The sequence below is a fragment of the Lepisosteus platostomus genome, chromosome 1 (assembly GCF_059453375.1).
Source record: "Lepisosteus platostomus isolate fLepPlt1 chromosome 1, fLepPlt1.hap1, whole genome shotgun sequence".
NCBI lineage: Eukaryota > Metazoa > Chordata > Actinopteri > Semionotiformes > Lepisosteidae > Lepisosteus > Lepisosteus platostomus.
In genome coordinates, this window is record NC_142611.1 from 79137654 (window position 1) to 79209742 (window position 72089).

Consider the following 72089-nt stretch of genomic DNA (forward strand, 5'->3'; position numbering starts at 1 on the left):
TTTAAGACCTGAGTTAAGATGTGCATTAAATACGGATTTTTTTACAAAGAGCAACATTTCTATCACACTAAAAGAGATGTGTTCACAAGCTTGTTTGTTTACAATGTAATAGGGCCACTTCATGTCACTGGACGTTTTGTTACCTCATTCTGAATCGCAGAAAATGATAGTAGTATGGCGTTACACCTACCTGGATATTTTGGCTCTTTTGTGGAGCAAACTGGAGGTTTTACACATTACTATGTGATTCAGGAGAATACCTGGACACAAGGATCTGTGTGATTGGTCGATTACTGGACTGTAATAAAATGGGAACTTATGAAGGATGAGTATTTTGTCTTGTCTGTGGGTGCACTGGTGACTCTGGGAGAGAAGAACCTGTGGCAGGGGAAAAAGCAGACTAGCATCCTTATAATTGCTAGGTGGTGTAGTCAGCAACAAAGCAAAAGAAGTTAATGCATTTAGGGGTCTCAATCCAAAAGAGTATAATTTTATTAGGATACTTTAAGAAAAAAATTGAAGATCCAACAGAAACAACTATCAAGATTGTGTGGATTTAATTTATATAGAGTTATGATCTCATTGGTGTTCAGCATCCCCACACCACTGTCTTCTTCTTCTTTTTCACAGCCTTAGTCCCAGACTGTCCTGGGGTCAGCTGCTTTGGTTGCTCTTCTCCATTTGTCTCTGTCGAGCACATCTTCCTCACTCACTTCACATACCTCCATATCTTTTCTCACACAATCTATCCATCTCTTTCTAGGCCTGCCTCTTCCTCTGTTACCTTCCACCTCAAATTCCATTACCCTCTTTGTTACTTCCTCAACGTCCCTCCTCATGATATGTCCATACCACCGTAACCTCGCCTCTCGCATCTTCTCAACCACATCCACCACCCTACATCGTCTACGGATTTCTTCATTTCTGATCTTATCCTTCATTGAAATCTGCAGAATCCATCTCAACATCCTCATTTCAGTTCTTCTCATCAAGTTCTCTTCCCTCTTTCCAACTGCCAAGCATTCAGCTCCATATAGTAGTACAGGTCTAATCACAGTCTTGTACATTTTGCACTTAAACTTTCTGGGAATTTTCCTGTCACAGATTATTCCAGTTATTTCTCTCCACTTGTTCCATCCAGCTTTCACTCTTTGTTTTACTGCCTCCAGTGTTTCTCCTCCCTTTACCAGTTTTGATCCAAGGTATTTAAAGTCATCAACTTGTTTCAGTTTTCCTCCATTTGTCTCCTCAACATTGGTCATAGTATCTCCTCTTCTCTCCATTACCATTATTTCAGATTTTTCTGCATTCATTTTCAGTCCACCCTTTTCCAGACTCCTCTGCCATTTGAACACTTTCTCCTGTAGTTCTACTTCTGAGTCTGCCATCAGTGCCACATCATCAGCAAAGATGAGTTCCCAAGGCACTTCTGTTCTTACCTCCTCTGTCAGTGTGTCAATAATGTTTATGAAAAGGAAAGGACTTAGTGCTGATCCTTGGTGTACTCCAACTGTGATTTCAAACTCTTTTGTCTCTCCCTGTTGTGTTATCATCTTCGTTGTTGCATCTCTATAGGTTGCTTGAACTAACTTCACCATGCTTTCTGGTACTCCTTTCTTCCTCAAGCACCAATACACCACCTCTCTGGGCACACAGTCATATGCCTTCTCCAAGTCCAGAAAGGCCACATACAGCTTTTTCCCTTTCTCTAGTGTCTTCTCCTGTAACTGTCTCATCACAAAAATGGCATCTGTTGTGCTTTTCCCCGCAAAGAATCCAAATTGTGAGTTGTTGTTCCTGATTATCTTCCTGAGTCTCTTGTCCAGAATTTTTTCCAGGATTTTCAATCCATGTTCCAGAAGTTTTATTCCTCTATAGTTTTTACACTCCACTGGGTCTCCTTTCTCCTTGTAGATGGTAACCATACTGCTTTTTGTCCATTCTTCTGGAATTCTCTCTTCCTTTGCAATATTGTTTAGCAATCTCGTCAGCCACTGAATCCCCTCTTCATCGAGGTTCTTAAAGTGTTCTGCTGCTATTCCTGATGGTCCAGTTGCTTTGCCCACTTTCATCTCTTTGATAGCTTCTGTCACTTCCTTTACTGAAATTTCTTGGATTGGTCCACACACTACTGTATTGGACAAAAAGATTAGAAAATGGATGGACTTTTGACACTGAACAGCTCTATAAGAAAATTAAGAATGTATATATCAAGACAGAATGCAATCCAAAATGCAAGGAATTTGAATACTATATCAGTACAAAAAAGGTAATGGAAAGAAGTGTGTGTTGTTTTGCAAAGGAACAAGTAATAGATTTATTCCATGCTGAAATGAGAAGAGACAAAATGCAACGTTTCGGCTGTGAAGCCTTCTTCAGGTGTGAGAAGGACAGGGCGGACAGCAAAGATTAAATAGCCCAGAAGAACAAAAGCTGGGAGAGGGGAGGAGGCAGAGAGGCCACTCAGGAGGTGCGAAGTGGAGAGGGGTGAAGGGAGGCGTGAAGTCAGAACCGGCATGAAAAGATTACACAGAAATAAGTCCTTCATTGAGAGAAGGGGGAAGGTGTGAATCTAGTTTCAGGATGATGTTCGTTTCTGTAGTCTTTCTGCTGTGGGAGTTGAGAAACCCTCTTTGAGAACAGAGACAGAGGGATCAGTGTGATCATGGCCGTCTGAGGTGAAATGAGAAACTATGGGCTTGGAGAAATCTTTCATCTTCACAGCCCTAACATGTTCTCTGAAGCGGTCCTCCTCCTAATCTCCTTCCAGTTTCCCCAACATAGATAGCTGGGAATGTTTTGCAGGAGATACAGTAAATGAGGTTGCTGGAGGTAGGGGGTGTCGTCTGGGTGATCCGGAATTGACCTGAGGGGCCCTGAATGAGCGTGTTGTTAGATATGTATTTGCAGGTGATGCAGTGAGTTCTGTTGCTGGGGGAGGTGCCTGGTGGGGATGATTGCCGAGTGCGGTCAATGGGAGCTGTGAACCAGAAGCTTATGTAGATTGGGTGGCCGATGGCATGAGATGATTGAGTGGTTAGAAAAAAGGGAATCGTCCTGTAAAATGGAGTAATTGTTAGTAATGGTCCTGGGGTAGAAAGTGTGTTAGAGTGGTAGGGAAGCACCAAAGGAATGCAGTTGTGAGATTGGGAGTTCCTGGTCGAGTTGATGATCAGAGGGCTGTTTTTGGCCCAGGTGAGGGCCCTATCAATAACATGGGTGGGGTATCCTCTGTTGATAAAAAAAAAGAATGCATTTTGAGTGCTTGGTTCTGGAAATCCATGTCGTCACTACAGAGTTGACGTAGTTTTTTGTTATGTATGTATGGAACGTGTGTTTTGTTTTGTATGAGACAAAAGGAAATTATGGAAATATGGATATTACATATTTGGAAATAAGTTGCTACTGGTTTGTTAAGGTGCTTAATCACACATGTTCATAGTTAATATTACTGCCAGAAATTCCAGTTTGTCACAGCTGCAAGTAGAATATTTTATATTGAATTATATCATAATATTCCCCAACCCAAAAAAAAGTACAGCTGTGTAGAACTGTATCCAAACACAATTGAAATGCAACACTCTTGTACTTTTAGAGTGAATTTGACAATTAAATCTCTTCCAAGAGAAAAGAAGGCCAAATGTTATTGCCAATTCTGCAGTTATCCTTTTTTTGCGTTGGAGTAATGTAGTAGGACTGTTAGAACCGATAGCTGTCCTGCCTGCTCACAGATACATCTATATCTCAGTTTTTACCTTTCACACTGAACTTCATATTACATCAAAACTGGATTTTCTGAGGTATCCACAAGGTTTTGCATCTCTTTGCCTAGAAACACACTGGTATGCTGTGTGCTTAGTGACAGTGATTGTGTGGAGACTTGTGCAATCTCAGAAAAACAGCATTTGCAATGACACACGATATATCAGCAAAAAAATGCAGGCAGTCAGTTGAAATGAAAACTCTCACATAATAATTTGTCATTTATGAAATAATAACCATGATCCCTGAAACCTGGCAAGAAGATACTGTATCTTTCATACGCATACATATGCTGTATTTTTAATGTGCTAGTTAGTATTTGCAAAACTAGCAGATACTGCCATAGAATGCCTTTGCCTACAACTGTTTTATTTGGAAATTTATTCATAGCGTTATGTGTTTGTTAATAAAATTAACACTTTAACACGACAGGAGCATTTTGCTATTATGTGTTGCTATTGTGCTTCAAGGTTATAATAATTATTCCTTATACTTATATAGCACTTTCCTGGACACTCCACTCAAAGTGCTTCACAGGTAATGGTTACTCCCCTCCACCACCACCGGTGTGCAGCCCCACCTGGATGATGCGACGGCAGCCATAGATCAGCTCTCAGTGGGGAGGAGAACAGAGAGATGAAGCCAATACATAGATGGAGATTATTAGGAGGCCATGATTGGTAAAGGCCAATGGAGAAAATGGCAGAGAACAAATCTAAACAAAACACATAAGCAGGGCCTTAGTTCACCAGCCTTCAATGTAATTGACACCTGAAGACGGCCCCACAGCCGAAACGTTGTCTCTTTTCTTTTCAGCATGGAATAAAAACTTTACCTGTTCCTTTGCAGCCTCCCTACCTGAACTTCATCAATGTAAAATTACTGATGCCTTTAGTCGGCTCTTGAAAGGCCTTCAAGGTTGTGGCCTGTTCACCTGGTGTGAGGATTGAACACCCAGCAATGCTTGATTGCTATGTGCATTGAGAATGACTGAGAGTGCACAAGAAGAGAATAGGCTATGGCTGGAATAACACGGCACCTCCAGCGCATGACTCACACCATGTGGGAGGGTGATAACCCCAGCTACTGTATTCCATCATCAAGGGGAGAATTTTCTTCCAGATTTGTTGGCACCACCTAAACCGACAGAGACAAGAACTGGGTCAGACTAAGCCTTGGCCAGTGGGAGAAATGCAGTGCCTTGCAAAGGTCTCTCCCTTTGGTGTCCTACTGTAATGTGTGAACTTACAAAACTCATACACATTTTTTTAAACCCAGTGTTTCATTCTAACCTGAATGCTTAAACTAAGGACTTCAAAGGGTACGATACATTATGGCCTCACCAAAAATTGGAGTGCAAAACTGAAAAATGTTGATTTCATAGTATTCAGACCCATGAACTCAGCTTTGACAGAAATTAAAACGGCAACTATTTTTGGCTCAGTCTACACTCACTCAGTACACTGATCTGGTGTCTTCTTGTCAGATCCCCATTCTTCTTGTCAGATTTCCTCAAGCTCTCTCAAGTCGGTTGGTGCTGGCTCATGGAGAGTGGTTCTCAGGCACAGCAGGTCATGTGTATAATATGGTACTTGGGAAAAGCAGAGACCTCAGTAGATGTTAATTGCAGACTGATGTCTAGGAGCAAGGGTGAGGAGAAGTACTGTCTTTGTGACGCCGACATTAAGAGTAAAGCTAGCTGAGTGCAGAGAGCAAATCTGGAACTTTCGAAAAATTTTCATAAAGAAAACAAGGTTTTCGGAGATACAATCTGAATTTCCCAAGGGAAACTAAGAAGAAAAACTGACTTATAAAGCAAAGATGATGAAACACTTCAGACTGCTGAGTTCATGAGAGCTGTACATATTGTGATGGTCTACTTCGTCTCAGCAAGCAACCAGAAGAGAACCTTGTCACAACAGGCAGGGTGAAAATACCACTGGCTTTTTACAGTCTGTCTTTATTCATGGATGATAGTCAGCCCTCCTACCCTTACTCCTGATGCAGAACGTTTGCCAATTGAAGAATCCATTCTAGAAAGTCAGAGTTCCACAGAGGAATTACATTGAAACAAAGCCAAACAATGGGCCTATAAAGATGAGAGTATTTGAAAATGGATTTAAGCTTTTTGATTCTAAGAGTTTTCTAAGAGGTTCTAAGAGGTCCCAAACTTCAGGACTTGAATAAGTGTTAGAGTGATCAATGGGGGGTAGGCACCCCTAGTGAGTAAAGGCCAATGAAGGAACTGACTGTTTGCAGTTGACCAGATGTCACAGTGCATTGTCACTTGCTCCTTTGTCCCTTGTGCTTCCTCTCTGTCTCCCTGTTTTCAGTCTTGTCCAACCTGTTCAGCACCCCCACGCAATATTATACATCACCACTGACTGTTGTCAGATTACCACTGACTGATAAGACAGCTTGGTTGTTGTTGCTGCTGTTGTTGTTCTGTGTTTAAATTGGTTTGTTTTCTTAATGTCTTTGTATTGGAGCAATCATGCAAATAAGCATTGCATTGCACTTGTGCATATGACAAACACACTGAACTCTGCTGATTGTGTGGAATTGCCTGTCACACCCTCTACACTCTACTTCTGTCCTGTTCCTAGTTCCCTGTGATTATTCATGTCTTTCCTGTGTGTCCTGTTGTGTAGCCTATTTACTTCCTGTGTCTGCTCTGCTCCTGGCTCAGCATTGAGGGTATGGATGTCGTGAGACCCGCTTAGTACTGTACCAGGTTGTCCCACGTCCGTGGCCTGAGGGCACAGGTTTCTATACAGACATCATCCGGCCCCTGAGCCTGGGCAAACCTCTGTGTTGTCCCTTTTGCCGCTACGCATAGTCTCTTCTGCTCTCCTTATCAATTCACAGCATGCCCTTCCAACTTCCGTGAAGGGGCGGTGTGGTGGCTCTGTGGCTCAGGATCTGTGCCTGTGACTGGAAGGTTGCCAGTTCAAATCCCACGGCCAGCAGAGGAATCCTACTCCGTTGGGCCCCTGAGCAAGGCCCTTAACACCAACTGCTCCAGGGGTGCTGTACAATGGCTGACCCTGCGCTCTGACCCCCAGCTTCTCTCTCCCTGTCTGTGCGTCTCATGGAGAGCAAGCTGGGGTATGTGAAAAGACAAGTTCCTAATACAAGTAATTGTACAGTATGTGGCTAATAAAGAGATCTTATCGTATCGTATAGTGCCCCTTTGATGTCTTGGGCTGGCAGAGCTACCCGCTTGGGGCAGATTGAGGATCTGTCTGTATGCAGATGGGTAGGAGTAACAATGGATTGTTTATTTTCACCCTCTTCTGGAGACCCCCCTCTAGGTCTTGGGCTCAGTTAGATGTGTCTCACAATCTCACATGTCACCTCTGAACTGTGTGGTGATGTGTCTACGCAAGGAGGACCTTTGATCAATGAGAGAAAGCTCACAGAATAGGGAGAGAAATAACCTTGTGGGAGACACTGGCCATTCGATGCAAACCTAAAGTTAAAATACCCCCCACACCCATTGTTTCTCTCTGGGACATTAGCTTTGAGGACTGCAACATGGTGAGTTTCAAAACACGTGATTAAGTCCATCAGTTTGGTTGCATTTGCTCATGTATCTGGGGAGATATTATGGAGAATATTGAAAATAATCAGTCAAGTCCCAGTTTTTTGTGAGGTCCTCTGAAACAATTTGTGTAAACCTTTAAATTGGACAGCTCAAAACCAAGAGTGACAGGTATTAATGCTCAACTCTGACACTTCACTTTACTTTTTGTCTTTTATGCCGTTTTTTTGGTAGTGGAGTCTGAGACTGGGAAGTGTTCAGATATCTGCTCAGTGTAGCTCACTAGTTTATCAGCTTTAGAAAACTCTCATCTCCACAACACACTGATTAAAGAAAATTGTAAAGAAATTGCATGTTATTTAAACAACATTTGGAAAGAGCCCTGGAAGAGCAAATTGAATGTCCGTCATACTGGTTGCATTGTCTGCACAATTTTCCAAGTGGTCTAAATCATTAAAATCGCTGAGTGATGATGTGGTTAACAGCATCTAAGTGAATACAGTCAGTTAGCACTGCTGTAAGGTTTACAGTCTTATATTCAGCACATAGTTTTCCTGCTTGTCAGTGGACTCATCAAGAACAAATGAAAAAGTAGCACATGAATGGATGAAGACTTTACGTTCTCTAATGGTGTCTCAAACATCTTTGTCTTGTCGTAGCTGATTCACACTTGGCAAGCTGTCTGCGTGCTTCATGTTGCATTGACTGCATTCCCTTATCTTGGGGTGACCAAGTTTCTCCAGTGGAACAGCATATCTGCCCTAGCTAAAGCCTCCACAAACTCCGTTGTAGCTTGATGGTGATTTGCTGAACTCTATTGTCTCCTTGAAAAGTGACAAAATCGTGTTCTGTTTTTTGTGCTCTTCATTTCCCTGCAGCCTTGTTGAATTGGCTTCCTGTATTTTTTTTATTTTGCACTGTGTGTAATCTGTGGAAGTCTTATAAATAGTATAAAATAGTTTTTCCATCATATGTATGGAAAGTACGAGTCTCAGACTTTGTAACACAAATTTCTTGTTGTATTTCTGGGGTTTCTAGATTTACTTATTGCTCATTTGCTCAAGGTGGGGCACACCATGGACGGTCCATCGCAGAGCACAAACACACCTGGGCCAGTTTTCCCAGGAGACAAAGACCTCACCAGCATGTCTTTGGACTTTGGAGGGAAACCGGAGCATCTAGAGGAAACCCATCTTGCTAGTTAGAACAATTATGATCATTTAAACCATTTATTGTGGTTTGTGATGGTGATGGACGGTCCATCGCAGAGCACAGACACAAACACACCTGGCCCAGTTTTCCCAGGAGACAAAGACCTCACCAGCATGTCTTTGGACTTTGGAAGGAAACCAGAGCATCTAGAGGAAACCCATCTTGCTAGTTGGAACAATTATGATCATTCAAACCATTTATTGTCTGAAACAGTTCACATCATGTGTACTTGGTCAGTGTCAGTCAGTCACTAATCCAGGGCTTTATTTTCCAGGCTTCTTATTCTCTGTCACATAACCAGCTATAATCTTGGGGTCTAGCTATCATATGCTGTCAGTTGACCAAACGCTATGGTAGAATTCCCTGTATATTTTACAGATGCGCTGGAAACTTCACAGCTGAGAATTAAGTTGGACCATACCTATAGGAACATGACAAAGTATCCTACCGTAATTCTCCTACAAAATAATAACCAACAGCCTTATCCTAGAAAAGAATAATCCAGAGACTGTTCTGACTCCCATTGAGACAACTCAACATACTGTAGATATAGAGTCTCTTATGAAAGAAGAGCACAAAATGTTCATTCACACCATATTTATACTAATTCCTCATACCTCTGTGAGAATGCAACCACTTAGACCTTTTTCAGGTCTCTGTTAGGGTTTCATTTTTCCTTACTAGGACTGAATTAAGCTGCCCCCTCATGGCTCAATATGGTATGAACAGTATTATTGCTTGTCACATTACCAATATGTTAAAAAATAAATTGACATAGATATTACAGAAAAGGTTAAAGACACCATACAAAACATACAATCTTATTTGATTCAGAGAAACTCTGCAAAAAGAATACTTACTAAGACTTTCATTTTAAAAAAAAGAAGTTAAGCAACGTAGACATCAAGGGAAATTTTAATGTCAGTGGTATCATGTTAAAAGTGTTCTAAATCAACTGTCTACATATTGTTGTCCTTTTATTATTCTCCCAACAGCTGTAACCCATATGAATGAGATGCTCACATTTGAACAACACCTGAGATTACTGTCCCATTACATGTGTTTTGTGTGGTTTCTTCTTAATATTTCCACTTGAAATTTCGATTACAAGCATTTTCTCAAATGTGTCAGAAAATGACAGCTACTACCCAGAGCTCTTATAGCTAAATGAAATGGTTTTCAATGTCTAGTAAATCCTAAATTTAGCTCTGGAAATTAGAGTTTCCTCAATAGCATATCCTATGCTCTTCCACTTCCAAACAAAATGTATTTCATTAGAATTTGGCAAACCTAAAATCTCTGGAAACTTACAGATATCCTACTGACAGGAACTGCAGATTCCCCTGTAGTTTCAGACGACCAAATGTACAGTCAGTATGAGGCTTGTGGTACAATAATCCATATTGGCGAGAGACAGTTTCTGTCCAAGCCAAAGGTAAATTATACTTTCTTGTTGCTGTGATGTTAAAATCAAAGCAAGGGATGCAATCATTAGGAGTCCAGAAGTTAATGATGGAATTGGAAACTTTTAGTAAAGTGCTTACACAGCTAAATGCCATGATTCCTCCACCCTGTGTGTGCCTTGTTCTTTAGTTAAAGTGAACTTTTCTTAATGGTGATGGGAAGCAGAATAAAGAGATTAATGAAAACGAGGTTAGTATGGTTATTTCATTATTTCAATAGCACAAAGCCTGGGGCAGGCATTCTGACCTTTCATGCCAGTTTTTCAGAAGTTAGAAAAAGTGGAGGTAGATTACTCTGTGTATGTTCCAACACATATCATTTACAAAGCTTTGGACAAGTCAGCTATTCCTTCAGGATAACATACTGGAAGTGCATGCTCTGTTGACTAAATATCATGGTCAAATACACCATTTGGATATTCAAAAAAATTCAGATCAAGCCATTAATATTTGAGTTTTGTTAACATTTTACTTCTGCATATGCAAAATCAGTAGTCTATTTAAAGGACAAGGCTTAGGTATGGTATGGTAAATTCTTATGGTACTTTATTTCCTCCTAAAAAAACGAATTGCATAAAATAGCGGAACAACTTAAACATAAAAAGAAATTAGAATTAGTACAACTGCTCAGGACGATCTCAGGACCATGCTGCGAGAGGAACTAAGAATCCCATTCATGCCTCACCCAACATCACTATGATCCACAGCATATCTGAGACACGCTGTCATGTGCGTTTTCCTTCGAACAGATAATGAAAAAATAATAAAAAGAGAAATAGCTGGCTGGCCCCAGGGCACTGACATCACACACTGAGTTTCTAGCTCACCTGGACACCTGGGCTGCTGACACAGCAGTGTTTTCAGGTTAAGGCCCTGTGTCTTGCCCAGGCTGGTCTTTGGACCCCATCCCACTGCTCAATGTTGATTTTTTTTTCAAAGGATGTGATTCCTGAGCAAAACGTACATTGTTTTTGGCACACGCAATGGAGTTGTATTTTTTTTTCAATTGTCGTTCAGCACCTCCCTAGAACAAGAAATTAGTCTGGGTAAAATTAAAAGTGCTCCTCAGACCACACCTACACCATCTGCCTCATTGTCATTGTATTTATTTATTGCACATCTGCAGTCATGGTTTACATGTCTGTATTGTTTACATTCGAACTGTTTACTTGAACATTGTCTAAATGCACTGTCTGCACTTTGTGTTTTTTTTTTACAATCGAGAGACTTTCTGTAAGTAAGAATTCTATTGCACCAGTAGATGAACCGGTTACACATGGCAATGAAGTTCAAGTTCATGCTCCCTGCTAGAATATAAAAACATTAGAAAGGTTGCAAGAGGGGGTAACATACTGTATCTCGTCTTGATCATTTGGTTACTAGTAGCTCAATGCCCAAAGAATACTTAGAACTTTCCTTGAAGGATCCACGGAGTGGGATCAACTACATATTGTTTAAACCACATATCCTGGGAACTGGTTCCATACTTGTCTTCCATACTTGTTCCATGTTCTTTTTTTATAAAGACATATATCCTCATTTCAGTCTTAAAGGGCCCTATTTGAATTTCCCTCTGGGTCCCTAGGTCCTTGTGATACTTTTGATCCTGAGGTAGTCCCCCCAGGTGACTTGGGTGATGCCTTTCGTGATTTTGAATACCTGACTCAAGCCCTGATGTAATCCTCTCAGTTCCTTTAGTCTGTTCAAGTATGACATTCCCCTCGGGGCAAGGATACGTCTAGTTGCTCTCAAGAACTGTCAGCATCAAAGAACTATGCTGGCTTTGGTAACAATGACAATTTATAGAAACAGGTGTGGCATACATACAGTAGAAGAACTTATTGGAATAGAGTCAGCAACCTAGACAGTTCTATTCCCAGAGTTCTGAGAAATGTCACTAGTCATCAATTTCCCTACGGGATTAATAAAGTATTATCTTCTTCTTTTTCTTCTAGATATCAGATTTTTAAGCATCTTGGGTACCTTCACTTAATAAAAAAGCAAATGTTAACAAAAAAAAAACAAATTATGAAACTTTATTTCAGCAGAAAGACAGAATTTTATAAAATGCTTTAACCACACCCAGCTCTTTTGAAGTACTGTATGTCTGTACAGTGTGTATAATATTTCATATTTCATATAATATTTCAGTACCAAACACTGAGTTTGAACTACAGTATATGAAAGCAAACACAAAGAGGAATTAAAAAAAATAATCCTTAAACAGACTTAAGAAGAAAAGTAACATTGTAATGTTGGGATGTACAAGCCAAAATTACTCAATGGCTATTGTGAACACCACAGAGGTGTAATCAAGACTTCATCTGGTATTTAAAGGGCATGAACAGTGCTAGGGATGTTGGGTGGTTTTTATGCTATTTGTTTAACACTGCAAAACAATGAGACCTTCAATCTTCCTGGTCTCCATGTCACTGGATCAAGTTCTCATCCTGTCAACCTGGTGTGCCAACGGTGTTTGCAAATGTCATGCACAAACACCTTCCATGCACATCATATTCTTCAAGCCTTTGATGACCCACTAATGACAAAGAACAGCATAGTGCTGCCTGACAGCTCCTAGTCTGTAACGGAGGCGTGCTGTTCCAAAATGTCAGCACTATATTTTCATGCGCTAAGTTTGCGCAAAGGGTTTCTCCTGAAGGAGACAGCTGAGTTTGAAGAGATGTTATTGTCTAGAATGTAACCACTGGCAAAGAAGGAGCTAGGAATGTCAACTCCAACAGCATCCAACTCATTACCAAATGCACAGAGCATGGGCTTGTTATCACCACTACCCTGTTTCACCAGAAAAAGAACAGACACCAACCTTCCTAACAGCACCCACAGTCCTAAACAGGCACCTGATTGACTGTACTATTATCTGTGCCAGATTCACCAAGACATCGGCATCACCAGGACAATGACAGGTGCTCCTGACTGCTGATTAATGCTGTTATCATTTTAATTATGTCTATTGATCTGACTCTCAAACATCACCAATGAAAGAATTATCCATAGAACACCAACACTGAAGCACTGAAGGATCCAATGAAAATACATTTTTTCATAAGAACGCATTTTGGAGCATCAAATCAAGATGAATAGAAAATCCCTTGATCAATTAACTATTTATTAACAATTAAGCTTAATGGGGCAAATGGCCATCTGACCTGCCACAAGGACCACTACATTGCATCTACATTTCTTGTAAATAAGCACACTAGAGAGGAATTAGTTAATTAAATGTTAATTGGTCAATGGTGTAGGAATGTACATTTTCCCATTGGTGTAATTAAGATTTCATTTGGTATTTAAAGAACATGCATGAAGCTAGTGGTGTTGGGTGGTTTTTATGCTAAAGTTTTGTTTGCCATCTTGACCTAAAAGATGAAAAAAAGGCCTTCTGGACTTGCTTCTTGTAGCTATTGTGTTTTTGTGCATGCTAACCCTGCAAACTGCCCTGCTGGGGTAGGGTTTGTCACAGAGGAGAATTTTTTATCATTTACTCATCAACAACTGCAGTCCAGAACTAAAATCACTCACTGTAACCTTCCCAATCCAGTATGCTGACAAAGATTTAGAGGTCAATGTGCCTTAAGAAACATGCATCTCATTGTCAATACATTGACTGTCGCTAGGTGAAATTGTTACTTACGTGTAACATTTTGAAGACAAAAGTCCTGGCATCGAAATACAGCACAATTCTGAAATCTGTAAGATTTCTTTGACTGCCTGAGGAAGTGGGTGATTGAGGATTGTAACATTAGAGCTATCTTACTGTACAGTATTCAGAAATATTAGAAAATGTACAGTATTAGAAAAGGGCTCAGCATTACTGTTTCCAAGTTGAAGAACAGACTGGCTAGTGATTGGTGATGACTCCCAAGGTGATCACTACAAACATTGAAAATGTGATCCTCTGTTATCTTCTCCTTGAGGTTGATCACAGTGCCTGGGTGTGAGCTTTCAGGCTCCCAAAAATATCCACTTATACCAGCTTTGCCAAGGCAATCACACCAAAAGAAGATACAAGAGGCATTCCAGAAACAGGGTAAAAGCAAACTCGAAGAAACGTGTCTAGAGGTTTCCCAGGTCTCTTTAGAACAGTAGGATCTGAGCTGGGAGACGCTGTTAAATTGGTCCAATGAAGACAAAAACAAGATGCCTTCGGTCATTAAGAGCTGAGGTGCAATGAAAACCTGCAGACACACTAACTATCCAGGAAGAACTACATAGCAATGCAGATAAAACTCTTGAAAGGACCTCTTTTTGTGGTTATATTGTAAATCTAGAATATGGAATCAGATTGTCTTTTATGTTTGTATGACACAGATGAAGATTTCTTCACTTGACTATACTGTGACAACTGTCCTGGAACCCAAACGACACAACTTCTTGTCTCTGAATCTCACTTCTTGTCCTCTAAACAATATTGCAGAAATTAAATAAATAAACAGATCAGGAGCATGTTCTTCAAATAATATCTGAGACTAAACACCTTAGGCTGCTATCACACCTAAAGAACCAAAGTTTCTTCTTATTTAAAAAACAGTAGCATATACTGTAGCACATTGCCTTGTTCATAGCGCTAAGAACAGTGAATTTAACTATTTTTTTTATATTTAAATAGTAAACTTTCTTTATCCCTTTTATATCATTAAACGACAGATTGCCAGATCCACATATTGGAAATTATACCATTTTTTGCACACTTTTAGAGAATTTGTTCACCCTAGCTCCAATCAGATTAAACAGAAGATGCAAACGCTGTTAGGGCCTTCCTTACGCATACTTTTAAAAAATGCAAAATAAAATCTGAACTGTATTGTACATTCCACAGGAATTTAAATGTAGGTGTAAGTTTCCACCACAGAAGCAAAAATTAGCTCACAAAACAATGTACCCTAAAATATACTTCATTTTTCTCTCTGATTTCACAAGAATCTTATTTTCATGCTGATTAGTCCGGCATGTGTCTACATTTGTATCAAGCTGTCCTATCTACAAGTCAGTCTATCACCAGAAATTCTGATTCTGTGAAAAGGCTAATCAATATTGGGAGCCCAGCCTGGTTTGCACAGCGCATTCTTTCTGTTAAACTTCCAACATTGAACAAACTGTCCGATTTCATTGCCTTTTTCGCTGCCTTTTTCTAATCTCCACAAGAAGACCCTGCCTGACAACCTCATGCGTGCACACCCCGGCCTGTGAAGAACAAACAGGGAAATCTATATTTCTCCAGGCAGAGCAGATACCCACAAACGGCTAAGTAAACTCAGTCCACAGCCGCGTAATTAATCGCACCGTCCCCTTTCATACAGTAAATACATGTCAAACAGTGGAAATGCATTTGCAAGATTACAAAAGATTTGCAACACCAGAGGATTACCAAAGAATGCTTCTTTGATCTTCAACCACTTTGCCTTTGATTCCCTGCAATTATTTAAGCAGGCACATTTTTGCCAGCATGTTGATAAATGGACCTAATGATTTCTTAATTGCACATGTAAAGAACATCTTATCTGCATTAGGGCACATGATCGTGCCAAAACAGCTGCAGGCATAGCTGTCTGTTTCTGCTGTTTATTTATTCTCCTCTCCTGCTTGCCAACTAGTTATGCTTTCCCTTGTTTTCTACTCTCCTTGCCCCACTGGGGAATAATTCGCTTTCAGCAAACACTCAAACAGACCATCTCTCTCTCTCTCTGCTCTCCCTCCTACCCACAACTTGACTACTGTATTGTTGTTATTCCAGTTCAAATAATTGAGATACATTCTAAAGTTTAAAACATTCGATATATGTTATTAATTACTTATTTCACAATAATGCATCCATCATTCCGGCATGAATGATCTAAATCCATCACCCATGTTCACATTTCTAATAATCCTTACCTAACTCATAAAGTTAGGGAGCTAGGCTTTCACACCCGTGGAAATGTACATGCACCGTCATTTTGAATGGTTTCAGTTCACACTTTTTGGAAATGTATTTCAACTGCATTTTTCGAATTGCAGTGTCAGATGGGGGGCTGTTCTGTGAGGCTGCTCATGCATCCCAGTGGCTAAACAAAAAAAAACATTGTTTTACTAATGTTTTGTGTCTGAAGCATGCTGTTCTGCTCCCAGACAAGTGAACTAGACTATAAAACTCTCAACTAGAACTGGTGTCTTGAAAAGAGTATGGATGTTACCCTGGCATCTTGGCCAAATTTACCATTTGCCTTCACCTCTCATGGCTTCCTAATAATCCCCATCTAAGAACTGTCTTCATTACTGTGCTCTCCTCCCCACTGATAGCTGATGTGTGGTGAGCATTCTGGCGCACTATGGCTGCCGTTGCATCATCCAGGTGGGGCTGCACATTGGTGGTGGTGGAGGGGAGTCCCCATTACCTGTAAAGTGCTTTGAGTGGGGTGTCCAGAAAAGCACTATATAAGTGTAAGGAATTATTATTATTATTAGCACAGCTTTGACACAACAGAGTCACCAAACTAAAGCTTTTCCTTATGTTCTACATTCTCTGATGTAGCTGCACAAAATTAGATACAGCACTGTACAGTCTAAGGCTGCTATAACAAAGACCCTTGAGCTAAGAGTCATGTTTTCCAGGCTCTTGCCTGCAATCTGGATGAGAGAGACTCTGCTCCATCTCAGAACAGTGGCAAGTATTTCAGAATTATGCAACTGTCATTCATGCAGGAATTATCTAAATCCATCACCCATGTACCAGTGGATATGTACATACACCGTCATTTTGAAATGTTTTAGTTTACACTTTTTGGAAATGTATTTCAATTGCATCACAGAAATCCTTTTGCCAGATATTCAGCTTTAGCCTATTTCTAAAAAAAAACAGTTGCCATTTGCTAAAAAAGCACAGAAGCGGTCTGGCTGACAATGATGAACTATTGCATGCTAAACAGAGATACCAAACAAGATGAAAAGAAGCCTGCATGTTGCAGTACAGAGGAGATAAATATACAGTCTTCAAAACAATGCCATTATTGACACAGCACTGCCAATAAGGGTCCTTTTTGACCACTATCAAAGTTCCTGAAATGCACAGAAAAAAACACTGCAAACAGCATCAGTTGCTTAGGCATCAAAGTGAATGGTTATCTCAGCATGGCCGTTACATTTTTGTCAATCTCAAGTCTTGTCCTCCTTGTACTTTGATGTGCAGTTATCAGGATTGTGAGCCACAGTAATTGGGAAGGGAACGTCCTTATGGCATAAGGAAAGACCGCTCTGAATTCAGCCTGCATATCCCTAAAATTTGGCCGACATCCCAGGAACCTTGTGTGGGACTGTTGCAGTTATGCCCATATTCCCCTAAATGCCCATGTAGATTAGATAAATATGGGATAATGAAGATGTACTACATTACTAAAGGTATAAAAAATTACATCCACTGCACTGAATTTACAGAGGCCTAAGAAAAGCGTTTGCTGAAAAAAAGATTGTTACTTTGCAAACCTCTGCTTAGCAACACAAATTCTAGAACCCCAATATGTAGTGTATTGCCAATGTAAAATAACATATAAGGTATGGATGGAAAATGTAGTCAATGTAACAAGTGACTCAAGACAGCCACTTTGTGATGAATTAGAAAGCTGTAATGATCTCCCTGGAGGGTGACTAATTTGTCTGCTTATCTGTCATTGTGCTCATAAAGCCTTGGCTTTTTGAGCTAAGCAGGCTGTGCCTGCCTTAGGCCCAAGACATCTTCAGTTAGATGCCGTATTAGTTACAGCATCAAAGAGTATTAGTGTTATGAATCCTGTTGAGTGTAGGAAGTATCTGAGTTATCATAGAGTAGAAGGCCTGTTACACTCTACTTGCGTAATAATGATTCATCCCCCTCTGAAAAGGATCCTTGAACAAGATTACAGCCATTCTTGCTGCTATTATTAAGAAAGACTACAAATAAAAGTATTCTGTTATATCAGTAATAATTCAAATGCAATGCACCAAACCATTTTCTAACCGCTTCATCCAATCCAGGGCCGCAGGAGCCAGAGCCTATTCCAGCAAGCAGTGAGCACAGGGCAGGGCACACCTTGGATGGGACGCCAGTCCATTGCAGGGCAGACAGACACACTCACACTAGGACTGGTTTTCCCAGAATCCAAATAACCCGCCAGTAGGTCTTTGGAAACACCTGGAGGAAAGCCACCCAAACATGGGGGAGAACATATAAACTCCACACAGACAGCACCCCAGGTCTAGAATTGAGCCCAGGGCCCCAGCACTCTGAGTCAGCAATGCTACATGTGCCTATAATTATTTCATTATTAGAATAATCATAATGAATAGTAATAACAGCAATTAATTGCAATCATGTAGCTTTTCAGCTGAAATGATCCCAAAACTTTACATACAGGAAGTGACCCATTTGATTCACTACTACAGTGCATTGCAGCCCCACTGTAGAGCTGATGAAGAAATGGTGTCACGCCCTCTGGCTGCAGAGGGCGCTCCTACTCTGTCCTGTCCCTAGTTTCCTCGGCCTTGCTGTCCTTCCAGTGTCTCTCTGTCTGGGGCAATATATTTCCGGGTCATTCATTCCTCTTCGCTCAGCATTGAGGTTCGGATGTCCTGAGACCCGCCTAGCACCAGGTCGCCCACGTCCGCTGCCTGAGAGCATAGGTTTCTAAACGACTCCTGAACTGCTGAGCCCGGGTTAAGCCCCGTCCCGCCGCTATGCATAGAGTCTTATTCCGCTCTCCTGCCAGTCCACGGTTCGTCCCTTCCGAGATCCGTGACAAATGGGAAATAGCTTCACCACTTGGATTAAGGTGGAAATGTCAGGGAGATCAGAATATTCAATAGGGTGCGATTTAGCCAGGAAAATGGGGCTAACATTCCTAATCCTGCTTTATTCCTCCTGTTCAAAATATGTTCAATGACTGGCATTGCAAGCTTTTCCCATCAGGGCACGGAATTTTGTGCACTGTATAGTTTTCAAAATTAGATTTAAAAATGGCACAATGGAACAAAATGGTAATTGTGAATTATGAAAGGGACAGTATAATATGTCTCAAGACAATGATTTTATTATATCCTTTAGGTTTAATGTTAGCATGTTTTTCTCTCAGCATGCTCTGCAAAAGGTTTATCTTTTGAAACAGACATTACATGAGCGAGGTATTTTTTTAAATTAGTGATGATACGTCACTTTTAATTTTGCAGTCAACTTAAAAATCATACATTTGTGTCTTGAACAAGCTTAGCTGTCAAACAAATTGTGGCTTGCCATGTGCACGGTGTCAGACTCTTCCTCATGTCTTTCTGCATGCTGGCTGTGTGCCAGCTCATCTTGACAGCTCTTCAGTTCCTTCTTGGAAAAAAACGTCTTACACTGATAGGACCACCTGAGCTGTGTTTTTTCCTTGCAGGCACATCGGTGAGTGAGGTCAGAACCTGTAGTATCTAGAGCATTCATTAACTCAACAGATAACAGCAGCACGTATAATAAGAGTTTGTCACATTTCAGAGAGAAGGTGTTTGTCATCCCAAGGTGCTCTGTAGCATATACAAAGTTCACATTTAGATTTTACATTACAAACTAACAGGATTCATTCAATCCGGGCAATGTGTTGTGACTATACTGTACATGTGCAAGTGGAGTGTTATTTAACTTTGCTGCTGTTGCTCTGTGTTAAATATGTTTTCTTAATGTCTTTGTGAAATAAACTTTGTCAAATAAACTGAACTCTGAAACTCTGAAGGCCAGAAATATTAACTGATTTCCAGATAGAAAAACATGTTTATGATTATTCATAACACTGTCCTTTGGATTATCTAGAATTATTTATAGCCTAACATGTACAGTACATATATATTACTTTAATTATACACTTGCATGTACTGTATAACATGTAATGTAATGTTCAGAGCAGTCCATTGGTTACATGCCAGCAAAGCCTTCAGAAGAGAAATTTCACAGTTCCATTTGAGACTCACAAGAAATGAACCAAACTCGTCACTTGGCTGTGTCACAATGCTGTGCAGTGAGGGAAAAAAACACATTAGCAAAGGTCTTCAGATTTGTGTTTGATGAAACAAAAGGTCTACAAAAGGTTAGCAGTGGATACAAAAGTGTGTTTGCACTCCACCCTATCCAGCCTCTAAGAATAAGATTTTGGAAATGGTTTATTCAATTGACACCATCATCCAGCGCGGCCTGTGGTTTTAGAGCTACTCGCTATATGAGCTACACACTCTAACAAACAGAGCAGAGCAGAGTGTGGTGACAAAATTTAGGGGAATAGAGGTGTTACTTGTTGTCACTTAATCTGAGCACTGGGATTACTAAATGAAAGATGTGTCATATAATACAATTAACCAAATTATTACCAATTAACATTAGTGAAATATTACAATAAGCACAGCTCTTAACAGGGTTAAATTAAAATTAATCTTAACTATAGAAATTACAGGTGTACAATGGCCATAGGATTAGCTCCATTTTGACAATAGCATATTTTTTAAAACCTGTGCCTTTTATAACAGTTTATAAATGATTGCTAGTAATTATCCATTAGAGAAAAGATGAGTCACACTAAATCCTGTGCACTTCTGGCATTTTAATTATTGATGGATATCATTTGCTGGTAATGGACCTAGAATGGCCCAGTAGGGTCACAGGCAATAATGAAAATGTCAGTTAGTGCACAACTCCGTGCTGACGGAGTCTGTGATTTACAATTACAGGATTGTACACAAAGCATTTACAATTCTCTATTCCAAACAGAATAAAAATTGCCTAATAAATCCATGATGTTATTATATGCATTATGTTGGGTGTCCAGTTAAATGTGACGTGTGGTGTTGGTGTCTATGCATGGTTGTGTCTATATTTATGTGCACGGGCAGCAGCTAACATAGTGCTCAAGTGTGCACCATCTGCCTCAGGGCAGAAAAGCAGCCTCAGCATCAACAAATCCACAGGATCCAGGTGAACATACCTCCCCACATGTTTCTCCAGGGCACTGTAGAGATAATGGCTACCCCTGTCACCTCTGCCAAAGTACTGAGTCTTTGTGTGCTAGGCTCCCATTCCCCTGGGGTGTTAGCGAGTAGTTCTGAAGGTACGTATTAATTTAGGGGCCAAGGGATAGTCAAGGATCACTGCCTTTTGTTTTTGTCATTAATCTCCAGCCAAGCGCTGTATTCGGAATACTTCTTCAAAGGCCGCTTGGTTGCTTCAAGGCTGCCATCTGACAGAATTCTGAAACTCATGCCCCATCATGAGTTTGCAACTCGGTGGCTAATTGCTGAAAATGAGTTAACAAAAGCTGTGCCTCCAAACTACATGCTCTGATTGCTTCGTGAGTGGTGATGCAAATGTTGTGTTTTTGTAATTAGGCATTCGTTTCTGTAAAATTACAAATTCCGGCATGGCAAAATATTTAAGGGGTTCTTTGTTGTAGTTTTGCCTAGGGTACATCAGTCACTAAAAGACTGCACATAGTAATTAAGGACATAGTAATTATTAAGCAACTCTGGTGGGTAATTCTATGCTTTTCTGCCATATGCATTTCCTTATAATTGTTTAAAAAAGGAATCTATTTTCTCCAGTTTTAAAAATTGAAATGTGAATAGCCCACAGAAACAGGGTTCAGAGCAATGACAATTAAACCGCAGTGAAGCTCAGAGCAAAAACAAGGTAACAAACACACTGTGTAAAGAGAAAACTGGCATTTTAAAAAAGATCAAAACACTAAAGGGATCTTCTTTCATTGAGGAAAACACTAACAGGAACATGTTTTTTGCTTGCTTTTTTTTGTTTTTAGATCTGGGTTGCTAATACAAAGATTGTCCTTTAAGACACCTTTAAGTTGCATACTACGTGAGAAATCAAATATTTCAGCTTCTATCGAAGAAATCTTTATTATAAAAATGTTTTAAAAAATGAATGTTCTCTAAATTAACACATTTTCTCTGGTGTTGAATGTGCCTTTGTGTCATAGTCTGAGCCAGATTTTTTTAAACAAATTAAGATGGTTTAGTTTAGGTAAAGGTGTTATTGTCTTTGTTCTTTATGAGTTAACAAGAACAAATGAAAGAGTTCACATGTTCTTCAATCCCCCAATTTCCTCTTGGTGAAGTGTTGTGCCATATACAAATCTCACCATCTAATGCCTTGGAGTTATTTAGACAGTTGATATAGTCTGAGCCTTGTCAATCAGATAACTACTGACCCCATGTGTTTCACAGATAAGATATTATACAGAAAGAGGAAACTACTGACAGCATGCACAATGTATACACTGAATCACTATAAAGGAGCAGTGAAGCCTGACTTATCAGTACAGTTTCTCAACTGCTTTTTGCAAGAATAGTCAAAAGGGGTATGCATCATTTCCCTTGTTTCAATTTGTGTATTAGAGTGACTTGATCACATGTACTTCAATTCTGTTTTTTTATAACTAGATTACTTAGATTAGTTTATTGGAGCCCCGTGAGACACATTTTAATTCAGCCAACATCCTCACTAAAAGTTACCAAAACAGAAGCATTAGACTAAAATAACATTACTGAAAAACTCAGCTTCTAAAATTGAGTGGGGTTAGATTAAACCCCAATACCGACAAGGACATCTGTATTAGCAGATGGTTTGCAGTGTTATCAATTCCTTAGTACTAACTGCTCTTCCTTATTGAGCATAGTGTTTTGTATGAAAGTAACATTGGATTAACAACTGTACATCTGATCACATTTACACCCTAGACTCACTTATAAACAAACATGTCGGCTGAAAAAATAAAAGCAAAATATTTGTCTGTTTTATTGATTTTGAAAACATGATTTTTAAAATAATTTTGGCATGAAGGACTACTTTCCAGACTTCTCCAAAGTGGTGCAGGAGGTAAAGTTAAATTCAGTTCAGTCCAATTCCACTGTATTTGTCATTATACTTACACAGGTGCATAGTATAACGAAAAGTGTTTCTCATTAGTCTCTCAGGTGCAGTATACAGTATATATAGAACAGCAGACAAGACAATAGACAGTAATACAATAACAATGTAAATAACGAGTATGGTACCAGTATGACAGTACCTATATCTGTTACAAACTGTGCAAAAGTACACAAGCAGAGCTAACAATGCAAAATAATACAGCGTTATCAAATAGCACAACTCAATCAAGTACAGTTTTATGTTCAAGTCTGGCTTACATTCAGTTGTCGTGTATGTAGTGGTGTTGGGGAACAGTCATTGTGGGTAACAGAAAGAAGTGAGGAGAGATCATAGTTTGGTAGGTGGGAGTGGGGGGGTCCCAAGCTTGACGGCTCTGGGGAAGAAGCAATTTCGGACTCTTGTTGTGTGCGACTGGAGCGTCCGGAACCTTCTACCAGATGTTAGGGGGACGAACAAGTTCTGACTAGGGTGAGTGGGGTCAGTCATATTTTTGTGGCTTTTTTCAGACTTATGGTGTTGTAGATTTCCTGGATGGATGGTAAGGCACTGCCGATGATGTGTTGGGCAGTTTTGACCACCCGCTGTAGTGCCTTACATTCAGATGCGGTGCAGTTGCCGGACCAGACTGTGATGCAGCTGGTCAGTATGCTCTCCACCGTACATCTGTAGAAGTTGGTGAGGATCTGTGGATGCAGGCGTATTTTCGTCAGACTTCTCAGAAAGTACAGCCGCTGTTGTGCCTTCTTGATGAGACTGGAGGTGTTGAGTGCCCATGTGAGGTCCTCAGTGATGTGAACACCTAGGAATTTGAAGTTGTTCACCATCTCCACCACAGTCCCTTCGATGTAGATAGGGGAGTGGACTTTTCCTTGTCTCCTGAAGTCAACGATCAGCTCTTTGGTTTTGCTGCTGTTGAGACATGGGTTGTTGATTCTGCATCAATCTACTAGTTGTTTTTATCTCCTCCCTGTAGGCAGTCGCATCATCGTTGTCAGTGATCAGGCCCACGACTGTGGTATCGTCAGCAAACTTGATGATGGTGTTTGTGCTGAACTTGGCAGTACAGTCATGGGTGAACAGGGAGTAAAGCAGTGGGCCGAGCACACAGCCTTGAGGGGCACTGGTGTTAAGGGTGAGTGTGTTGGCAGTTAGGTTGCCAATCCTGACAGTCTGGGGTCTTCTGGTGAGGAAGTCCAGGATCCAGCTACAGAGGGTGGTATCTAGACCCAGAGCCCTGAGCTTGGTAACAAGTTTTATGGGTATGATGGTTAAACATTCTGTGTGGTCTGCAGGTCAGTTCATCGGGAAGCTTTGACCTAGCAGTGATGGACAAACCAGGGTTTGTCTTTCTTTTTATATCCTAATAAGGAGACACAACAATATCGTCTTCTTCACAAAAATACACCTCAGAATACTTTAAAGTTTAATTCAACCCACTATCCTGTGTGCCAGTGAAGTGTGGGGATCAACTACAGACCAAGATTATACAAAGTCCGACCGACACACCACAAAAGCACTGTACGCTGAGTTCTGCAAACACATTTTTCATTCATGTGTACAGGGCTGAATTCAGCGGCTGTCTATTGCTAATTAATATACAGAAGATAGAAATAAAGAAGTGGCTATACCTAAAAAGGACTACCACCACAAGACACTTCTGAGCAAAAAAAGATTCCAGCCAGCTGATCCTGAAGCTGACAGCCCTGAGCCACACAAACACTAATGATATTTAGGACAGCATGACTAAAACATCACGGTTTGGAGTCGGTCAAATCACAACACAAACTAAACAACCCACAGTCACCCACTGGGACGTGCACACACAAACACAAACTGGAACGCTTCCAGGTCCTGAAAGGAAAATACATCCTGGCCGAGTATCTGACCGTGGTGACAGACAGCTGCTGAGAAGCAGTCACTGACGAAGTACAGGGTTCCTCACCACAGCCTGGACCTACAGGCTGTGCTGTGCTGTGACTGCCAGAAGGAAGAATAAAGGAAAGAGTTGCTCCTTCTGCCCCACTGCAGGATTTACAGGGATTAGACAAACCTTCTACACTAAAATTACAAGTCAAATCCCAGAATTCCCACTCATGCCAGGAACAGAAGAGCCTTCAATCCTACTGGGAGAGGGGGTAGGAAAGTCACTGGACCTGGCAGTCCAGTACGTGACATGCTGTCATAGCCCAAGGGACGGACTGAGCCTATCAAATGGTAGAATGTCATAGTTCTAATATACTAGGTGCAACTGTTTGTTATTTGTCATAGCTGTGACAACATTGCAATTCTTTGGCCATGGCAATAAAGGTCTTTGAATCAGAATTACATTTTTTAATGAACGAAGGGATTCATTTATCAGAGTTCTGCAGCACATTTCATTCCAGACATTCCCAAAGGTCTCCAGATTTGGGGTGGGGGTTTCCACCACAAAAGTGTGCCACTAGCCCTGGCAATGCACACCAGCCTCCTGCTGATGCAGAACTGAGAGAAAGCATTTCTGACCAATTGAACTTGAAAAGTTCTGCTCCCTGGGGTATCTAAATCTACTCTGAACAAGCTGCAGTATGTCCAAAATTCAGCAGCCAGAATCCTGACCAGATCTAGTGCAAGTGTTCACATTACTCCTATCCTGGAGTCCTTGCACTGGCTTCCGGTCAAATTCCGCGTAGACTTTAAAATCCTCATGCTCACCTACAAGGCTTTACATGGCTTGGCACCTCAATACCTGTCTGAACTTTTATCGCCCTACTCCCCACCTCGCAACCTCCGCTCTTCAAATTCTGCCCTCCTTACTGTCCCCCAAGCCCGTCTACATTGTATGGGCGACAGGGCCTTCTCCTGCTATGCCCCCAAGCTCTGGAACTCCTTGCCCAAGGATATTAGAGAGTCACCTTCTCTAAACTCCTTCAAATCCAGACTCAAAACCCTCCTTTTCAGAAAAGCCTTTACTTAACTGGTTCCATTCTTCACCCCTCTGCTCTTCTTAATACCATCTTCCACGGTCTCCTCTATTGTTATTGTTGTATTGTTGTAATTATAATTGTGTCCTGTCTTGTGAAATTTTCTTATTTATTGTTGTAGTCTTCTTATTTATTGTTATTGTCATCCTGTAAAGCGCTTTGAGAAGCCACCTTTAAAGGCGCTATATAAAATAAAGTTTATTATTATTATTATTATTATAAAAGGGGAAAATTCAGCAGTCAAACTGCAAACCCATCCTGTTCGGGAGTATTGGTAGCAAAATGGTAGTCCGCATGAAACAGCTCCCTCTACTGGTCCACAATTATCACTTACAGTCATTTCCGTTGGAGCTCTTATATTTCAGCACGGCCCAGATCAGATCATGAGAAGAAGAATGCACACAATGAGTCTTGCAAGTCATTCAGATTTTATGATCCTACTAGAAAAATACAAAACTTGTAATTGATATTAAGAATTAAAAAAAACATGCTTGAATTATGTGCTTTGGGAGGAGCTGTAAATAGTCTTTAAATCTCAAGTCGTTTTCTTACAGCTATCTGTGCATCTCTGTTTGAAGCCGAGAGCCTGACTGCATACGTATCTCAGCTGTGAGATGTCTGGAGCTTTTCAGACTGGGCTGCTGTTTCTGAGAATTAAACATTTTAGACATTAAATGGCATCAGACACCACCTGGCACAGAAAACGTATTTGGAATAAAAGAAGTGTCCCTTGGTACCTGAGAGGTCATAAACGCAAATATTATGTGTCCTTCCTGCCGACTATTCATTCCTGATAACTTCATTGTAAATTAGCATTTGGAAAATAATTCACACCACAGGCTATACATGTCAAAAACGTCAATGTCAGAATTCATATTTTACTGTCTTGGCAGCGTGCCACGATTCGTACAGGAATCCAGTGGAGCAGGCGATCAAAACAAGAAACTAAAGACTAGCCAAACAAACAAAAGCAACATGTGCTTTTCCTTCTATGGTGCCTTATCAGAGCATTCCAAAAATCGTAGCGATCATTTTAAAAATGACAGCATTACAACTGTTGCTACTACTACTACCAATAAATATAAAGTGTCTGCCTATAGAGAGTGTAATAAATCTTTTTTTTTTCAAACAGGAAGCCTCATTGAAATGCAGATACCTAACTAAAAAGGTATTTGTGAGCTGCAAATGGAATAGAAAACAGGGTTCAAGATTAGCACATTGTCAAAAAATTGTGAAAAAAAGTAACCTTTAAAATCATCACAGTACATTCCTTCACCACAGTGGAGTAGTGACTTCGAACATTCTCCAAGGACAAGAGGGCCACCTGCTGGTCCACGGACTTGATTTCTGTCAGCAGATTTGCCTTTGCTATTTCCCATCTAGATCCTAACCAGACCCGCCTGAGATCAGACAGCAGTTCAGGCTTCAAAGGTGGTATAGCCTCAGGCGATGTATCTCTTTCCCTGGTTGATGTGTATCTGGAATAACATGCTTTTGAACTTCCGCTGTTTTGTAAGGTGAACCAAAGATACTAACATCCACTTTAAAAAAGCTGAGTCTTTTGAAAGCCTCGGTTAACCAGACGAACAGATGGAGGCGACATTTACATTTACAACAACAGACAAGTGAGTACCCATCTGGACATCAGGGCATTGTCTGGAGGAATTTACTAGGAGAGCAGCCCCTAGTTGGAGGATACAACAACAGCATCCCAGCCAGGATCTGAGCCTGAATTTAAATGAAGGGAACAGCTTTGCCATGTGAAAATGGTACAGATGTTTCTCTTTCTTAATGACAACGTGGTCCCCAAAGTTTGTTAAGGATCTTCTAAGGATCATATAATCTCCAGCTGCACCAGGTGGCTTGTGTCTTGCTTGTAATACTGAAAGATATGTTAATTATGTCTGAAACTCAAGAGTATCAATGCTAAGCTTAGACACAACACATATAAAATGTTCACACATTGCCCCTGTAAAATGCTTTCCATAGTTTTCTATCAGTGCCTCTTCTGCACTCAGTCAACCAATCATTCATACAAAGAACAATAGTCACACTTTGTGGTGTTATGTGAGTGATTGGAGATACTTTTAGCATACTACAACCTAATTTTAATTTAAGAGATTTTAGACTAACAATGGTATTTCAGTCAAAAATGATTCAATTCAGTAAACACTAAATTTTAGAATAGTAAATCTGCCTCTGAAATATTGCTGTCCTACCTATGAGCATTAGATAAAAAACTATGTGTTATTGAGAGAAGCTCAGAGAGCACAGTGCATGGCTCCCATATGTTCTCCTCTGATCTTAAACTGCCTACATTCACTATTCCTATACCATCATGTGGCACTCACATGTCTGAACTTGAAAGCAAGGAGTTAAAGATATTGATGATAATCACACTTTTGAAGAACCTAAAACTAATTCAGGTAGAAACACCAACTCAAGAAAAAGGGTCTTTAAGAAAACTAAAACATGAAAAAATGCCATTTTAGAATGCACCCTTAAAGAAAAAAAAATAGAATTCTTTAGCTCTTTCACAAAAGACAAAAAGAGATTTGTTTCTGAATTCCAGGGGCTTAATGTTACCCCCTCATTTAAAAACTGAAAATAACTTAACCTAGTTCAGGTGTGTTGCTGCGTCAGCATGCGTAGGCTGCAAAGGAACAAGTAAGAGGTTTATTCCATGTTGAAAAGAGAAGAAAGAAAACACAACATTTCGGCCGTGGAGCCTTCTTCGGGTGTCTTATTATAGCTACTTGAATGCATACCGTTTTATTTAAAAAGCTGTCATTTCATCTTTAATGGAAGAGCTAATATTAATTGGAGTCTGGATCATTAGCACTAAAGTAGGTATCATCAATACAGTGCCGTGCAAAAGTGTTCAGTACCTTCCCATGGTGTTCTGAAATGACAAAATAATGCAGACACCACTTTTTAAACTCAATATTGTTTTCAAAACCTGAAGGCTAAAACCGAAGATTTTCAGTCAAAATGGGCGTGACGAAATAAAATCTTTATTTCAACACTTCATACCTAGAATATGTACGAATCTAAAGTAGCCTAAGAAAATTCTGTTCTTACATTAAATAGTATGAGTTTTAAAGCTTTAAAAAAGTTTATTTTAATGAATCTTTTAATCTCCGTGGCAACTTCTCTCTGCTTTGATAGGTTAGAACATGAAATATCACCATTCCACAAGGAATTGGGGGTGATTCCCTTCAGCAAAGTCTGCTCCTATGTGGACTCACAAGAAGGGGACATAAAGGGTGCATTGGGGATGCTCATGAGCACCCTTGTGAAACACAGATTTACAAATGGGACCCTAAGCCTTTGCAGACCTGAGTTTGAATGCTCACATGCAGGGCACAAGACTAAGTCTGCAGACTGGGACACAGACGATGTTACCATCCATCTTGACAAACGTCCCAGTCCCTGCTGATGAGAGGCAAAAATTGTTATGTTGCGGGCTGACAGGCCGAAGCCCAGGACATCGTTTGTCTCCAGAGGGCTCTGGAGAGCTGAGGAGGCAACAAGACTGAGGCGACTTGGAGCAGACAGATGAGCAGGTGGAGGACTGTCAGTTACGGGAATGAAAAAAGTTGCCTGCGCTAGACAGATTTGGTAGTCATTTCTTGTTATGAATTAGAGGCATGTAGTGACAGTGTTATCACGGCTCTAGGGAGCTCAATGTAGGAGTGTCGATCTAGCAGAGAAGTAAGCCTTAAATAGGCTGATCAGCCAGGTGCATAATTGTTAGATTGGCAGCCTGGGAGATAAATCAAAGGAGGAACAGAGAGGTGGCCCGAGCTCGTACTCACAGGGCCATGGGAGGGCGAGTGCTCATGGGAATGTCCTGGGTTTCTATGGCAACATCAGGCTGTGGGTGTCACGGCAGCCGGTTTTGACGCCCGTGGAGTGCGTTATTAAAGACCGTATGCGGACGGTATAATCCGTAAAAGACGACGGAGGAAGGTTCAACGGGGTTGGGATGGGTGGACAGACAGGGGGCAGTGACCATAGTGAGCAGGTGCAACCAAGTCCAAGGAAATCCAAAAGGGAAGTCGGGGCGCAGTCCGTAATCCAAGAGCTGTGAGATCCATCCAAGACAAACGGTTAAAAAGGGGAACCGGGTCGGGACCGGCACAGGAACAGGAACTAAAAACATGACGGGACCAGGCACTCTGAATCCCAGACCCAGACAGTCAGGACGCTGGGGAAAAGGCCTGCCTTCGGAGAACCTGGAAAATAGGCAAGCCTTGTGGCGTCCATCTTCCAGTACTGAGCCCGAAACTGCAGGGACGCTGGGCTTTTAACCAAAAGGTAAACGAGACGCACCAGGAAATAAAAGAAATTAATCATAGCCAGCAGCCATATCACTCTGCAACTCACAACTGGCAGCCCACTGAAGCTCAGCAGGTGTGAGCCTGGTCAGTACCTGGATGGGAGACCTCCTGGGAAAAACTAAGGTTGCTGCTGGAGGAAGTGTTAGTGGGGCCGGCAGGGGGCGCTCACCCTGCGGTCCATGTGGGTCTTAATGCCCCAGTATAGTGACAGGGACACTATACTGTAAACAGGTGCTGTCCTTCGGATGACATGTAAAACCGAGGTCCTGACTCTCTGTTGTCATTAAAAATCCCAGGGTGTTTCTTGAAAAGAGTAGGGGTGTAACCCTGGCGTACTGGCCAAATTTCCCATTGGCCCTTACCAATCATGGCCTCCTAATAATCCCCATCTCTGAATTGGCTTCATTACTCTGCTCTCCTCCCCACTGAGAGCTGGTGTGTGGGGAGAGGACTGGCGCACTATGGCTGCCGTCACATCATCCGGGTGGGGCTGCACATTGGTGGTGGTGGAGGGGTAAAGCGCTTTGAGTGGAGTGTCCAGAAAAGCACTATATAAGTGTAAGCTGTTATTATAATTATTATTATAACCAAAAGGGGTAGGAGCGCCTTCTAGAGGAGGGATGTGGAACATAACAGTGGGTTTTACAGTAGGTATCGTGTTTTGGGTTCGCACCAGATGTAACACTTTGCATTTAGACCAAAAAGTTCAGATTTAATCTTTGATCAGAAAATGTTTTGCCACTTGTCTGCACTATCACTTTTTGCAAATCCAATGGGGGATCTGAGATGTGTTTTTCCGGGCCACACAAGCCCCTTTAGTGGAGTGACTGGGAGTTTGCTGACCCAAGGACTTTTCCTCCCTTCACAGCCCCTGAACTCTGTAGCTCTTTCAACATTGCTGTTGGGCTCCTGGCTGCATCCATAAGCAGTTTCCTCCTTGTCCAATAACTTGTCCAATAGCTTGGAGGAACAGCCTGATCTAGACTGTCTGGGTGCCCTCCATTTATTAATAATCAAACTCACTGCTCAAAGAAATATTAAAAGTCTTTGAAACATCTTTGCACCCTTGTCCTGATCTGTGTCTTTATATACAAATGTACCCCTGAGTTGATTTCAAAGTTCCTTGAACGTCATGCTTGAATATTTGCTTAAAATTCACTACCTGACTGAAGGACCTTATGTAGATCGATGCATTTCTTCTGAAAACATGTGAACCACAATTACTGCACACACACAGAGGCCTTTGTGTCATTTTCTGTATCTAAAAGTAATGTAGGTTTGCCACAGCAAAGTGTTTGAATACAAATGAAACAGTATTTTTTTCCAATTTTTCTTTCACATCAATTATCCATTTTTCTTTGAATTTATGTGGTAAATTATATATTAATGCCTAATTAATTTCTAAGTCAAAATGTCATATGTATAAGCTTTAAAGCAACAAAAAGTGAAATCTGTGCAGTTTTGTACTATAAATAACAAATATAGGTAATGATGATACTTAAATTTTTTTGGGATGACTTTACATAAACAAATTCAACAAATCTCATTACGCAACACATGAAATGCCAAAAGTACATATTTTAAAAACAATAAAGATGAGATTTGGCTTAACTTTAATATAGGTAAAATATATTTAAAATAAACTATGTAGATTAAATGGGAAGCTTCACTAACACAGACAGCAATTATAATAAATATTAAACAGAAAGCATAGAAATTGTGATAATTTAAGAAACTACAGAGTTTTCAAGGATTATGGTTCCAAAGCATCTAATGGTGAATATAGGTGAAGATATTAATATCTTAATTATACTGTAGTATGTATTGAGCTACAGTATGTTTCAGTGTGGAAAGAATTATATATTTAGGCCTAAAGGGTGCATATTAGCTGCATGTTTAAAAAACATCTTCGTAGAATTCTTGGATTGCATTTTGAAAACTCTTTTGAAATAGGAGAGCTTTATGTAAATCGTTCTGATCTGCCACTTCTCTGGGACACTTCTGAAGTCAAACTACGTTAACCAAGAATGGTGCAACAGGTCCCAATTCACCGTCAGTCGGTCTTGTACGCAAGACAGCACCATCTGCCCTTATTTATTGTGAAAGCAGTGCCATCTACTGGAAAAACGCTAATTAACAGCAGTAACTCCGCGCTGTACACCGCGACTCTGCATCAAGGCTCGTGAATTTAGCCTTTTCCACGATCGATCTGAGAATTCTCCACATCGCATAATTCTATTAGAAACGTAAACGTGGTTCATATAAAAATAATAGTTTATTTACATGTCTTTACTGATGTCGACTCTCTGTACATGTCAAAGAGCAAAAAGGTCAGCAATGTGTAATGCAAAAAATATACCATAAAAATGTTACAAACAGAAGCCCAACCCCCTTTAGTCATTTATAACTTAAAGATACAACTGTGTTGTACTTATAATTGTACTGACGTATTTAAGCAATGTTTGCACTTCTCTCAATGACTTTTTTATTGTAGTCATTCTTCTATGAATCACGTTTATCTTTTAAATGGTCAATTTATTTTATAAAACTAAAGTCACAAACACTGTAGCCTACTTAGGCAATAATTAGTTCACTTAAGCAGGTTAAGAACTGATATTGGAATGAAAATGGTTACACATTTTAGAAATCAGAAAACAAAATTTGACAGATGTGTTTCAATCAAGCTGAAGCACTGAAACAGAATTAATGACACAATTATTCCATGTCAATTCACAGCCGAATATTGGATTCATTTAACAGCTTTTTAAGCAATGCTTCCCTATGCTGGTCCTTGGGACACCTGCGTCTTGCGGTTCGAGTTCTAAACTTTGCTGAACTAAAGTGAAATCATAATGTGACTGAAAATGCATGTAATGAGATGTTTTCAAATTGATTTCTACTCTGAAACAGATGAACATTCATGCTGCCTTTGAAATGTTAAATGTAGCTTTAAATCTACCATTCATAAAATTAATTTAAGCAGAGCAAATTGCCAGGTAACTCGGTGGAGCAGTGGTTAGCATTACTGCCTTATAGCTCTGGGGCCCTGGGGTCGATTCCAGACCCAGTGGGGAGTATTTCTCCCTGTGTTTGTGTGGTTTTCCTCTGGGTGCTCTGGTTTCCTCCCACAATCCAAATGCTTATTGGTAGGTTAATTGGCTTCTGGGAGAACTGCTGCTGATGTGAGCTTGTCAGTGTGTCTGCCCTCTGGTGGTCTGGTATCCTGTCCTGGGTGTATACTGCAGTGTAGGTTGCTTGTCATTGCTTGCTGGGATGGGCTCTGGCTCATCTGCCACCTTGAATTGGATGCAGCTGCTGTTCTTTTCCAACTTGTGTACCTTGGAGGGACTTGATGGCACACTGATGATGTTCTCCTGCTTTTCAGATGCTGGTAAACAAACATCTGTTTATGAATGGCAGAGTTAAAGTTACATCTAAAATTTCTCCCATGCTTGATCAGCTAACGATTTTCCTCTCTTTCTTACACCCGAAGAGGGCTCTACAGCCAAAATGTTGTGTTTCTTTTCTTCTCTTTTCAGCAGGGAATTAACCTTTACTTGTTCTATTAAATGTGATGCCCTTGAGATCTGTCTTGGTCAGTCTGAACTGGGCAACCCAGTAACAGGTCAGCTTTACATTTCCTTTTCCCCTTGGTCCTGACATCTACTGTTTGTGAAATTGGGCCAGTCTGGGATGCGAAGACTCCAGGTGTTCACTTCTCCCCCTTCCGGTAATCTCCAGAACTGTTTGGCCAAGCCTGAACTGTTGAGCCCTAGATCACGATTGCCTGTGGATAATCTCTGACTCCTGGTGTCTTAGGACCTCTGCTGCTAAGTCTGGTTTCTGCAAATCCAAGCTGGGAACAAAGACTGTATTTTAAGAAGAGCATCTCTGGAGACTTCTTAATTGTGAAATGACGGGTGTTTTAGCACATGATCAAGATGTTGTCCAAGATTTGTTCTAAAGGCGTCGGTCCTCTAGTAGACTTTAGTGCATGTTTCATGGTTTGCTTGAAACTTGTAACTAGACCATTTGTTGCAGGATGGTATGGTGCACAGCGGATATGTTTACACCATTGGATTTCTGAAATGCTGCAGAATTTAATTGTGGCTGATTAGTCCTTGCAAGACATGAATGATCTTACCGGCAATAGCGCCGTAACACGTCATGAATGTAGTCATGAAAAGTAGTCCATGACATGAATTTCTGGCCTCTTGGGGTGGGCGCCCACAATAACTACATACGGTATATGTGTTTCTCAAGTTGTCCTGCAAAATCTACATGTGCACTGAACACTGCCAAGGAGTTGCAGGCCAGATCCAGGCATGAAGAGGTGGAATGACTGGGTACGTTTTGAACAAATTGACACAAAGTGCATGTTTTTACTTGTTGTTCAATTAGGGAGTCAATTCCCAGCCACCAAGTTTAGCTTCTTGCCAAAGCTTTAATTGGAACAACCCCAGGCTCTCCCACATGCACCTCATCAAGGGAATAACAGCACAGTTGCGAAGGGATAATCACTGCGATGCCCCACATTAAGCATCTTTTTAACTAAAGAAGAGACATCCTGGCTGCTCCCAGTGAAGGAACCCCTTTCTGCAGCTTCAAAATGGAGGTGAGGGAGAGAATGGTCTTTGAGTACCCTTTTGAATGGCATGACACAGTCTTTTGCCCAATGCCAGATCTGGCACCAAGCGACTCAGCAATGTGGCAACGTTGGGTATAAATCTGCTATATTAAAATCTATGAAGGAGCATAGTTGGCTCACATTTTGTGGGACTGGGGCCTTTAATATTCTAGGGAAGTCTTGAAAAATTCATGCCGCCTTCTGAAAATGTAAGCCAAAACATCCAAACTTTGGGCGTGTTCGGCATCATTCCTCCCAGTCACCAGTGTGTCACCTAGATGATAGTGTACATTGAGGAAGCCAATGACGACAGTGAACTGGTGCTCGGGGGGCGTGGCCATGCCAAACAAGTCCAAGGAATCCTGGGGGGAGTCCAAGGTCCAAATCCGGTTGAGGAGACAGAAGCCGGAGTGGAATCCAGTGCGATCCCAGAGACCGGTGAGAGCGCCCGGTTTAAATAAGGAGGGGCAGGACTGAGGGCAGGTGCACGGAATCAGCAAAATGTGAAAGAGCCGGAGCGCCCTTAAGAGGAGGGATTACGATCGTTACAATCGCCATTTGCCTTTATTTATGACATCTTCATAACTACACATCTTCCTTAGTTAGCCGTACTACGTTATGGTGTAGCTAGTTAGTAATTGCATATCGATGTAAATGTATAACAAAGATATCCTGAAGTGTCACTACAAAGAACGCTAGCCACAGAGGCTTCCTCAGGACATACTGTAAAGCTGTCTAACTATTAATGTAGAGAGTAACCTTATTGTGGGCTATTCTGATGACTTATCGTAGTTCTAGGGTGGTACTTACACATTACTACCGCTATATCGTCTCTGTAATAAATTGTACTCCAAGGCTTCTCAGTCCAGGGACTCCAGATTTGGTTCAATATGTACAAAATTGAATGGATAATTCGCACAGTTAAAATCTTTCCAGCTTTTCAAGGCGTGCAAGACTCCAAATTACCTTCAATATTTTACTTTTTAGTTTTAAAACCACGGTTGTTTCAAAGCTATAAAACAAGTTCAAAGTTTATCCAAAGCAACCTATCGATGCCTAGGTGTGAACAGTGAACCATCTTCTGCTACCAAAGTCACTTAAAACATTATATCCCACAATCTTGTTTTAGTTCCAAAGGAGTTTAGCGGAACGCTTGATTAAAATATTAACAAATTTGGACTTTCTTAGTTGTCTGCTGCTCTAAAACGGGTGATACCCTAGATTTAACTAGGGGAACTAAAAAAATACACAATTCTTGTAACAGATATATTTTGGAGGATAAAGTGCAGCACATAGATGTAAACCCATAGGTTACAGTTCGATTTTCCATTTATTTTTACTTTCTTTAATGAGATAGCTTATTTGCTTATTATTTGGTACAAAAATAATGACTACCTTTCTTTATACCTTTCTTAAAACACTATGTTCGTGTGCCTTATTCAGTGCAATTTAGGTTGACCGTGAAATTTTCTGAGCAGGTTTTATTTAATAAATGTAATTAGTTTATTTAGTTTTAAGTCAAATCGTCTAATTTCGCATTCAAACGTTTTTGTCGAGAAGGTTTAATTGCATAAAATAGTGTACGGAAAATAAACATCATCTAAAATATCTTTCTGAAGAAAAAGATACGAATGGAAACACAGAAGTTACATCTTTTCCATCTCGATCTACTGTACTACATCTTTTTCCCTCGTAGGCTGTTGCGGTTGTTATGACAACACAATTCTAAACCGGAAGTAGGCCTAAGTGCCAAAGATGGCGGCGCAGGGACCGATGGCGATAGCTATGCGGCTGAGAAATCAGCTGCAGTCGGTTTATAAGCTTGACCCTTTAAGGAATGAGGTTAGTGCCATTCAGTATCTGGGTTTTCGCGTTCGTTTCGATCTAGTGGGTGTTCGGGAGCTGATGTGGAGGCTCTGTATAAATGGCAGGAAAGCAGCGCCACTTCGAGATGTTTGTTCTGCGAGAGGAGCAATGGACAGTAGACTCGTACGCTGTAATTGCGCAGGCGTGAGTGGGAGAGTTTCTTCTGCTTTCTGTTTCGTTGAACTACTTGTGTGTTACCTGCGCAGCTAAATTCTCCTCTCGCTGGCAGCCGTCCTCCGTGTAGCCGAAGTTCAAGCAGCGTGCTCTCCTCTTTCCGGGACTCGGTGATGCTTGAGCGCGTTTAGAGAACAAACCCTGGTTCTTGGCAGTATTATGAGGGTAGCTAGCTAACAAAAATGAGGTAGTCCCCGTCGCATCTTCGACAATATTTAGGACGGGGGGTCTGTTGTTGTTTACGTTCTTTTCGTGATAAAATGGGAAGTTGTGTTGTACAAGAGAGTTAGTTATGGATATCCTAGTTGTGTCTGGAACACGGGAGGGTTTCGGGCCCTTGAGCGCACAGACGCACCGCCGCTGGTGCGACAGGACTTCTCTCGCCCAGCTGCGCGCTTCGGCAAGCCAAGACTGGGCAGGGGAGCTAAATATAGCAGGTTAATTGTGCTAAGCATCCCATGCCCGCTAACTCGGGGTTGCTTTGTAAAGAGGAAACTAATTGTTTGTTTTTTCGCACCAGATGCTGGAGCCAGAGCTAGTTAACTAGTTTTCACTCTCCTTAGAATTTGAATGCAGCGGGCGCGGAACGGGTTTTGTTTTCAGCCTTAAAATAACGAGACACCCGTGAGCTGCAAATGACACCCTTGTTTTCGTCAACGCTGCGCAACGCCTCTTTGTTCTGATCAGTAGATTAAGTAAACAGAAGCAGAGTTTTCCGTGACTGTCTCCCCTTTTGGAAAATTTCAGATCTCGCCTTCGAACCATTGGTGACGTTAGAAAATGTGTTTTCCCCAGTGCTGGTCAATCTGGCCAACATTTTGGGGGCTTAAGATCTTTGGCACAGGATAGAAAGTAACATCGTGTTACAAGTGTTTTTGTTTGGGACCAATAACTTAAAAATACAAAAGAAAGAATTTTATATTGGTCTTACTTTTTGTGCGCAGCATGTAAAATAATGGATTTCGTTTCAATTTCGTATAAATAAACTCACGTGCTGACTTTTATCTGCAGGAAGAAGTTAAGGTTAAAATTAAAGACCTAAATGAGCATATTGTCTGCTACCTGTGTGCCGGGTACTTCATCGATGCCACAACAATCACCGAGTGCTTGCATACATGTAAGTGTAACTTATTTTGAGTATTACAAAGGTGTTTTTTTGCCTTTTTCTGAAGTGTAAGATTCCAGAATACCTTAAACGTTTTTAGGCTGTTTGAAATCATCAGGTATTTCAAATGCTGTGCAAGGAGTTAAAATTATATCTAAAGAAACTTATAGAGTCTGATATGCAGTTCACATCTAAATATCTGGTACTACTAGAAGCCTTTCTAATAATTTCTATTAAGTCCTTGTCCTCAGTGACGCAGGTAATGCCTAGTTTTCATTCCAAAAAGCACATAGTTAACTGAATATTCTTTTTTCATTTTAATTGCACCTTTAGAGACTTTGCCTTTCTTAAAGGAGCTTTAAAACAGTCGCACTACTTAAAGGTCCAGCCAAGCATAATATTTTTTTACAATGCAAAGAGAATAGAGAAAACGCAACATTTCAGCTGTGAAGCCTTCTTCAGGTGCAGACTACGCATGCTGACGCAGCTACCCACCTGAACTACTTCTTTTTTATGATTTCCGCTTCCCACCTTATTTGATCACATGAGCCAAACCTTTAATTATTTCCTTTATTGGAGAGTTATTGGGGCAGCACAGTGGTTACACTGAGCAGCCTCTCAGTGCTGGGGCCCTGGGTTTGACTCTGGACCTGGGGTGCTGTCTGCAGGGAGCTTTTGTTTTCTCCCTGTGTTTGTGGGTTTCCTCTAGATGTCCCAGTTTCCCCCCACATCCTACGACATACTGGTAGGTCAATAGGCATCTGGGTAAATTGGCCCTCGATGTGAATGCTTGTGTCCGTGGATGCTCTGTGATGGACTGGCGTCCTGTCCAGGCTATTTCCTGCCTGGCGCCCATGCCTGGGATAGGCTCCGGATCCCTTGGTCCTGATTTGGAAAAAGCTGTTAGAAAATGGACAGGTGGATATTGGCACTGAGCTTGTTATTTTTTTTATTAATATGTAAATGCATTTTATCATTTGCAGTCTGTAAGAGCTGCATTGTGAAGTATCTTCAAACCAGCAAATACTGTCCAATGTGTAATATAAAAATCCATGAAACACAGCCATTACTGAACCTTAAACTGGACAGAGTGATGCAAGACATTGTCTACAAACTGGTACCAGGATTGCAAGAGAGTAAGTATTAAATTTTAAATTGGTTTGGGTGAATGTCGTGCCACATTTAAATTTCAGAATAGCGGCAACTGTGTTTATTCAATCAGCATTCTTATTATACTTGTTGACTATTAAATGAGTATTCCTGGAATAAAAGTATAAAATTTCCTGTCCCACTAATTTTGTTCACCTTAAGTCATAACTCTGTAGGGAAAGGGTTAGAATATAAATTCACCAATCAGCTCTACAGAGAATAGGTAGCCTTAACTGAAAACAATAGTCATAATTCATTTCCAAATCTCTTTATAATGCATTCCCTACCCCTATCTTGGTATGTACTACTGGCCACATTGAGTTATTACTATAAAAAATCGTAATTAACACTGATCTTTCTCTTGGCATTGAAGTAATAACATGTTTTTTTACTCCTCACTTTTTGAAAACATTCACACAGAATTAAATGCCAATTAAAAGGTAAATACTGTGTGTACTACTAGTGTGGTAAAGGTGATGGGATTAAGTTCTAACACTTCCAGTTGGAATCATTTCTCTTTTTGGAAGTGGCTTTTCAACCTATTTCACTGAAGCAGGTTCCATGTAGCAATGGTAGTTTGTAAAGAATGTGTAGGTGTGATGAGATATTAAAAGTGAATTTTGACCAAAACTAATTTTTTCAGAAAAGAGGTTGTCCCAAGGAATGGATAAGTCTTTAGTAGTTATTTTTCACAGAATGTAAGACTACAAAAGTAATCCATAGCATGCGTTTCTTAACATAACCTAAATATAATGAATTGGGTTATCAAATAAAGCACTTATAAATTGCTAATTTATTACATAATGCTTTTATGTATGCTTGGTTGTTAGCAGACTGCTGAATTTTAGGAATCTATTAGTTTGTTTTTACAATGAAATTCCAGAAATGATAAATTTGGAAAAAGGTTACACAAAATAACATTATATACAGCTGTGATTATTATATAACCCTTTGTTTTGGGAAAAATGGATAAAAGGTAGTATATGTTGAACCACCTTTGATTCTTAAGACATGTTAAAGACAAGGGTCAGTGAGTATCACAGTGGTTTCTACACTGGATGTCTAAAAAAATCCAGTGGCTACTTACTTTCGGAAAGTCAATCTGAGTTCACTTCTTTAAAATCCATATATACACAAATTTCTGTGGAGGAGAGTTTATCAATAGTTACTCAAGAGAAACATCTTGTACTATATCTCTTATTTACTAACATTGTTACTGGAGGGCCTTACACACTGGGTGTGAATCGAGTGAGCAAATGCCTGTAGTGACGTGAATGATGTGAAGTGTACCAAATTTTTAAAAATGCAAAAAAGGGAAACTGTTGTTAACTAACGAAGACAAAGCTGAGGGTGAAACATTTGGTGTAAGGACATGGTAACAGGAATACCACCAGGTAATTAAAACGGCAGTGTTCTGCTCAATCCAGTTACAGGACTCTGTTGTCACTAAAACTACTAATTACAGAGAAGTCATTGGACCAGTTGAAAGACTTCAGTTCAGTATTTCTGTAGTAATAAAGGTGATTTGCAGTTGATCCATTATGACATGTAATAGGATTCGGTATTGCGATTATTTTTTCAGAAAATTTTCTGTTCACTCTTTATTTACCTTGCTTTTTATTTGCAAGCTCATAATTGCATCCAGTGTGCCTAGCCCTTTGTAGATATTAATGAGGAATCTTATATTTAAACATGCTTAAAGTTCAGTCTTGGTGGTTGTATTTAAAAGGTATTTTATATGGTTGATTTAATTATTAATGTGATTTGTAAGTAATGCTTGACTTAATCCACAGTCTTTTCGATTAGTTTTAATGATCATTTGACTTAAAACTCACACAATTGGTAATAAATGTGTTCTAATTGTTTTTGCTTTTTTGTTATATAATAAACCTTATCCTCTGTATATTGTTATGCATCATTATAGTTTAATTTTGAAGGCTAAATTGATATTATTTAATTATGGCTGTGGGGGTTGTCAAATATTATTTTTTTCTAACTTTCAAGTTATATCACACATCAATAAGTAATCTTTAAAATCTCCAGGAGGTCATATGTATTATTTAATCTTATGGAGGTTGCTTCTTTCTACTTTTTTATTGAAACATGCTAGCTTTCTTCTTTCACATTTCATATAAAAAAAAAAAAAATTGGGGCATTCTATGTCCATTCTATGTCCATTGCACCTTCTATAGTTTTGGATATGCATATGTGAACACTATTCATGTCTTTGCATCTCTTCATATGAACCAGGTGAAGACAAAAGGATTAGAGAGTTCTATCAGTCACGTGGTTTAGAACGAGTTATCCAACCTGCTACTGAAGGTATGTAGTTTTCTGCTTCTAGTTTGCATTAATTTCTTGTTTGTAGGCCTTTTTCAAAAATGTTCTACTTGTCGTGAGCACAGATTTAAGCCTTTTCTCTATTTTCTTTTTAAGACTCTGTGCCAGATCCAGCTGGCTTGCCATATGCCAGTTTTGATCACTCAAAAGCCCATTTCTACAGATACGATGAACAGGTCTCCCTCTGTTTAGAAAGACTAAGGTAAGGATGTTTAATTATGATTGGATCCAAAGTTCATATCTCCTTTGATTTCACTTTTCTATTATGCAGTGCAGACCTACTTGTCCCTTCCAGTCTTTTTCATGTAGTATGTCCTGTTTTTCTTTTCTATTTTACTTTCTAATTTGTACTTCGTCATCTTTTTTAATGTTGTTCATTATAATTGTATTTAAAAATATTACATTTGCCCTTAAATATAATTACTTGACACATTTGTGGTTAACCTTACAATAACATGGGTTTCAAATTCTCAGTAGTTTTAGAAATACATCAGATTTGGAAAAATTTCCCTAGAAAGGAAAACTTAAATATTTTTAATATACATTATTTTTCTTTTTCTGTCTGTTGAATACAGTGATGATACTGTAAATGTTATTAACCCTCTATGGCCTGTCAAGACTTGAAAGTCCTCTCAGTAGAAACAGGCTATGATCCAGGAATTTGGGCTTTAAAGAGGAGAAAGGGAAGATTTAAAGTGAGCAGTGACATTAATATCAGAATCGAGATGGCACATCTCCCAGTGAGCAAGATGTGAACAGGCCATATAATTTATGAGTACTTATTTTTTTTGCACAAAAAAGAAAAAATCAGGCCATAAATAAAGGGTTAAACTATTAACCTTTCTGACAGACTTCCGTAAAACTCAACACTTACGAAATACTCTTAGTGTGTATGTATGAATATATAAAGCACAGAAGCACTTTCATTTGGAATATATTTCTTATTAACAAGTGTCTGTACTACTCTACTGTTAATAATTTTAGATGATGCATTAACTGCTTCACTGACTCACAGCCTGTCTACAGTGATTACTTTCTCGATTACCTTCTTATAGCTGCAAACATACGCTTTGCAATCAATAGCTGTTAAAGAAAACAGAATCAGCTTCTGTATTGACTTTCTTGTCTCAGGCTGAACTCATCTTGCAATCTAGTGAATTTTAGTCAGCTGGGTCGCACTATGATCAATACCCATTTTAGAGAAAAAAAACGAGAAAAACAATCACTTTAGATTTGTTATATTCTTGAAACAGTGGAAAATGAACTTTTTAAAAAGCAAAAGAATTCAGTCGAGACCTAGAGCTCACCTATTGAATGCTATTTAATTTTGTTAAAAATAAATAATTTAGATATTTTTAAGACATTAATTCTAACTATATTATCATTAGTGACCTCGCATTTCAAGTCACACTATTTTGTCTTGTTTGCAAGAAACGTTTAGTGCTGCATTCATTGTAAGTATATGCAGTTCCTTCAGAAACTATTCACCCTCCTTGGATTTTTTCACAGTCTTAAATAAAATATAAATATTTATATGGAATGACTTCTCTGATCTACACACCTTATTCTATAAAGTTAAAGTGGGATAGAAGTTATTTATTTTACTTTTATAATTTACAAGAAAATGTCTTAATTTGATATGTACACATGGTCTTTTCTGTGATACTCCAAATTTAGCCCTGGTGGCTTGACTTTCCTCCTGAGATCATTCTAAAACTTGAGTGCACCTGTGGACAGTTCAATTGGTTGACATGATTTCAGAAGAAATACACCTGTCTGTATAAGGTACCTTGGCTGACAGTGCATGTCAGAGCACAAACTACCATAAAGAGCCATCTTTACAACTCTGTTACTGAATTGTAAGGAGGCGTAGATCTGGGGAAGGGTATAAAAACATATCTATGGTGTTAAAAATTCAAAGGGGCACAGTCAAGTCAATCATTAGGAAATGGAATGAATACAGATTCTTCCTAGAGCTGTCCTTCCAAACTGAGCAGCCAGGTAAGAAGTACCATCGTCAGAGAGGTGACCAAGGATCCAATGACTACCCTCACAACTATAGAGTTCAATTGGAGAACCTGTTCAAGGAAAACAACATATGAAACACTATACAGTTTAGACTTTATGTATTGATTCGGGGCTGAATACTTGAGTAAACAAGCTATTTCAATTTTTATTTTTTATACAATTTTTTGTATGCATTAAAAATTCTGGTTGTAATAATATAGGCTGTAGTGAATTGCATTATAATATCAGAAATGCACCAGATTCTCATAATTCACAAGATCAAACTTAAGCCTATTATCACTATCCAATTTTTCTTAACTTGTTAGAGAATAGTTTCAGCTCAAAGTAAAAGAAAAATTATTGACAACAGTATAACTTTCTTTTAAGTGCTCCTTTGCATTCTGACACTGCAGTAAACAGTGAGTAATGTTTTAAAGTATCTTGCAACACAAGGCATAGAACAGCATGTTCTTAAGATTGATAACAGAATTAACGTTTTTAAACGTAGTCTTTATTTTTATATTTTTAACTTTTATACTTGAAAATGTCACCTTGTATTATACAAATTTTCTGTGTGGAGTAGATCAGTTGGTTAGTTGAGTTATTAGTGAATGTTTCCAGTTGATGTCCAGTAAACCAGGAGAACATCCGCCCATGTCAGCAGATACGGAGCAGACATGCAGACCCATTAATTGGGAAGATTTAAGTACGGTGGTCTGGGTAGGGGTTTCTAATTGCTTCAATACTCCAATTGATGGCAGACAAACTACATGGTTCTAAATTGATCGTGTCTTAGGGACTCCTTGCCTCCTGGATGACTCCTCCCCAAGCATCTCAAGGAATGGGACAGAATCCCAGAATCCCCAAAAAACATCTGCAACCTTGTGTAAAGCTTCTGTCGCAGATGTGCCACCCATGCTAGCAGCCTGGTACTTTTTTCAGTAAGACACTGTTGAAGACTATATGTTAATCAGTATAATACATTCATGTAACATATGTGTTCATTAAATTTTAGTGTGAATCCTACCTAATCGGTTTTGTCATTTTTGTGATAGGTGATGCTTTTTTGATGTACTGAACAGTATCACAGGAAAAGAGTCTTTTAATATTGCTGAAATTCTGAAATGCACAGATTGCTGAAGGCTTGGTCCTCTCATGATTTATAAAAAATCAACAGTGGCCTGGGAATGGTAAAATGGAGTTCATTGTCTTCCACTGGTATTTTTGAGCCCAAAGTGTAAAAAGAGAAAGCACATTTAAAAACTACAGTAAATTCAATTAGTGTGCACATCTGTATTGACAAAATGTATCGTCAATTGCATTAAGCACCTTGGGGCAACCTTGCTGTGAAAGGCGCTATATAAAATAAATTGAATTGAATATCTGTAAAGTAGCCACTGGAGGTTTGAATTTGCTTGGTAATCTCTGCAGTTCTGCAACTGCTTGGTTCCACGCCTAATTAGGATTAGGACTAAGTGATCGGATAAATTCTAAGTGATAATTAGCAGGGCACTTTAGTTAGGTGTGCTGCCTGGCTACAGTTACGAGCTGGCTGACAAACTGGTTGCCATTCAAATGGAAAATTCACACATTGAATTGTTCTTTAATTTGTATTAGTAGAATTGGTGGCAAGACTAATCTCTTTCCTGCAGCATGTGAGACATATTTGCAGTGTTTTGCTTGATAGCTATATTTGTGTGTTGCTGATTTCAATCTTTGACATTCAAAGGTAATTTAATTAGATCAGAAGTCTTCACTTTTTTAGGGTCAAACACTGACCCTAAAACTTTTAGATGTGCATGAAGAAATAAATATTGTCTTGTTGCTAAATGAGATGACTAGTAATAAGGTGCTTAGGTTTTCTGATAAGAGAACCAGACTTTGAAATAAGTATTATGTTTACAGTAGAATGACCTTTTGCATTGCAATATTAATCCTTTTAAGTTAGGTTGTATCATTGGTGTTTGAGTTATGTCTGGCCAAAGTAAATGTGAAACTTGAGAGCTGATATTTCTTAGTTTAATTTCCTTGTGTCCTTATTCTCTTATATGGAACAGGTCATCAGTCTATGGATTGCCTTCCTAGCTTTGCAGGATATGAATTTCTTGTCTTGTTTCTCTCCAAATAAACAGCTTTAGTAGGTTTCTCAGATTTGGTTAGACTGTTCAAATATGTATGATGTTTTATTGTAGGTCAATGATTTTTCTTGTCATACAGGTTGGAATTGACCATACTGGACACATTGTTTTAAAGTATGCACATTAGTGAAGCTAATTTTTTTCCTGTTATTCATCTTTTAGTTCATCATCTGGGAAAGACAAAAACAAGCTCACATTGCAGGTAAGGGTTTTCTGTGCTTATAAAGAATAAAACTGCTAATGTTGGTATTTGCTTTAAACAGCTGTCAGTTCTTGCTGCAGTGTTGTTTACAAAAGTAGTTTTTAACATCTTGTTGTTAACATTTGCAAGTATCTTTTAAAGAAACCAAATATTGTTAATATCTCTTCTAATGAGAGAATCATGTCTTTGGTTATGAAAGTATTTTAATTTTACCCAGCTGCATTTTGTTTTATGCAGTAGCTCCAGTAAGAGCTTTCAAACAAATGTGTAGAAGACTGGATGCAATCAAAAGGTGGAAATTCCACTGTGTGCCAGCAGAGGTCCCCATCTATTCATTTCACTTTTAATAATAATAGTTCCTTACACTTATATAGTGCGTTTCTGGACACTCCACTCAAAGCGCTTTACAGGTAATGGGGACTCCCCTCCACCACCAGTGTGTAGCCCCACCTAGATGATGCGATGGCAGCCATAGTGCGCCAGAACGCTCACCACACATCAGCTATCAGTGGGGAGGAGAGCAGAGTAATGAAGCCAATTCATAGAGGGGGATTGTTAGGAGGCCATGATTGATAAAGACCGATGGGAAATTTGGCCACGACGCCGGGGTTACACCCCTACTGTTTTCGAGAAACGCCCTGGGATTTTTAATGACCACAGAGAGTCAGGACCTCGGTTTTACATCTCATCTGAAGGAAGGAGCCTGTTTACAGTATAGTGTCCCCGTCACTGTGCTGGGGCATTAGGACCCACACAGTCCGCAGGTTGAGTGCCCCCTGCTGGCCCCACTAACCTCTTTCATCAGCAACCATAGTTTTTCCCAGGAGTCTCCCATCCAGGTACTGACCAGGCTCACACCTGCTGAGCTCCAGTGGGCTGCCAGTTGCAGAGTGATATGGCTGCTGGCATGTTTTAAAAACTAGTGTGTAGTAAAATGTTGGTTTGGCAGTTTTGGTAAGTCCAACCGCATTCCTAAACTAGTGAGACTGATTTTGACTTTTTCGAAAAGATACCGACAGCAACATGACATAAGGTGTTATTGAATTCATTTGCCCTCCATTGTACTGTGTGTGATGTAGCATGCCAAGAGGCCAATCGCATGCTACAGAAAATGTCACAAATGCAGGGTTAGAGCCCTTTCCCCTTTTTATATTTCACGTAGTTGTACATAACTTGATTGTGGGCACACCTTTGATGGCAGCACTGAGGTATCAGTACTAATGATGCAGAGTGTTTCCCAGCAATAAAGGTGATAAATGGCAATACACTGTCAACACTGGGAACAATCTGATTGAAAATGTTTGCTGTGGCAAAACATGAAAAAAACTCAAAGTATTTTATTTGGGTTTCATTCTTTTGTATGTGTTGGCATAAGGAATATGTTAGGGAATAGGAGAAAGGCAGGACTTGTGTAGGCAGTGATTTATTATATTTGTGAGTACCAGCTACCTTTCTGACCACACTAGTTTGCTGCCGTATGTGTTGGAGTTGGGATAGCTTGGTTGATGGTCGCCAAGCCTGGCCAGCAATAAAAGAGTGCACAGTCAGTTCTAACCATACAGCCAAGTGCTTTATTATATATAAGGTTTAAGGTTACCTATGTGGATACTCACCTACTTCGAAAGCCTCTCATTATCCTTTGTTTAAACAAAAGAAGCAAGCACTTTTTCTTAATCCCACATCAAAGGTTTTCCCTCTCTGTCTGTACTGCCTGGTTCTCTTCCGCCAGGCACTGGCTGTCCTGGCCTGATAGAGGCACAGCTCCCTTCCTATTATATCTTGTATTCTTTTTGACCATTTATGACATATTTTTCGACCGACAACATTGGTCCTGCAGTTTTTTCCCATCCCTCACTTTGAGGCATCTCTGCCCCTTGTTGAGTCACAGAGTTTACTATGGAAAGCCCGCACCTTGGTACTGAGGCATTCTTCTGCCTTTACTTGTGTTCTGTATGTATTCACTCAGTACTCCTGTAAGCTAGCTCAACTTCAGTTCTGGTGGAAGAAGGATGAACCACACTTTTGCCAGTATCCCACAATCTTTGCTGCTTTTGTGTGCAGCTCACAATATTCTGTTTGATGCTGATCTTGGAATTCAGTCATCACATGCTCTGTAGAATTTAAAATGTTTCAAATCAAATATGCTGCAATAACTGCTAGTTCCTATGTTGTTTCTGAAGGTGCTCCACTCACCTTAGATTTAAGTGCCATTTAAAAAACAGAAGTTAGAAAATTAATTTACGAAGGCAGAACCCGGGACGAAAATTACAGTAAACAACTTTAACTGGGATATTGTGTAGGATTAGCAGAGCATTGAAACAATTGTTAAAACTGTTCCTAAATACTTGTGCAGTGAGACAATTGCTGTTATTTAGCTCTCTGGTATAGAGGGTCAATGATTTACCTTCCAAAGCCTAAATCAGCAGAGGTTTCACCATGCTGTGTTCAGAGGCATTTGAGTACACTTGTTTTTGCTTACCTCACTTCTCTGAGTTTCTTAATGTGCTCTAGAGACTCCATACCTGCTTCAGGGTCTGCTGATGCACATTCCCCAGCTCTTCTCATGTTGCGAAGGCCAAGATGCTTTTCAAAACTGTTAAACCTGGCTCTAGTATCTCCTTTTTTAATGCAATACAGTCACCATAACAAGAGAAGAGCTTTTGCCAAGGTCAGCCATGAACAGGAACGGCATTTTTTCCGGTGGTCGGTAAAACAGTTTCAAAAAGGTGTTTGCAAATGAGGGGATCAGCTAGCTGCTGTGTTTGGTGTGGGGTTCTTCTGTGAGGATACCATCTCGCCTTTTAGTTGGCAATACCTGTTAGCCAATAAGAGACCTAGCATATGAAATGTTCCGCCTTTCGAATTGGTTTACATTGCACAAGATTGTCTTTTATGTATTAACTGTATAAAGAATAATCAATTAGGAACTAAATGGATCATTTTTGTGCTTTAGTAGTTCTTCCCTCATTATATCTGTTATGTTCTTTGTGAAATGTATGCTTTCCTTACACAAGCATTAAACTTATTTTAGCTCTCCTGTAGTTTTCTTAATTTTGCCTGGAGGTTAAAAGTTATTCTCTTTCAGTGGTCATTTATCTTCAGAATGGAAATAGGGAATAATTAAGGATGCCTCAAGACGTGTGCCATGCTTGACTTTTTTTTTTTGGCTCTTAAGGGTTTTCCTTTAGAATTTGTTTTTCTTGACCACTGCGTGTGGGTGAGTGGCAGTGATGAGAAACGATGGCTAACCCATGGAGCATGCAGTATTAGGTTAGTCAGAAGAATGTGAACAGGAGAATACAGATAAGCCACAATTAAGAACAAGCTGAAATATTACTTTATTTTCCTGACTCTTTGAAAGTTGAAACTATGATTTGCGCAAGGCGTTCTTTAAATCTGCTGAGGTTCATTGTTTAATTTAAAGTTGGGGAACACAGGCTTGCGTTTATTTTTAATGAGCGGAACAAGATGGAGCATGTTATTGAAAAGAAAAAAAATGAAAATTGTTTTGAAACTTGAAATTAGTTTTAAAAACTAATTTTCTATAAAGATACGTTTACAAAAGCTGCATCATAGAATTTTGATTTGTACAGTTATTTGGCGAGTTATTTTTCATTGAAACTCTAAGCTGGTTAAAGGAATAATAGTTTTATTAGTAGACTATTACTAAAACTACCTATAGTAGGAGTACTCAAGTCACTGCTCCCGTTAGTCCGCACTCTGTGCAAACTGGTGGTCCACAAATTCAGGAAAGCAAAATCATTGCTTTTGTTTGTTCTTTGACTTCCAGAGATTCACAAAGCTAAACATGGAATTCCATTCCAGGAACCTGCCCGTTTTTATTCCAGCCAATTTAAGTGAAAAAATTGGACACTTGACATTTATAATAGTATTAGTATATTAATACTACTAGAGTAAGGAGAATGTATGAGAACTAGAGAAGAGGAATTCCTTATGTTGTAAACATTCAACTGGGACCAAGTATTCTGCAGTAGATCAAGTGTGTATTCTTCACTGATATACCAGCACTTCCAGATGTTAGCATGAAAGTGGTGGGTGAATATTCCTGCAGCTGTGAAATGCATTTCAAAATGTTTGTAATATACAAACTGATGTGTTTGTTAGAATTTTATGAAATAATATATCTATATACATAGAGCTTACTGAAAAATGTTGAATTTGTGTTTCTATAAATGTAAAAATGCAGAAGTGATCATGAAATTTCCTGAAGCATGTCAGTGGTATAATGCTGGATAGAGAACCCAAGTGGTATAATTAAGATAACAGTGGTCCGAGAGGAAAAGGTTCCTCTTAAAATCAAGGCGGCGGGTTTGGTTTTAGAAATATTGCACAGTGCCAAAGCACCGTATCCACTGAATTCCGCTGATCCCTGAGGGGGTCAATTCTCATTAACTTTTACCCATTTTCATTGACTGGGGACATAGCCAGGGAGAGTGGTGACCAAAGAGGCAGTAAATCAAAAACATATTTAACAGCAAATAGATACACTCTCAGCAGTTAATGTGAAGCAAAGGAGGGCTGGAAGAGGTCAGGAATTCTCTATAGCAGCTGACTCCAGTTGATGGGAGTTTATTGATTTCAGTGTTTCTCGGCTTGTTGCAGTAAATTTATTAATTCCCTTGCTATTGAGAGGCAGTTGCTTTCTTTAAGGGAGCTGAAGATTTTTAAAAAAGAAATCAGACCTTCTGCTGGTGTTTTATCTTTATTAAAATTGTATTGGTAAATTGAAATGAAATAATAGAATTATCACAAAAGGTTTCTGCTTGTAGACAGTATTGACATTCTTTCATTGTTATATCTTAAGCTTTGAAATGACTTTTTCAATTTAGGAACCAGTTGCTGTTCAAAGTAAAAAATAGGCACATTCAATCTATATTCAAGTTTTGTGTTAGTGAAAGGGGAGATTTTTAAGACTTATTTAAAGGTATATTGTATGTTAAGTTTATTTCTTGTTCTTTGAACACTCGTTAATTTTAATGGTTCCTGGCAGGCAATCTGTCATCTTAATTGAGCATTGCAGCAAATTGTAAAAGCATAACAATGTCACAGTAGCATGCAGTTACCAGATACTGAATTAAGTGTTCAGCATTAAATGATGCAGCAAGCACAGTCATGTGAGTTTTGTTCTCATGACTTTAAATGTCTATAGAGTTCTGGGTTCTATGTATGCGCTGTATCGTGAAAAGGATTTTCTAGGCATTAGTATGAACAAGTGATTTTGTGGAAGATGTATTTACTCGCTGTCTTTAAATTATACCGAGAGGCATTATAAGCACAAAAATGAGTTTTGGTGTCTCTGTATATAATGAAAAATGGCATACTTGAGTAAGGCGTGAGAGGTGGTGTATGTCATGGGAACCGCATGACACAGTTTTATATTGGTTAAAACTGTTACCTATCATTTGTGGGGAAAAAAAGCCATTTTGTAAATTAAACCAAACCATACGATTACGTTGTTTATGGTAGAGGATAACCTGCAGTGACCCACAGACATTGAAGTCCAGGACATGCTTCTCTTCTTGGGTTGGTGTGAATACCACATCGTGTGAAACCCAAGGCTTCAATAACCTTTCCTGTAGAAAATCCTTAAGCTGCTCCTTTTAGCATGAAAGAGGAATTTTTCTTAATCTGTACATACTCTAAAATAAAAGCAAAACATGCCCCTGTCTTGTGAAGAATTAGAAACAACCATCAACAGAGAATACAATTTTCTTTTCCACGTATCCTGCCTTTTAATAAAATGAAGAAAAAAGTTAATCTCATAAGAAAAGGAGCAGGACAAGAGTTGGCATCTGACAAGTTTACGTTTCTAGCCATTCCCCAGGATATCCAAGAGTACTTTACAGATAGTGTAGGAGTTGGTGAGAAGATAAAAACTATTAGTGGACATCAGACTGAGGTTCATTGCAGCTGGTCAAGAGAACGGGCATCTGTTTTTGGGGTGAAATCTGGATGCATCATCTCTAGTTAGACAATGGTCCAGTGCATCAAGGCTGTTATAAACCAGTTACATCAAATGAATTCTGTTAGATGAATGACTTGCTTGTGTGTCTTAGGGGCTACACTGTGGGAAGAGCTACATTAATAGACATATGTGGTGTGACAGGTCACAAGTTGTATTTGCTGCCCGAGTTTCTGATGTATGTTTTTCAGAATTTCAAACGTTGCGGTTTCTTTACACTAGGTGGATCACAGAGATGTCAATTACCTATTTTGTAGGTAACGTTTGGTACCAATTTACCCAACTGCTTTACTGGAAAAATCTGCTTAAACTACATTGCTCAAGGCTTATACAGCTGTGAGATATGATGTGATATGGACTTGACCTGAAAGCTTCATTCTGCCTGAGAATCCTATGGTCATGGGTTTAGGGAGTACTGTCCAGATTGTTTTCAAGATGCTGTTCTGTAACTTGATGAAGATCGGTGAAAACTGAAATTTTGGTTCTCCTGAAATATGCAGGGAGGAAATAGTTATATTTTATATTAGCACATAATATAAACAAAAAAAAAAACAAAAACTATCATTAGGATTTACATTTTTTTATTTTCATTAATGTACTGCATGCCTTTCAAAGTGAGACAGGCAAAGTAAGAAAAAATTGATAGAATTACAATATTGTCACATTTCCAGAAGTTATACTTTCTTGTGTAAGTATGTGGGATTGATCTGCAGTAATCATGTAATTACTCTTCTGTCTCTCCTGTATAGCAGAAGTATGTCAGATGTTCTGCAAGGGCAGAGGTGAGGCACCTGAGAAGAGTCCTTTGTCACAGACTCAGTGTTGAAAAACAACAGGTGAGTCTGCCTGTTGTAATGATTAAGATTGCAGTGGAGAACAGAAGCAAAAGCAAGACTATAACTTAAAGGTTGCTTTTCTTTCACAGTGGGCCTATGACTGAGTTGTCTGTCCTATCAAACTGCATTGGTTTAAGGGAATAACAACTGTGTACATGGTTAACATGCAGACTTGATGTGGTCTCCTTTACATTTCTAACTTTTTGTAAAGTGTTCCTCAAGGAAGCACTGCTGTTTGAGGTCAAGCTGCTATTTCAGCACAGATCTCTGCAGATAATCTACAGCATAGCCCAGTTTGGGAAAGTTCCTGTGAAAGGGGATTTCATTTTTAGTTGGCTTACCATTTTTATTTTTATTGCATGTTATTACCATCCTAAGAATTACAAGCATTGGAATCGACACGGGCAAAAACAAACATTTCACAGACGATAGTTAATTGCTTTTGTGCTGTAAGGTTTGAAAAAGAAGAGCAGCTTTTAAAGCTGCAAGTGACATATAGCCACCACCATGTGCAGTAATCCCAGACCTGCAAGCATATTTACAGTGATTGTAAAACACCCCTGTGCTATAAGAATATACATAACCTTTACCTGGCTCATTCCTTTGCATACCTTTCTCATTTCCTGAGAAGCAGCACATTAAATGGGCTCAAACTAGAAATAGTTTAACAGGTGCTTCCTGATTTAATTGACCTAATCCCTCAGGTGAGAGAGATTAATTGATTTAAAGAAAATGTTTAAAGTCCCTTTTGTGTTTTTACAGAGATCTCGTAATGCTTATTGGTTCATGTTGTCTTTTCCACTTATAGGTTCAGATGTTATTCAACAACGAGTCCTTACCGGATCACATGACCATGAAACAACTTTGGCTGTCACATTGGTTTGGAAAGGTAACGACTGTTTCAAATTTGAAATTTCTGTGCAGACTAGTTTGCAGCTTTTGCACACTGAAGCAACATGTAAAGCACTTTTAGGAGAAGTGTGACTGAAATCACTTCAGTAAAAAACATCTTATTTTGTAAACAGGACTAAGGACAAAAATTAATTGTAGAGTACAAAGAAGAGAAAATATATGAATTGATTAAAGAGCTTATGGTTATGCAGTCAAACTTTCAGGTTGTTTTAGAAACATTTTGGCACATGATAATCGTTTTCCATTTTCATTTTGAGTCGCATTAATCGAAGCTTTAGTTTTGCTCAGTGTTCCATTATTTTTTTTCCTAAAAAATCCCTTACAGGGTCAATCAGTACAGGAGGTACTATCCAGCAGGAATAAGTGTTGTATCAGTAATTAATATGTCATCGACCTTGTCGATTTATACAGCATCATCTTTTTGGTTTTTTGTAGTCGCAGCCTTTGGTTCTTCATTACACCATCAAAGACAAGCGGGGAAGATAGAGCCACCAGATATTTCAAAACCACGTTTTTGGCAGTAAATTTCAGTGGGTTTTTTTTGCAATTTAAAAAATATTAACAGCTGTATATAATTTGTACTTTATATATTCTATTTTTAATATTTCTGTAAATAAAATACTTATTTTGTCTGGGTTTTATTTTTTTAAATAAATTTTGTGAATAGTAGAGCTGTAGTTTCCTCTGTGGCCTTTTTTGCGTATGCAGTTGCGTGGCTGCTAGGGGTGTGGACAAGAACGGTGCAGTCCTGAGTCGGAACACAGGAAGGGCTCTGGGAGAGGGGAGGCTGCTTGGCCCCTCATTTGTGTTGCTTCTTTACTTGTTTTTTTTAACAGCAGGTTGGTAGACTGAAGAACAGAGGTAAGACTATTCACAAAGCCATCGTTGATTAATTCGAAAGGGTTTGCCCCTGTTACAGACCAGGGACATGTACACGAGCTTTCAAAATGTGCAACATGGCATGTGGTTTCTTGATATTATAAAAATGAATTCAAAGCTCACAGTACTTCTGCCCAAAAAACATTTAAGATGCTGTTTCCCCCCTTAATTCGTTAAAGTCTCTTTATGGCTTCAATACTGGCCATGTTGAGTTTTTTTATGAAGGCAAAAGGATACAGAAACTTTTCATCTTTTTAAGGTTTGTCTTTCAGGATTTTAACAACTGTAATTCAAGATACTACATCTCTGTTTTCTTGGAGAACCCGTTGACTGCACGGTTTGTTACAGATAGGATTTTGATAGGTTTTCAGTTCTCTACTATACAGCTCAAAGATGTATGAAGAACAGGTTTGGTCAATCGTGTCTTGCATATGATTAATACGGTACACTTTGCGTTTTTCTCCTGCATTCAAATATGTATGAAGTGTAGTTAACTTGTGTACCATTAAGAGTTTTCAATAACTGTAATTTTTAATACTACTCACACCACGGCGTGATGACAATATCGTTAGTCATACGTGTGAAAACATATATAATGTAATCTATTTAAAGTCCTTTAAAATTACAATCACAAGAGAACTTTACTTTTCAGACATACGACGTCATTTTGCAGCGTCGTATCACATTTGTTTTAATGGTTAACATTCGTAATGTTACTTTGAGCTATGTTTTCGTGTAGGAAAATCAAAGCAATTTTGGACTTATTGGAGGACGGTTTTGGCCGCATCAGTCTAATCCGTTATTAGAATATACATTTCTTTCAGCTTTGATGCTTAACGGCAGTTGTGCCAAAGAGCCATGATCCTCAAGAAGCTGACAATGCTACTATGTGCCACTAGGTGGCAGACGTGTCCTTATTTCAAGGTGAAGCTATAAGGGCTAAACTACGTGTTTATATCCCAATTGAAAGCGGTAAAAATGACTGTCATATTTCAAAATGTCAAATTTTTAATAGATCTGATCTTTGGAAAAACGGGCAAGTCAAAGACATGTTCTTGAAATTTCATATGGTATAAGGTTGCCAGTGGTAGGCAGCGATTGGCGAACTAAGGTCGGTAGCTAAATTAGCTGGCTTGACAACTGACACACCGAATATTAAAACAAAAGCAACAAAATGTCCAACACATCCGTGCAAGGTACTGCGAGTAGTTAGAAGCGTTTTCGAGAACTGCCTGTTAATGGAGTAAAGCCGTGTAGATGCGTATGCTGTGATTACTAGAATGGTAAAAAAAGGAGCTTTTAAAGAACTTTTCATCCGTTCTTTAACCAACAATACTCGTGAAGAATCTCCGATCGAAGGGAACGCGCTTTCTTTCACGTTATATAAGAATTCCTCATGTGTAACTGAGTGACAGTTATGATAGTACAATAATCATGAAGAATTAACTTCCACTGTTTGTTTTTGGTCTTCTTCGTGAAGTCGTCCGTAGACCTGAAATTGGATGAAAGCCTGATTATTACCAGTAATGTTCCAGCGTGGGGTATATTTGCGTAATAGATAAATCCCTTACTCAATTCACTGCATTTGTTATACTTATTATTTTATTAATATTAATTATTACCGCTTTTTCTTCTGGGTTTTCAAAATCCTCAGAATGCTTCGGTATCAAAAGGGTGTTGATAAATACTTAAATGAAGTATGATGAAAACTTAAAACGCACAGAAAAGAGCGTAAAACGGTATAATTAATCACATGTTAAAACAGATTACTACCAACAGAAAAGAGTGTCAGAAAACAGCATCGAATTATCCATCCGGAAAATTGGGGTTTAAAAGAAGCGCCAACTCGATAGGACCGTAAAGCTAAGTGCAAATAAAATACTGTCAATAAAAACAGGTGACATAAATTACAATTAAACATAAACCGCAAACGTACAGTACGTATGTTGTATGTATTTACAGGCCTGTAAAATGTTCAGCAGTTAGAATCTTTTCCTTTCAGATACAGTTTGGTTGGTGTTGATAGGCAAAAATACCATTATTTTAACTGTCGCTTGAAAAACTAGGGCTCTGAAAAGTCTACTTTAAAACCATTCCTAAACGATTTCATGAGATGGTGTTGCTATCAAAAAGACAACGAGACAACGGTAACGTAAGAAGACTTTAATGCGTCTTGACTGTTCTTGCTCGTAACTGTCTTAATGACTGTATCGCTACAGATATCGATGGTATAGCACATGCCTCCGGGGTAGGAGGTAATTCCTCGGCTTACTGTAGCCTTGATTTTATTATTTGCTTACTAGAATGATGCTGTGTATGAAGGTTGTATGTCTTTATGTGCTGCGTGTGTGTACGCTTGTATATAAACTACGATTTCAATCCCAGTAAGCAAACACGCTGTAATGCCCTGATGTTATTAGCATTTGACACCCTCCCCTTCCCCCGGTAAACTTATTTGTATGATCATATCGACATGAACTAATTCCCAGTTAAATAGTTTATGTGTGAATTGCACTACCATAGCTGTCAGGTTTTCCGTCACCCGGGTTCGTCCAATATGAATTTCACGACGATAAGAATAATGATCATGCTACCCCGCGTGTTCCGGACTTGCTGGCAGATTCGAATCTGCACTGATTTACAATAAACGTAGCAAAACAGATTTGTCCACGTAGTGTTCATGGTGTACAGCCACAAATCGGGTGAAAGGAAAATAGAAACAGCTAAAAGAAAATGGAAACCAGTAGTATTTATGCCTAGATTGCTAACAACCACCAAAATACCTCCCTGTTTGAAGTCGGCTATGATTTTGAACGAATCTCACTAAAGCAGAATAAGCTGTTCAATACCCACGTGGCGAATGTTTATCAACAGTGTTGTCGGTTTATGATCAACGACAAACGACGACAGAGGGCTATTGTCATTCTTCTTATTCTAGTGCACACAAGTATTTTCGCTTTGCGTTAGACACACAAATACAGTACGATGCCAATTGTGCAGTCTGCAAAAGATGGACTGCGTAAGGTTTGTTTCAAAGTTTCAGAAGAAGGAAAAGGCCTCGTCCGTTGTGTCTTTTCATGTTAATGTTTTGGAGAAGCTTTCTGATGAGGCGAGTAAGGTGAAAGAAAGGTTGTAGCCAAAAATCTGGCGTTTTCCCCTTCTATGAGCAATATGTAATTCCCAAAGCATAGCTGTGATACAGCTCAACATCATAACTATCTGCACCGGCGTGCTCTGCAAGAATTGCGCAGGCAAAAATGACCGGGACAATATTTACATACATATAAATTTACACACATTTAGAATTTTAAAGTATGCCCAAGCTCATCTTCCTTGTGAGGCGCAAATGAAGATTTTCAGTTGTATTCAGGAAGACTATTCTGACTTTCACGGATAAGACGACACACCGAAAATAGCCCTCGCGATAAGAACTGAAACAGAATGAAAGCTGAATAGAAAATATCACCAAAACGACGAAAGGATGGGTCGACGTTTCTGAAACAGCAAAACGCCTAGACCGTATCGTGACGCGTGATTGTGTTCGGAGACGTCATCTGTCCTTGAGCTTGTCTGCTGGAAAGCACCTGTGACGCACTTGTGCTCCCCGAGGCTGTGCTTGTGTTTGTTCACTAATATTTCCAGTACAGCTCCTTCAGCAGTACGGATTCAGGAATCTCCAGCAAGGAAAACGTATTCAGTTTTAGCTGGCTATGTTGTGTCGGTAGCTACACCGATTCTAAATGATTACCTTCTACCAATCAGTGATATCATCATCGTCATCATAATCATCATCTTTATCAACAACAACATCTATATCTGTCCACAGCTACACCTCTGGGGAATTCGGGGAAAGCAATTCTTGAGATACTGTTTAAAAACACCGAACAGTTTAAGGCCACTGATTTATCTTGCGATATGGAAGGTGGGCATCTTGATATGACAGGTTTTCTTCCTTTATGAAGAGGGGATTGAAGAGCCCTAAAAGTACTTGGGGTGCGAGCACTCTACCGTGGAGTGGGGGGTAGGTATGCAGGTCTGACGTGCACAAAAAAAAAATAACAACCAAGAAATCACCGAAGATTCCGTTCTTTATTTGTATCCTTAATTAATGAACAAGCAGTCGAAGCTTCAGCAGCTACAGCTCCTAACCGGGGCTTATCGGGTGCAGTGCAGCACGATTCTGACTGACGCCAGACGAGCTATGACGTACACGCCATATAAAACTATTTTAAGGGTCTTCCAACAAAAGCCTCACTGATTTTATATTTTTAAAAATATTTTTGAATACATAGAAAATTGAATCAATAATCCAAATTTTCAGCACTCCGTTTCTCGCTCTCCCGCTACATGCGTTTTTATTCGAATCCTTTGTTGGTGCCTATTGTTACCAGATACTGTGGGGACACAGTTATAAAGTATTTCTTAACGCTGGTTTGTACAATAGTCTATGACGTATCTCACCGACGTAAAATATAATTTCATCCTAGCTAAATATATTAACAATATAACGGCAATGTGTAAAAAAATAAAAGTTATTTTGATACAAATACAAGAGCTTATTACTGTGATAATAATGATGACGATACTTTCATTATATTACCGACAAACGACATCATGTATGCATCACCGAGGATTTATTTATTTTTCAACCATTTTTTAAACAAATGGGGTTTCGTCTCCAAGTCTTTCAATACGTTTGACGTGAAAGCCGATATGTAAATACACTAAACCTAAGTTAACTTAAGTTGAAGACATTCCAATATTTAGAGAAGACTAGCTTATTTTCCTGATATAATTATAGTTGCCAGAGTTATCCATGGTCACGAAGTTAAAGACTAGCATCTCCTGCAGGTCCTGTGATGTTTTGTCGGAGTTAAAAAACACATCCCGCTCACATTTCAGCGTTTGACAACTTCAGTTCGCTGTGTCAATTCCACACGCCAATAATTCGTCTCCTTCGTTTAAAGGGATTTTTAACTGTGGAGACGATGATGTTTAAAACGTCCCAGACCAAGTCATGACTGTATACGTTTTATAGAAAATTAAATTTTGATTTTCCAATTTGTTTAATTTCATGATTAGGGAGGTTACTGTAGTCCTGGGTGCACTGCAACTTTTATTTGCTACCACAATAGCCATTATATGCACACAACATGACAGGTCATTGATATTTATATATAAATATATTTGAAATTACAAAAAAAAACACAATGAAAACTATATTATGATTTTAACTGAATCATAATATATAACATTTTTGCAACAGAGGGTGAAATATAGCTTTATCAATTGCAAAGTTTAGATTAAACTTGCAAAAGCATATCAAAACACCTCATTGACTCCAAATGTAGATTGAAAGGAGAAACTACATTTCTTAGCATCGTCATATTCCCTCTAGCTACGTTCGTTTTACTGAGATTTACCTAAAATTATCATTAGATATATTTGGTGTGATCTGTATTGATTTCTACATTAACAAAATATTTTTCGTGCTTTCTTATTGTATCGATTACTGCTACTAATCTTGCAACGCTGAAAACAATCTGACGCCGTTTTCAGAAAAGGTCGCATTTTCGACAGGCCCCGTTCGTGAGCTCACACGACAGACATACTCCAGATGCCAGAATTCTAATAATGTACAGCCTGAACATCACAGCCAGTATCAGTTTCGAAAACTTTAGCACTGAATAGCTTAGCGTGAGGGAAGAAATACATAGCAGCATGTCTCGAAGACGGTATCTGAAGTTTCATAACTTTAAAGGGTGACAACGAAACAACTGCGGACCTGGGGCTGCAATTGTGAAGGAAGAGAAAGAAAACGTGTTAAATTGTGAAATGGTGGAAAAAGAAAAAATAAGTTGTCGGTCATAGGCTTACTGGAGAGAGAAAAAAAAAACATTTGCTGTCGTGCAATAAACGTTCTGGCAACAATTTGGGGATATTTCTCAAAGCAACAATAAAAACCTGTTTGACTTTTCAACCTCTCAGCAATTCCATCCGATTGCGCCAATTGTGCACTGCAGCCCCGTCTCCCACTCTTTCCAAAATAGCTCTCCTTGATCTGGTTAAGTGTTACAAATGGACTGAACAACGTGCCAGCAGACAGCAGGCTTGAACAACACGGAGGCAAGGGAAAGAAAAACAGTCTCCTTATTTTAACCGGCCTCCTATTGAGATTTATTCATTAGGAACCCCTTGCTAATCAATTGCTATTCATGGGCGTTTTTTAACACACACATTAAAAGAGGCACAGATGCGTAGCATTATTGCTGCTGGCTTGGGGAAACTGTTAAAGTACGTAGAGGCGGGTTAAACTAATCAATCATGCTGACTAGTTTGTGCTGGAGAAAATTCATAAACCATATGGCACAGGGATGCTCGCAACCTTTTCTACATCAGCCCCGAGTCCGAACTCCCTGTGACAGTTGTTAGTTGAGAGAAAGTGAAAGGGGCGATAAGTGTACAATTGACCCTAATTGAATAAGACTGGAGGACAAAACGCCAGCCACTTAACATAAAGTGAAAGTCGCCCAGTCATTGTTTGGGAAAACAAATTGTTTTGAATATCAAACGGCCTGTAGCCTTACAACGAGTAAATTGAAAGTTAACTACAGTCAGAAAACGCACGTTAAGCTCAAAGGCCCTTTTCAGTTTTGAAGTCTCCTTAGGTGAGTTATTTTAGGCTAGGTCTTGAATATTAATTGCTCAGCGATAAACAACACATATTGAAAAAATAAAAACGTAGATTTATATACCACCTCGTTTATATCTACACATATTCACTTTGTACAATTTATCATATCAGGGTATGCACATCTCTCATTCTCAAAGACTTGCGGTTTATAAAAGGCATCCCTCCATATTATTAACTCTAGCTGTGCATTCCCATACAATCGCAAATTTATATTCCATACCAGATATCCTCTTCTGTACACCCTTTACGTTATTTATATTAACACAAATGACGTCCAGCTGTTTAAAGAAAGAGCAAATAAAACATTACAAGAAATTTAGTATAATAAGATGTCTCTTATTTTTATTTAAAATTATATACACAGCCTATAATAACCGTTTTGGTGATAGGTGCTTGTTTACAATTTACTGATTATAGAAGGTTATCTGTATTACAACTCAATTCGTAAAGGAAATAAAATGCTCAACATGTACGAAAACAAATTAAACGGGGCTTTTTTCTGCTTTCGTAAACACACATTTTTAAAATTTGAGGGCCGCAAGAGAAAACATCCATATAAATTTCTCTGTCCACTGAACAGTATTTTTACGAAGAAAACAGAAGTATCCAAGTCCCAGGAACATAAATTATTTTTACCTGCAGCCGTTAATATAAAATGCCATAATCTGGCAAATGTTTGTTTTGTTAGCAGCGAAAAAAAAAAACAAAATTATGTGGTTTGAATGGATATATCAAAAATGACAAATTGCACTATTTCCCTCAAAACGCTGAAGAAATTATGACATACATACACACTTTGCAGTAGCTTATTTCAGTCTTAACTCTGTACCTGTTCAAGAAACGACAAAGCTTTCTTTAAAAAACCCAACAGATTTTCAAAACGTCTTCTCTATTTTCAGTCCTCGGGTTGTTTTGGTTTGTTTTGCGGAAGGTTCATAGGGAATCAACGTCCCCACCTTTAAAGTTGCATGAACGTAAAACCTGCTGATAAGGAAGAAAAAAAAAGACTACTTTGTACATTCCTTTAAATAATTTAAGAAAAGAAAGTCTCCTCCGCTTTACACTTGATCCCCAAAATTGTTCGTGTCCGTTCAGAGCTCCAAAAGCGACTGTCCCGCCTCCAGCCTTTTCGTTTTAATCATCCACCTCAATTTCTTCGTCTTCTTCTGAGAATTCGTCTGTTGTTTGGTCTCTGGATGAGGAGGGGGACTGAGGGAAGACCCCGTGCCCCTGTGAAGACGGGGAAACGCTGGGGGACCCTGCCCTGGAGCTTCCTCGGGGGTCATCAATGTCTCCCATGGAAACCAGCTTCTCCAGAGCCTGCGGGGGGATCTTCTTGAGCGACTCCACGTCCGCTTTCATCTCCTCCAAGTCTCTCTTGAGTTTGGCCCGTCTGTTCTGGAACCAGGTGATGACCTGGGCATTGGTCAGCCCCAGCTGCTGTGCGATCTGGTCTCTGTCCGCCGGAGACAAGTACTTCTGATACAAAAAGCGCTTCTCCAGCTCGTAAATCTGATGGTTGGTGAAAGCGGTGCGGGATTTCCTTCGCTTTTTCGAGGCCTGTCTCTGGCCGAAAGCGTTCAGGTGCTCACGACCTGAAACGAGAGCAAATAAAAATGAGCGTTAAAACTTCATCCGCAAAGGAGGCTGTAAATACAGACGATGGGGTTAGGACGTATCTAGCAAACGTCTCGCGATTAGAGGGAGGAAAAAAAAAACATTTTTTCCCTCTTCAACTTTCTAGATTACATTGTGTTGTTACAACGATTTAACAACAACAACAACAACAACAACAACAATAGTGCATCCACAGCTACATGTGCAATTCTACACACTGTATGTATTACACTCATTCCTTTGATTCAACGTTGTGCTTTGAATACTCTACATGTATCTCCAGACACATAACACGACTCTCCGAGTAGCGGTTTCTTTTTTTCGTTTTCGTTGTGTACAAATTTAATGTTCTGTTATTTTTTTTTACATTTCATGTCAGTCTATTTTTTTAACCTAAATAGCTTTGCCTCTTTATCACTCGGTTTTGGACTTCATTTGATCATTTAAAAAATAATTCGCGTTACCAGTATCTGCTCGTTCAAGGTGGGCACTTGATTTGTGAGGGCTGCAGAAAACTGAATGATATATATATAACCCCCTTTCACGATAACATTGTGATTCAGACATTTGCCGTGAATAGATAATTGTTATGAAGCCAGCAGTGAATGTCCCGATACAAGAAAGTACTCGAGGCTACCGCGACTCATGTATTGCAATATTAAAAAACGAAGGGAGTCTTCAAAATCAATAAAATTATATTTTAGAATAAAATTAGAGCATGGAGAATGAGTGGGAGATTATTTCATTTGCAGTTGTTTTTAAGACAAACGTATAGCTTACCAGCATTTGTGTACCGCAACACGAGACTTAAAACTGTCAAATCACAATTTGTGCACTTACATAATTACTTTATTAAAAAGTTAAAAGGTATTTCCTAACTGTAAACCACCTAAAATGCTTTATAAACGCATTACTCTTTATGAGCTGTTTCAGATTGTTTTGTAGACCTCCGGCCATTGAGCGTTACCGTACTTCATTTTAGACGAGGAAAATATATATATATATTGCAGCAATTGCGTTTCTACGTGTAAATAAAACAGTTTACGTCAAAAAATACATAAAACCCCGTCTGAGACGCGCATTGTTCCAAACGATTAAAACACAAAATCATGCAATGATACCTTCGGCTGCTTGTATTACGCTGACTTCCAGCCCTTTAAAAGTTTTGCTGGCTAGTTCCTCCAGCGCGCACAGCGGAGAGGACGGAGTTGTAATGCCGTTTCTGGGCGTGTTGGAGCCGTTTACTTTCTCCAAAACCCTCGGAGGGCACAGAGCGGCCGCCGACTTCTTTATCGAAGGTTTGTTTAAAATGTCCTCGATGCTGAAGGGGGTTAGCGGCTTGTTGGGGTTGGCCGGAGGCGGCAGCTGATCCAAGCCGGCCCGTCTCCTGTCTTCGCTGCTGGATTGCGGTACTGTTCCTGCCTTCATATCTTTAGTGGAGGTCATTGCACTTCCCAAAGAAAATGTTTGTTTCTAAATTCGGCGAATCGTATCGCATTCAAAGGAAATTCAAACCTGCCAACACAAAAAGAAACGATCTGTTCTTCTCCTTCCTTGTGCCTTATATCAGGGCTTTAAAAGTTCTCTTTAGTTAACTGCCTTTTCCCCCCAAAAAAATCATGCTTCAACGCCAGCTGAAGCATTACAGACACCAGTATTGTATTCCCTTTAAGAAAGCCGGAGTTCTTCTGAGACACTCCATGAAGACCTCTAGAAAGTATAACAGCACTGTCCAGGGGCTGTTTTGCTTCAAGGAAAAAAAAAAGAGGTCTCAAGGAACAAGAAAAGCAAGCGATTGCTAACGAGTTATTGTTGATTGGGTGAAGATCAATTAGAGAAACACTACACCACTTACTGACCCGGCGCAGAGTCTTAAAGGGCCAGGCCACATTAATTAATTGGGTACTGGAATGGGAGGAGTTTTCCAGTGTTACCAAACTTCGAAGAAATCGCTTGAAAGGTTTATGCTTCTGCCGTTTTACTCCCCACTTAGGGGAACCACGTGCTTTTCGTGTATATTTTGGTGGAAAGGGGGAGTGAACGGCTTCTTTTAGCAATGCATCAAAGCCTGTACGTCACGACTGGGTGATAATAGCTGTACTGCCGGGTTTATTAGTAAACTTTTAAATCTTCCAGCAAATAGGTCTGAGAAGGGTGGGAAAAAAAAGTGTCGATAAATTATCTGTTTAATTTAGATAGAGTTAAGAAGGGAGGGGACGTTATACGGATTAGAATGCTTTATTGAGGGGCTCAGTTTCCTACCAGAAGAATAATATCGCAACTGTCTATGAAAAAGCTCACTCTGTCTCATGCTGGCGCAGACCAGCACATGGGATTTTATTAATAAAGCAAGAGATTAAAATTAAATGGATTATAAATGAAAGATCTAAATGTGTTTAGATAACCGGGTTAGTGTTGAAGATGTGTTTTACGAATACCTGTAATACTCTCTTATCCTTCGCAAAGGGATATAGATTAATAAAATGGAAGTATCCAAGAGTAAGTGGAATGGCTGAAAGGCAGCACATTAGCACCGTATGGCCACTAAAATGATCTTCCTTTATGTAAGAAAATACAGCGTTAATGTTCCAATAAAATGTTTCTTACATAAATGTAAGAGACAAGTGTACGAAAAAAAAACTTTAATTTCCACTGTACTGGTGCCGTTTTAGGAAAGCGGATTAATGTTGTATATATTTTTTTCATTCTGATGTAGTTAGACTAAACTAAAAAAAAAATGAGAAAGCCAGAATTGGGGTTTCGGCCAGATGAAACTCCTATCCTTTGTGGCTTCGTTTAATTTATTATCTCTTCTTTTTTCCCTAATACACCATAAAAGACAGAGAGAGCCTGGAAATGATTAGTAGAGAAAGGGGGATTTTGTGGGGTTTTGAGTTACAGTGACCTGAAGCTCTATAAAATCTCTTACAAATAACTCACCGATAACGCAACCCCGCGAATAGCTTCCCCTGTCTTCTTTTGATTTTTCCCCCCGTTCACCGTGTACAGCATATCCAGGTAAATATAATCTCGGAGGCCCGCTGTCGTGGCCCGAGTCATCACCATGCAGATGAAAATTAACATTCGGATGTCGCACGGTGGGCTTGTCTGTTTGACAGAGCCTGAATGACTGCAAAAGTCAAGGTGGACTCAAACGAGCAGGTAGGTTTCAACGCTTACGGATTCATTTTCCTATCTGCTATCCTCAATAGTAATAACACTCCATGCTGCAGAGGAAGACATCTTATGCGTTTAAGTCTGGAGGGTTGCTTAAGATCGCATAATACAACCGAAGTGTCATCTGTATCGAAGGCAATTAGTTATTTGTTCGTTATTCGTGAATGTGTTGTACATATACATTTTACTCTCTGCGCGCTGTAGATTCATTTTTCAGCAGCGTTTATCATAGACTAATACACAAGCATGAGGAGCATTATAAGTAACCCAAGCGCATGGTTTAATAAGGCAACGTGTTTAACATGAATAAAAAAAGGGAAAGCGTTAAAATACATCACACCGGTTGTCAGATTTTTCTTATTATTTATCAGACCTGTTAGTTTAAATGATAATTTTAATATATAACAATGTCTAAACATAATTCAGATACCCTAATGTTCTTAAGGCTCGTTTAGCACGGGGCCTTGCGAGGTAAATGTTGGGAAATTGTTGTTCTGTAAGAGTTACAATCACTTTTAAATTAGCACACCATAAGCAATATCGCGAATTAGCTGTATAATGCATTGATGTATTTAATTATAGGCAGATATACATTTTAAAATACTTGGTGTTATTAGAGTTATTGCCAGTAACATTTACTGTAGCTAAACAGCTTGGGTAACTTTTATGTTATAATGAAACGGACACTTGAATGCAGTAAACCCAATTTATTTCTTTATTCTGTAAAGCACACACTGCAAAGAAAACATCTCCTAGCAATAATACTAAGTGGGTGAAATAGTTTATTTGGGAAACACGTGTTATATGGCCAAAAATAATAAATGAACAAAAATACATGTTATACCTCCAGGGAAGCGTGCATTTATGTTTTAATTCTTTTTTTTTCTCGAAAGCGTCTACAAGAACTGATGCTACGACTACCTCTTAAATCCAGCGTAGTCTTTTATTCTTTTAAGAAAAAAATGTAATCCGCCTCATAAAATGTAATTTCTTTGAACAATTAATTTCGATTCCGAAGGTTAAAAAAAAACAATTTTGACAGTAGTTTTCATTTTATATGAAACGGTGGCTTTTTGGAATGAATAATTCACAACATAAACGTATTTCCCTTCCCTCCATTCTGACACGTGATGTAAAGATTTACAAATTAAAAGTGACAATTTTTTAGTTTATTCTCTTCGTTTTCGCCGCGCGTGTCAACAAAGTGAATTATTTTGAATTGTAAATGCGATGAACTTCAGTGGGTTTACGGAGGGAAACGGGCGTTGTCGAGATTTGATCTGTTTTAATAATCGATTGGAATGATAGATGTCCTTTTTACACGAATCATTAGAGATGAATGGAGTCCTTACAGCAACATCACATTGTCCGTGCCAAGAACACCATATGGTGACATCCGTGTAGGGACAAAATAGGGCCAAATAACATTGGAGTTATTAAACAGCGTGAGATTCTATTACACTAGACGGAGATTAGGAGGCGCGGGTGTCACAGAACACCGAAAAGAGTGCATCCATTAGAAATCCACATTAAAAAGATATACAAGATAACTGCTGATATAGCCAACACTAGCAGCATTATAATATTGAAGAGTTACGGATAAAGAATAAAGAGAACTGAATATATGTGGAATTATAAATGTCACTGAGGCTCACATTTTAAACATAGGGATAAAACGGTTTTAAAACAGAATAATCTCTTTAAACACCAATATATCTGGTAAACATAGATCGCATAATAAAAATGGAGGATCACTGGTAGCGTTAAAGAGCGCACACACACAAAACAAAATGTTTCCTAGGAATCTTTTTATTATATCGAAGAACCCCAACTATATTTTATCTTCCAAGATATGAATGCAGATTAAAAAGACGTAAAATTATGTACACATAATTGATAACAGTTAGCAAATTAAACGTATTAAAAAATATTATTCAACAAAGTAGAAACACGTCATCTGTCTAATTTACATAAATCAGATCAAATGATTCATTTGGAACCTGTTCTAAATTAAGCGCTTTATTACATTATGCAGTATGTTTATGCAATGTGGGACATCTGATAATGACGCTTTTATGGTAGCGTATTAATGTCTTCATTGGTTGGACCTTTTTAGTTATATTATTTTTTACGATAGTCTTAATGAAAGCCAACATCTTGAACAGTTGAACACAATATACTAAACAATACAAACACAATGTCTTTCTTTATTCTGGAAAGCACAGACCGCAAAATAATATTTATATATCTCCGGGAAACTAGACTACGAACTTATATGTATTCTTATAAAACAACTGGATTCACTTTCTACACCCTCACTGTACTTTTATCAATAATATTTTATTTTCAACGATCCAGTTTTAATAGACATTACTCATTTCTTTTGTTCTTAACATGCTATAATTGTTTATGTCAATTAACTACATTTTAGATAATTATTATGACCATTTGTTGACTTTTGCACGGTGTCTTTAAGAATCCATATTCTACATACAATAAAAGCAGAAAATCATCAGTGCATCATTTTGTAGTTAGAACTAGTCATAATATTTTACCTTATTTTACATCCTGTTGTATTTTATCACAAGACTTGTAACTTCCTCATTATGTTTCGTTATTCGTTTGAAGAAATAGACCCAATGAACTAAAACACCTTTCTGTGAATCCTCATTACCTCTCACCTCGACTGATTGATATAAACCTCCTGCAAAGGATTTGAAACGAAACGTAAAAATAAAAATGGCGTAACATTTCTCACAAGTCTTGGAATTATTAATAGATCCGAAGCAAACACTACAGCTATCTCTTTTCAAAACATGTATTAAAAGATCTTTACGGTCTCCAGCGGTGCAGTGCTAATCCAAAAGGTCTTCTTTGGCCTAATTTAAACGTTAATTAGAAACAGAACACCTGACATCATCAATCATCAAGTCTTTCAGTTCTTAACTGGAGGTGGACTTTGTTTTCTCTCTCAGCTGTATCGCCTCTTTTTCGCGACACCCCTGCGCTCTCGATCAGATGAGCTCTTTGCCGTAGCCTAGACTATCTGCATCACACCCCGCGAATGACAAATTGTGCGTTTCACTTATTATTTAAAATCATCATCAGTAGTAGTAGTAGGCATCGCAAATGCAACAGGAGTGCGCTTCTACCACGTCGCTGACAATGGGCACTTCTCGGTATCAGAGCAAACACTCTTATTAAATCGTCAGACATTGACGATTTAATTTCTCTTAATGAAGCAACTAAGCGAAAACTAGGCAAAAGCACATTGTGACGTCTGCCTCACGAACTTTGAAAAAAGCTGAACTGGGTTGTTAAAGTGATATCGCATCCTCGTATGTTACCATCCTGTTTTGCTAGGGATAATGCACAGAAGCGAAGATTCTACGAAAAAACGGGACTGCGATGTTTTGGAACTTTGTTCTTGAATTATTTAATGAAGATCTTTTGTTGAACTACACACTATTTAACATAGCTCACAGCTGTAGTCTCTGTTAAGTGATTACTACAGTGTGTGGTTGATATGATAAAGAGATTAAAATCATTTAAAAGACTGAATTCTTTATGCAGGCCATCTTTAAGTAGAAGCACGATGTTAATTGGTTAGTTACTATCAACCCTGCAAAGAAAACTTGCTTTTGTGTGATAAGATGAAAAGGAGAGAAGGCTTGTTTCATTGATGCAGCTATACGTTACACTATATAAAAAGACGGAGGGTGGGTGATGGGGTTTGTTAGCTTTTTTTAGCATCAATCTCACAGATTCAGAGTAACACAGAGTGACACAGTAACACGCAGTTTTTTTAGGAGCTGTAAGAATTTGTCAGATTTGAGAGTATGAGCCCATATCTATCACTACCAGGTCTGGAACCCATGATCTGGAGTTAAATGCATTTACAGTACAAAATACAGTACCATTTATGCAGAATAAGGTCTAAGCATTTCTATTCATTTTGCATTGAACCCTCACTTGGTGTACCAGTATAATGCACCTTTGTTTGAATCGGTGCTTGAAAGGGATAAACACAGCATTAGGACTTTAAACAACCAGGTAACCATATCTAATGTGCAGCAAATTTAACTCTATGCTTTGATTTAAAATGAAAAAGCCCTGTGTTATTGTATAGTAAATAGAAAGTCTGTACTGAAAAGTGAAGATACGGGTTTAACAAATTTAGGTATTCTTTTCTGAGATACTGTAAGAAACATATGCAGATAACACATTAAATATCAGACATGTAAACTCCTACATGTTTGAGGATAATCAAGCAAGTTGCTTTCAATTTTGATCAGCTGCTAAAAAACAGAGCCAGTACCTACAAATCAGAAATTACAATCCTTTGACAAATCCATTGATTGCTTGCTCAAATAAATGTGACCCAGATCATATGTTTCAGCAAATATTGTAATGAAATCCGAAGCATTAATTGATATTTTAAAAATGCTGCTTTTTGAGAGTGTTATTCTTCAGAGTGGGTCTTGTTCAGGACCCAGCTACACTGAAGCAAGCTCACACATTTTATGGCTTCCTGTGCAGGTAAATATTTTATTTTTCAAGATGGCATACGATAGTTGGAACAGCTTTGGAAAGAGGAGGTTATTTGTTTGTTGAAACACTGACCTTGGCCCCTTGTAACGGGGAGCAGTTCACACCAACAGAAAAATATTTGCTTCACAGGCTATGAGAACATTTTACAGTTCAATTTCCTAAGTGAGGATGTACAAAGTAAAATAAAACGGAAAAGATATAATGATTTCCTACAATGATTGAAGGCTTCTCTGTGAAAGGTCTAACTTCCCTTTAGATTTCATTTTCTCCTTCCCTGCACCTTCCCAGCTTCACAGTCCTTGGATCCTGGGGCACCCTTCTGTGTGGAGTCTGCATGCTCTCTCCAGGTCACTGTGGATTTCTTCCCACTTCCTGTAGACATGCTGTGTTAATGGGTATCTCTAAATTGAGCACGTGGGTGCCCTGTGAAAAATCCACGAGTCAATCATCAGTTCACATTTTCTCTCATCATGTTCCGTTCCATACTGTAAATAGACCTGTTGCTGTGGCATGGTGGTTGGTGTTTAGACCGACTATTTCTCACCTCTTGCGGCCTGGGTTCAAATCCAAAATGGGGTGGAGCTTGCATCTTCCCCCTGTTTTCTCTTGGGTTTTCTGGCTGTTTTAGTTTCCTTCTACCCTGGAACGACATACTGGCTTGGTTAACTGGTGTCTCTAAATGGTCCCAGTACCTGAGAGGCGTGGGGTGTGTGACCTGTAATTTCATCCAGCGTGTAGTCTGGTCTTGTACCCTACGCTGTTTTGCACAGGCTCTGTGTTGCCATGATCCTTAGCAGGAATCGAATTTTTACAGCTTCAGCAATTGAACACGTTCAGCAGCAGATAGAAACTGAAGTTGTGTATTTCTTCATGGACTACGAGTGATGATACGAGGACTGCATTCCTCACTGTATTTCATAGTCATTATTTGTCACGGTAATTGTTATTTTTCTAAAATATTAAGGCTCACACTGCATGAAACATCTCTGCGTATGGAACTAAACACATGGCTGATTTTATTTTTAGCCTACATTATTGCTGAAAAGCTCTGAGCGACATATCTTGCAACATAAAGGTGTGATCCTCTGGTATGTGACCCAACAGCACTCCGTCATGGGTGCAGTGCCCATAATGCACACTGATATGGATATTTGGCTGTTATACCTTCCAACATGGAGGCCCTGGTGCCCGACATGGGACACGAACCCACTACCCTGAGATTATGAGGCTCATGCTCTACCAGCAGAGCTAGTTGGGGTCCCTCATGCTAATATGATCCACTTAATAAAGATCTGTTATTTAACATCAAGGATCAAGTTTAACACATGTCAATTAGTTGAGGTTCTAGTGGACAGCTGCCTCAGTGTGCAATGTCTGCAACAGGCAGAGAAAGGGCACAGAGGAGGTGGGAAAGAGAGGCCAGGCAAACAGAGATCTGAGGGAGAGGTGCGAACACACCCCTTGTTATCCTTCCTCTCTTTCCCCACACCTGAAGAAGGCTCGACAGCCAAAATGTTGTTTCTTTTGCTTTTCGGCGTGGAATTACCTTTAATTGTCCCTCTATAGTTCTGGCTCTCAATGGGAAATAAAGAAACATTATATCATTGGAAGTGCTGC

General features: G+C 39.2%; 2 protein-coding genes across 3 annotated transcripts; one reads left to right on the plus strand and one right to left on the minus strand.

Annotated features, from left to right (window-relative positions):
* Window positions 1–36536: 36536 nt before the first annotated feature.
* pcgf1 (polycomb group ring finger 1) lies at window positions 36537–54223 on the plus strand. 2 transcript variants are annotated; one of them, XM_088638240.1, is made up of 9 exons: window positions 36537–36684; window positions 37894–37999; window positions 38971–39123; window positions 41387–41458; window positions 41573–41678; window positions 45784–45823; window positions 52556–52642; window positions 53451–53531; window positions 53990–54223. In XM_088638240.1, the coding sequence occupies exons 1-9, from the start codon at window positions 36598–36600 to the stop codon at window positions 54038–54040; spliced, it is 783 nt and encodes a 260-aa protein (XP_088494366.1). In that variant the 5' UTR covers window positions 36537–36597; the 3' UTR covers window positions 54041–54223. The 2 variants fall into 2 exon arrangements, with proteins under 2 accessions (XP_088494366.1, XP_088494367.1); XM_088638241.1 differs by having other exon boundaries at window positions 36539–36684; window positions 52559–52642.
* A 7219-nt stretch (window positions 54224–61442) lies between these two features.
* lbx2 (ladybird homeobox 2) lies at window positions 61443–64973 on the minus strand. Its single transcript, XM_088638242.1, has 2 exons — window positions 63866–64973; window positions 61443–62722 (listed from the first exon to the last, which is right to left on the minus strand). The coding sequence occupies exons 1-2, from the start codon at window positions 64188–64190 to the stop codon at window positions 62262–62264; spliced, it is 786 nt and encodes a 261-aa protein (XP_088494368.1). The 5' UTR covers window positions 64191–64973; the 3' UTR covers window positions 61443–62261.
* Window positions 64974–72089: the final 7116 nt, after the last annotated feature.

Excerpts from the sequence above, each read along its gene's own strand:
- pcgf1 (XM_088638240.1), top strand. The coding sequence starts at position 36,598 with ATGGCGGCGCAGGGACCGATGGCGATAGCTATGCGGCTGAGAAATCAG. Across the intron at positions 38,000-38,970 it reads CACCGAGTGCTTGCATACAT|TCTGTAAGAGCTGCATTGTG; the intron begins GTAAGTGTAACT and ends TATCATTTGCAG. Across the intron at positions 39,124-41,386 it reads GGTACCAGGATTGCAAGAGA|GTGAAGACAAAAGGATTAGA; the intron begins GTAAGTATTAAA and ends CATATGAACCAG.
- lbx2 (XM_088638242.1), bottom strand. The coding sequence starts at position 64,190 with ATGACCTCCACTAAAGATATGAAGGCAGGAACAGTACCGCAATCCAGC. Across the intron at positions 62,723-63,865 it reads CGTAATACAAGCAGCCGAAG|GTCGTGAGCACCTGAACGCT; the intron begins GTATCATTGCAT and ends CTCTCGTTTCAG.